General features: G+C 33.4%; 5 protein-coding genes across 9 annotated transcripts in view; 4 read left to right on the top strand and 1 right to left on the bottom strand.

Moving 5' to 3' along the window:
* Np (serine protease notopleural) overlaps positions 1-4,693 on the top strand; it is a 17,838-nt gene extending 13,145 nt beyond the window's left edge. For both annotated transcript variants that reach the window (XM_085661284.1, XM_085661283.1), the window contains exons 6-11: positions 97-246; positions 737-813; positions 1,161-1,261; positions 1,336-1,607; positions 1,740-1,894; positions 1,977-4,693. In XM_085661284.1, coding sequence (XP_085517410.1) covers positions 97-246; positions 737-813; positions 1,161-1,261; positions 1,336-1,607; positions 1,740-1,894; positions 1,977-2,141 — 920 coding nt within the window. In that variant the 3' untranslated portion in view covers positions 2,142-4,693. The remainder of the gene's footprint in view (positions 1-96; positions 247-736; positions 814-1,160; positions 1,262-1,335; positions 1,608-1,739; positions 1,895-1,976) is intronic.
* A 13,941-nt stretch (positions 4,694-18,634) lies between these two features.
* flz (transmembrane serine protease filzig) lies at positions 18,635-34,399 on the top strand. 3 transcript variants are annotated; one of them, XM_035862523.2, is made up of 8 exons: positions 18,635-19,452; positions 25,330-25,411; positions 28,567-31,136; positions 31,652-32,120; positions 32,564-32,750; positions 32,837-33,102; positions 33,176-33,330; positions 33,613-34,399. In XM_035862523.2, the coding sequence occupies exons 2-8, from the start codon at positions 25,330-25,332 to the stop codon at positions 33,772-33,774; spliced, it is 3,891 nt and encodes a 1,296-aa protein (XP_035718416.1). In that variant the 5' UTR covers positions 18,635-19,452; the 3' UTR covers positions 33,775-34,399. The 3 variants fall into 3 exon arrangements, with proteins under 3 accessions (XP_035718416.1, XP_035718415.1, XP_085517413.1); XM_035862522.2 differs by having other exon boundaries at positions 28,564-31,136; XM_085661287.1 differs by lacking the exons at positions 32,837-33,102; positions 33,176-33,330; positions 33,613-34,399 and having other exon boundaries at positions 28,564-31,136; positions 32,547-32,718.
* A 1,962-nt stretch (positions 34,400-36,361) lies between these two features.
* Positions 36,362-41,899, top strand: spab (space blanket). Its single transcript, XM_035862521.2, has 6 exons — positions 36,362-36,532; positions 37,262-37,479; positions 38,623-38,758; positions 39,325-39,474; positions 39,549-39,637; positions 39,713-41,899. Exons 2-6 carry the CDS (start codon positions 37,309-37,311, stop codon positions 39,854-39,856), a joined length of 690 nt encoding a protein of 229 aa, XP_035718414.1. The 5' UTR covers positions 36,362-36,532; positions 37,262-37,308; the 3' UTR covers positions 39,857-41,899.
* A 1,175-nt stretch (positions 41,900-43,074) lies between these two features.
* CCT5 (chaperonin containing TCP1 subunit 5) lies at positions 43,075-46,379 on the top strand. Its single transcript, XM_035862037.2, has 7 exons — positions 43,075-43,349; positions 43,854-44,278; positions 44,369-44,561; positions 44,660-44,929; positions 45,257-45,442; positions 45,716-46,040; positions 46,119-46,379. Exons 1-7 carry the CDS (start codon positions 43,242-43,244, stop codon positions 46,250-46,252), a joined length of 1,641 nt encoding a protein of 546 aa, XP_035717930.1. The 5' UTR covers positions 43,075-43,241; the 3' UTR covers positions 46,253-46,379.
* A 376-nt stretch (positions 46,380-46,755) lies between these two features.
* didum (dilute class unconventional myosin) lies at positions 46,756-66,356 on the bottom strand. 2 transcript variants are annotated; one of them, XM_035862036.2, is made up of 21 exons: positions 66,197-66,356; positions 65,570-65,939; positions 55,338-55,762; positions 54,928-55,228; positions 54,508-54,825; positions 53,943-54,431; positions 53,556-53,762; positions 53,357-53,473; positions 52,952-53,250; positions 52,248-52,866; positions 51,977-52,168; positions 51,497-51,859; positions 51,067-51,369; positions 50,864-50,969; positions 50,301-50,487; positions 49,746-49,944; positions 49,549-49,642; positions 49,021-49,194; positions 48,270-48,945; positions 47,918-48,200; positions 46,756-47,803 (listed from the first exon to the last, which is right to left on the bottom strand). In XM_035862036.2, the coding sequence occupies exons 2-21, from the start codon at positions 65,594-65,596 to the stop codon at positions 47,684-47,686; spliced, it is 5,499 nt and encodes a 1,832-aa protein (XP_035717929.1). In that variant the 5' UTR covers positions 65,597-65,939; positions 66,197-66,356; the 3' UTR covers positions 46,756-47,683. The 2 variants fall into 2 exon arrangements, with proteins under 2 accessions (XP_035717929.1, XP_035717928.1); XM_035862035.2 differs by having other exon boundaries at positions 65,570-66,356.
* Between the last annotated feature and the right edge of the window lie 5,733 nt (positions 66,357-72,089).

Raw genomic sequence — 72,089 nt, 5'->3', positions numbered from 1 at the left:
TCTTATTTGTTGTATTCGATATAAACCTATGTATACATATGATATCATGTATATATATATATGATTTTAATAATAATTTTCTCAAAAAAAATTCAGTGAGATCAACGACGGAAGTACCAACGACGACGGAGCAAGTTACAGAGACGTCAACGATTCTGACGACATTGTCAAGCATCGCTACTATAGCCGTTGATACGGAAACTCCGATATCGATAGAAACTCTAAATATGTCGGATTACAAGCAAGGTTATTATACACGATCATTATCAAAATTTCATTATTTCGTAAGAGTATTCATATCGTAAGAGTATTCATAGCAGATCTATAAAGGTAGATAAATATGAAAAATGCATGACAAAAAATTATTAGTATTACGATTGGATGGACTGATTGTCTTTGTTCTCCTGTATTTCATACGCTTTTCTTTCCTTTATCGTGAATCATGAGAGCTCACGGTGAAAAGATCATTTTCACAAAGAACGATCCGTCGGTATATAAATTGAAAATGCTAATATAGAAGGGGCAACCACGTAGCCAATGAGACGTTTCGTTCACATAAAGAACATAGAGTGGGGTGAGAGAAAAAATAAAAGGAAGCACGTGACTTATACCGGTTCATCCAGTCGAATGAATTCGAGCACGTCCTCGTTCTCCAACATGGCCGTCGTCGTGACAACGGCAAACCACCACGCGAATCTCTTCAAAGCAGTAAACTCAACGATGCTTCTGCTTGCAGTTTGCGGAAGGAGAATATTTCCCGAGTCGAGGATCGTGGGTGGCAATCGCAGTACCTTTGGCAAGTGGCCCTGGCAGGTGAGTGGATAGAAAAAAAAAAAAAGAATAAAAAGAAACCGTGCTCTTTTATCTTTATTTTTTTCACGATTTTCGCGTTACGTCTAATTTCTATATAAATAAAAAGAAAGAATAAAAAAGAAAAGAAAAGAAAAGAATGAAGATGAAGGAAGATCACGTTTGTCGAAAGACCAAATTGATCGACGAGGATAGTTAGGAAAGCTTTTGATCAGTCGTCTCATTTCTCGGAGATGTCTATCACGACGTTGTTTGCTCATTTTCTATCGAGACTACGCAACGTACGATCTCTTCTAATCAACGATCCTATCCATTTCTACGATGCGCGAACATGAAAGATTGATTTACAGATCTCGTTACGTCAATGGAAGACATCTACCTATTTGCACAAATGTGGAGCAGCCTTGTTGAACGAGAATTGGGCTATTACCGCGGCACACTGTGTTGAAAAGTGAATATACGAACGTTTTTATTCTACTTGTCTCTATTTCTCTTAAGTATTTCATCACTTTGATCTAATTTCAGTGTATCACCGGCGGATTTATTGTTGAGGATCGGAGAATACGATCTAGCGAACGAGGAAGAACCATATGGATTCCAAGAAAGGCGAGTACAGATCATAGCGAGTCATCCACAATTCGATCCAAGAACTTTCGAATATGATCTCGCTCTTTTGAGATTCTACGAGCCACTTCCAACATTCCAGCCAAACGTTTTGCCAATTTGTCTCCCGGATGACGATGAAACTTATGTTGGTCGTACAGCTTATGTTACTGGATGGGGAAGACTTTATGACGGTGCGAATAGTAATTTTTTTACTGTACCTTCCTAACATTTTGTAAAAAGAAAAGAGAAATCTTTGGTAAACTGTTTCTTCATTGTTACATCTAACGTCTATTTTTTAAATTTTCTTATCATCCAATTTATAGAGGGACCACTGCCGTCCATCTTACAAGAGGTTGCAGTACCGGTTATAAATAACACGGTATGCGAAGCTATGTACAGAAATGCTGGTTACATCGAGCACATACCACATATCTTCATTTGTGCAGGATGGAGAAATGGTGGTTTTGATTCCTGCGAAGTAATATATTAACTATCTATACAATTTATAATAAAACAGTATGAATTTGATAAATGATATATAAAATCGTTACGTGTTTTAGGGCGATAGTGGCGGCCCAATGGTGATTCAAAGGGCACGAGACAAACGATGGTTACTAGCGGGAATTATAAGTTGGGGAATTGGTTGTGCCGTACCAAATCAACCGGGTGTCTACACGCGTATTTCCGAATTTCGCGAATGGATCAATCAAATCTTACAATTCTAATCCGACTAATTAAAAAGTACGGATGCGTAAGTTCTATGAATCGTCAGCGCAAACTGGACGAATTCTGCGCTCCGAGGAGGACTAGAAAAAGAAGGACGAAGGTTGAATTCCGGAATAAGAATTCGTAGCTTTGATTTCGAATTTCCCGGGAAAGTGAAAATGATGAGGAAACGTTCATAGATGCCACCTGACGTCAATGTTGAGAAATCGCGAAAAGAACGTTGGATAACTGAACTATCTGTTTTATCAACAGTAATAGTAATGCACAACGAAGTTACGATTTGTACGATATGTGGCGTCTTTCGATCAGAAGTGCATCTCGACGTCATTTTCCTCGAAATCGCGTCTTATTCGAATATCGATCGAAGAGTGACTGAAGAATTTTTTCTTTCTTTTTTTTCTTTTCAATCTCAAAAGATTGGCGTGCAATGTAGATGCATGGAAATTTGAGATTTTCTTTTAAAACTCGTTATTTTCCTTTGATCGGAAAAAGAAAGAAAATTGAAAAGAGTGGTAAATTCGATGTGCCTCGGATAAAATGGAATTATCGAATGGAAAGCTTGTTGACAGCAGGAGAATAAATTGAAAATGATTTTCATTGCCACGCTTCGATATAAATGCACGATTTACCAACGTATCTAGATATTTACAAAGAACGATATTCAATCTCGAGCATATTTTAAAGTACTTAAAATATTCGAGAAAAGTTATTCGCAATAATGTTTTTATTTGCATATATAAAACTGATTATTTCGCGCTTCACCGAACTCGATTTATATGCGATTATTCTCGTTGAATAGAATTTTTATATTCATCGTGTCAAAACTCCGTAAACATTGATACGTTTGCAGAGTTCGTTTTTTTTTTTTTTTTTTTTTTTTCTTTCTTTTTAGAAGTAACCATACGCGACCTTATGACGATTACTATTGTCGATAATTTGAAAATATTTTCATATGAATGCAATTGAATATTCCATATGAACGCCAACATTTGGCATGAAAGAGACACGTTTCCACTGATAACAATTAAATTTGTATTTTCACGAGGATATATATACGAACGCCGAATCAAATTCATCGTTATTTATTTTACGACGATTGCGCATAGAAGCATTATTGTTTATTTAGGAATTATCGATAGGACACGTATCATGCTTCATTGCCAACGAAGCGCCATAATAAATGGACAAAGTTTAGTTTATACAGATTTTTTTTTTTCTGAATTCTAGAGTAATTCTTATGTACAGTAAAATCTCCGTTATTCGGACATAACAATTTTTCTAATTTTAAATATGTAGATATGAAAAATGTAAAATTAAAAAAAAAATCTGATTAACAATACTTCTATTGTACTCTCAAAAGATGATATTATATTTCACAGCTTAAGTTGGCAAAATGTTGCTCGAATATATATACATATATACGAGATGAATCATTAATTATTGCTCTGGACGAAATAATTTTTTATTCACTTATTTTAATATAAAATGTTGTCACTTATTATATGACGTAGTTATTTAACTACTTATTATAAGATAAATATTTTCTTTTTTACGATCAACAAATACAAAATTAATATAAAAAGCAATAATTATAAATCCGTCCTATATGTATTATTATATATAGAATGAAAATAAACGGCTCGTATCGTAGCAACAACGGGACGAGCGTTTCGACGTATCGAATGCGACGATGAAAGAAAATGTTGAAACATTAATGATTATTCCTCGTTCGTTCGCGATGCATCATCGAAACGTTATTTAATTTAATTTATATAAGCGTGACGCGCGAGCGTTACAAGTAAATAATTTATTTTCACCGACGAGTCAGATAACGTGAGAAAGTCGAATAGTCGTCATTCTGTAAATATTCAATGCCATCTAGCGATCGTTCGGCTTTGATCGACTCGTTGTAGTATTTTTTTTTCTGTTTTCTCATTTTTTATTTGTATCATTCTCCCTCTCTCTCTCTCTCTCTTTTTGTTTTTACGTTATTCGTTCTTTGCGAGAGATCTCGTTCTTTTTATATTCAGAATATAAGTTATTAAAGACGATAGATGGATTAAAAAAAAAAAAAAAAAAAAAAGAACAAATGATTCCGTAGTATGTTTATTTTCTTTCTGTTTTTTCCTTTTCCTCATTCACTTATATTTCCTTTGTTTTTCAACTCTTCGAATCTTCTCGACTCTACAACTCTCGTCTCACCCTTTCTTTTATTCGGAAAGCTTCGTGTGGGTGGCGAGCTTTATTTGCACAGCTTCACGGTAAACGATTCCAACAACAGTAGAGATGGCGAATATAGCAGAGTGCTCATGCAAAACCACCTACACATCATATGTATCCATGTGAATGAGAAGTTTGTTTACGGAGTGGTATAAATGATAGAGAAAAAATAAATGAATTTACTGAAGTCGTAGAATTGATAAGGAACCGGTACGTTGTTATACCAAACATTGATCCTATATTTCGCTTATCTTTTATTCTTTTTATCTATCAAGATAAAATGCATGATCGTAATGTACAGTAAATATTATTATATTTAAATAAAATATCATTGGGGAGATAATTATTTATATGTAATTTAATATTTTATTAAACGAGATATATGTATGTATATTATAAGTTTCAATATTTTTAATTTTGCAAATAAATTATACATTTCCTTTCTCAATATCTTTCATAATAATATGAAACCGTACTGCTTATTGATCTATCGAATACTGGGAATAGTAGGAAATTGTATCCATAGCTAAATAAAGTTAAAGAGAAAATATGTACTTTAGTTGCTATTTTGAGTCTTCATCTATTATTAAATTTAATAAAACGATTCTCGTATGGTTATTTTTAAACTAGAGAAAAATTTCTTTTTTACGATCACACCATGAGATGTTTCGACCAATGACAGAATGTAAATTTCTACACCGTAAAATGAAAAAGAAAGAAAGAAAGAAAAAAGGGGGAAAAGGAAAAAAAATGAAGAATTCGATCGTAACTCGAAGAGCCAACAAACGAGACTCATGAATATTGATTATAAAGTTAACACGTCGGATTGCATCTCGTTTAGGTTTCCTTCCTATCTTCTTCATATTCGTTCGTTCATTGAGAAAAAATGATATTTGTTGAAGAAAGATTCAAGAATATATTCGTAGTTGAACTGATAACAAAAATTATTCTTATATTTAACAAAAAATTTACAAGATTTCATTTAATTTCGAACAATCAAAACCGATAACTATTTTTTAAAAAATTCTTTATCAATTACTGCTTTAATTTATTTTAAATTAATTTTTTTCCACAAGTTAATTTTTATTTTTATTTAATTTAGATATAATTACATATGCGAATAAATAATTTTAATTAAAAATTTGACACGATTCACTACAAAAAATTATAGCTACATCTATTGTTAAAATAATTTATTGCTCTTTCGTATTATACGCGAGCATGGATCTCGATATTATTATGGAAACTTTTTAATTTTTAAAAGAATTTAGGTCAACTTTCTATACGGGTAAAAGTACAACATATTAAAATGATAGGCTCTCGTATCAAAGTGGATTGTATTTATCTGCTCTTTTGCTTTTTCGTCGAATAATAATTTATATTTGATTAAATAAACAATCATCGAGTAGTCGACTATATATTCTTCATTTTTGGAATACCGATAATAAAATAAATTTATTGAATTACGTAGCAAAAATAAAATTCTTCGAACAGACATAAGAAAAAGGATAAGAATCGAATTGAGAACGCAAATAAATACGGGTTGAGAAGATAATTACCTATTGCCCATATAATTAATACTTTTCCATGATTATACTTTTATATTTTCTGTTAATATTGATGATAATAAGCTATACCATATTTGACCATTTAAGAAACTGATAGAAAACGTAAATTTTTAATTTTATAATTAAAGGAAATTATAGAAATTAGGAAATTTAATTTATTTCGAATTCGATATTAAGATTTCCGATGCGTTTCTCAAAGAAAATGTAAATAATAAATATAATATTGTAATAATATATAAAAATCAAATAATTTTGTTGAAACGCATCGAAATGTACAGCCATTAGCTCGGTAGTATTTACGTTACATCATTTAACATATCGAAAATAATACCAGATTATCCGGATCTCACCGCGTGGAGGTTGCTGTACACGGAGATCCACGGGCTATTATCAACAAATCAATTAATCACGTTTAATGAATCTTTTTTCAACTTGGTCGATAGTTGATCTAAGATGCATCAACCGTGATCTTTCTCTATCCTACCCGAAAAGAAGAATGGATTTTATTATAAGAACATTTTATTAAGAGAAGAGAACACATTTCTTTTTGTATATATTTTATACATCCCGGAAATGCACAAAATATATTTTATAATGATTAAGTTGATACTAAAATTTGCACAATTTAACAAAAAATTGTTAAATTCACTAATTAAAAGTTTAAGGTAAAAATATACGAAAGACAAGAAAGTATTAATTAGAAATATTTGCTTAATTCGTCAATAAATGTTGCTTTATGTAAAGAGCTTTCTATAAATAATACATAACTTATTTATTAATCAAGTAAAATATTTAAAAGTATCCATTCTTCTTCAATTAATTTAATTATTACGCAGCACAGGACAGCCGACCGCACTGTCATATCCTTAAAATTAAATATTTTTGCGAAAAAGCAATCGGCAATAAGCACCAAAGTTGCATAAGCATCCAAAACCCAAACATGCCTTATCTACTAACGCGTTATAAAATAAATTAATTTCTTAAGCAGTCACTGACATACTTTATCATACAATTATAGGTAAATATTTTCTAATAATTAAAAAGCAACATTATCTCTTAGTGTTCTAATTTTATATATCCCTTATTAAATTTTAATTTTCTTTATTTGGACACAAATATACCTTACGAGAAAACCTGCAAAATTAAAATTAGTTTTATATAATGAATTAAAAATACGAGGAATAAAATTTACATTGGTATATGAACGAATGCAATTTTATTGTATATTGTTTAGTTATGTATATAAAAAATAAAAAGCAAACCAAAGTTTTCTTCTGGTGAAAGTGATGAAAACCTATAACAGAATAACGTATGATTATACATGATATTATTATATAATTTTTATATTTAATTAGTTAATTTAAAAAATGCTTCAACATTTATTTAATTTATAGCGAATCTTTTAGAAATATGAATTATAAAAAGAATGTTCGGTGCAATCTCATTAGTATATGATCTGTTATCCGTTTCAAATGTTAATAAAATAATCATGATAGTATTTTTTTGAAATTTTTAGCTTACCTTCAGGGATGCAAATAAATATGTAAAAAATATAATAGCCATTTTAGGCGTTCAAATACGCGAAAATTAAAACGGACTGATGTTAGCAAATCCAACGATGTCCTGAAACAAAAATAAAATATATCAATCATGTAATATTATAAAATATGGACTAGATGCATTTTTCAACTAAAATCCCTATCTATTCTATTTTTAACAATTCTGATAAAACCCGTGACTCTACGTTATAGAATATAATGTTTAAATAATTAAGAAAAATTTCAAATATTATAAATATATACTAATAAGAATAAAAAAAAAAATATATATATATATATATATATGTTTTAGTTAATTATAAATTATTTTAGACAGAAATCACAAATAAAATTTGATCAAAGTTAAAAGTTGTAAAGGCAAAAAAGAGGAAAAGTAATTAATGTAATATTACATTTAAAAATTTAATACGTGAATTATAATTATTTCCTATTCTAACTTGTGCATCTAGTGGACGAACTTTACGTGCCAAGGAGATGGAATGGTCCATCATCTCCAGTTATAACAATAAACTACTGACGAGCAAAATGACAACGTGGTAAAACAATAAAAAATATATGATAAGACTAAGAGCCATTTTCAGAGGAACATATTGATCCTTTGAAAAGATGACTCCTCGTCGATAGTTGCCCTCTTGAACCACAGAGTTTGTGGGGGCCTCTTCGGCAAATAGCCTCTTCTTTTCTTCGTGCCCTAACCAGTGCTGTAGGGCATTCCCTAAGTGCACCGCACGGAGTCAAGGAGGGGAAAGAAAAGAAAACAAAAGAAAAAAAAGAGAAAGAAATATACATATTTTATGAACTATCCTAGCCTGTGGACGATCAATGGATCAAAAAAATTCACAAATCGTGCACATTTACACAGGCACATTTACTCGAATGCCCCAGCAGATACATTTAATCTAATCGATGAACCTATATTACTAACACTTCGCATTAGGAGAATCGAAAAATATCGAGCAAAACTAATAAATCTAATTAGACATCTTATGGTCTTAATCTCTTGTCCGACCATTTTTATCTTTTATATTTATTATTTTTATTTTAACATACATATAGAACAAATTATACATTCTAAAAATCACGAAAGTGCGAAGCGTTAATATACTTAATACTAAATATCCGACATTTTAAAAAATCTTTATTAATTCGAAAGAAAGAAATTTTTAAACAAACGCACAAAGACTTTTTAAACTGTTATATTGAAATACAGAGCATCAGCAAAGTATGAAAAAAGAAAAAAATCAAATTTATAAAAATTTGCTGAAACTTTGCAAATATCCGGAGACGCCACATTTCACTTCTGATTGGAAATTATATCCTGCGTCTTATTCGATCCTACCTACTTAAAATTAAATAAACATTCACGCAGAAAGAGGTATGCTACCTGCCTGCCTATAACCTATATTTAAAAAATAGCAAAACATTCATTCCAACACATACACTCCACGATTCTCTCACATACCGCCAGGGTGCAAAAGCCTACACTAGAGAGTATGCCCCGGGGCACCTCCGACACCCTAGCTCAAACGCGTATATTATTAACTAATTAGGGGTACGTACCAATTGCTGTAATCGACTGTCAAGGCTAATGATTATTGCGTAAATGACTAAAGCAAAAATTACTAGTATATACTAGTATATATACATACTAGTCATATACGAGTATTTCAAAGTTTCCAAACAAAATGTTGGCTACTCTACTATATGCAAAACGACATTAATAATAATATATATTAGATATGTAGGAACAAAATTTATTTAAATATTATCGCGAACCAACATACGATTCACCACCTAGCACGCACACACAGATGAACTGTACATCGGGCACAATCACTAACGCAATGACAGTCGCCAAATATGGGAGCTTAAGACTAAACCCATATTAACTGTTTCTCATCTATACGTGTAACACCTGGGCATACGCATAGATGAGGACACAGAAAAAATGGGGGGGAGAAACGGGAATTAGTATATTAGAAGCTGAAAATCCTGATCTAAAAATTGATTAACTTATTATCTAGGGCCTACGGTCTATGACTCTATAAGTCTCTTTGTTTTCTTAGCAATTATTTTACTCGACTTTTTTTGTTTATTCTTTCAAAAACAACAACTCTATTGAGACTTTGTATTTATAAAGAAAACTGATTGAATATTTATAAAATTTTTCATGCAATAGTAATCAAACAATCCTCGGACGATTCCTTCCAACAAGCGGCTATTCTAATAAAAAAACAAGATCATGATTTACCGCTTGCTTTTCAAAATCTATCCGTCGCGTTTGTCTTCTTGCTTATTTTTTGATAAATCCATAACGATATATCGAAATAGATCGCAATTGAATAAACTATGTACGAAACGATGCATGTAAACGACATCGTATGTTTTTTTTTTCTGAAAGAAATCGGATAAATGAATGCCCGATTTCATCACTAATATCGCGAACAAATACGTACGAAAGAAGTGCTAATTAATTGCACTAGTAATTAAATGATTTGAACCGATGATACAAGAAGACCCTATCCTGAACTAATAAAAATAAGCATGCACAATAAATAAACAATGGAAAATATATACCACTCGCGAGTAAATCCAAAAGAGGAATTACTCACGGTCATGCTCGTCAATAATTTAATTTAAAAAATTACAACCAGTAACCCGTGCCGATTCGGACCTTTCGTCCTCGACATGATTGAGTACTGGAGGGACTTAAAATTTTCACTCACTACTTAAGAAGTTCTCTGATGGCTCCAAAACACTCCTCCGCGAATTAGGTCGAAATTGAGGGTGGATGATTCGTAGATGGTTGAAAATGAGGTAGGTCGACATCGAAGTTGGTTGAGATCCTCTTCAATGATGCACTGACTCGAATACTCGATAATTATTTATTAACGAACGGTCACTGAATTTACTCTGCGATACTCTAAAATCTTTTATAAATACAGCCTGTGCGACTGTTAAAAAAGCAATAAACTTTGCGAACAAACACTGACTCTATTAATGACTGCCTTGCACGCAGTCGATTCAAATATACATGTTTCTAAAAGTCACTTTAAAAATCGCGTAACACGGTAAAATTTTTATCAATGAACAAACACTGACTCGACTCACGCAATTCTTCTTTTATTTGATCGATACAACACTCGATTAGTACATTGCTTCGCGCACGAATGCAATGATTATCTGAAAGAGAAAAGAGAAACGAGATTATCAGTAACAATATTATAATTAATAAAATGATTAACATTATCGAGGAAACGTTTAAAAAGAAATTTACTCACCAAAGTCTTCGTTGCTCCTTGCACGATGAGCATCCTGCCCCTGGATAATGTACCGGCACAAACACTGACTCTACTTCGCGAATTTATTTAATGACTCTTTTATATTAATTAATAAAAATATTACGAGCAAAGATTGACTATACTTCGCGCACTATTGTAACGACGATCTGTAAAAGAAAAGAAAAACAAAATTATAAGTATTATTGTTGTTGAAACTAAAAAATTGTTGAAATTATTGAAGAAACATTTGTAAAAAAGAAATATACTTACTGATGCGTTTGATGGCCCTTGCATGATGAGCATCCTGCCCCAGGATCATGAAGAATGATGCATTAATACGAGGATGATTGTAAATCTGTGTCTGTAAAAAAAAAAGGAAAACAAAATTATTAGTTTCTTTGTTATGGTAATTACTTGTTAAAATCATTAAAGAAAGATTTAAGAAAGAAATTTATTTACTGGACTATTTGTTGAACCTTATACGATGATATTAACACACATATAAAAAGTAACAAAAGAAAACGATATCCTATGTATTCCGTTTCGTCCGATTCCTAGAATATAATGTATTATATCTACAATAAAGAGCCTATATATATATATATATATATATATATATATATATATATATATATATATGTATATGCGATGCGATATGTGGCTCTGTTATATGATATGCATGAAATCTGTATCTATGAAAAGTGTATTCATAAAAATTTATGTATATATACATATATATATATGTAGGTATGACGAGTGTTGGTTGGACATGTGTCTACGTATATGTGCGTATATGTGTGTACGGCGTATATGTGTAAACCTATGTATATGTCATATGTACGGAAATCGAATATAACACGAAATACGATCGCTAATGATTAATAACCGACAAATAATCACACTGATCACTATTAAAACACACGAGAAGTAGAAATATCGTGGAAATAATACCGAAAATTGGGAAAAAATGTACCTCCGAAGGAACGCCGAGACGCCGATTTTATTTTTCCGGATATTTCTTAAACGTGATAATGCCCCGACTTGAAAATACTCACGCGTGGAAAGGGCGTGTTCGGCTATCGATTGATATATTGGAAGATATTGTACGTTCGAAAAGAATATATTAATTACCTGTAATTATGAGGACGACGCAGTTTCTTTGCAACCAGGTACGCACGAATCCAAAATGGCGCTAATGAGCCGGTAGGGAATCACACATGCCTTCTATTTCGCGCATGCGCATAATGCCACGAGTTCCATGGCCGTCCCAAAAATATATGATTTATCGATCTATTATTGGAAAATATCGAAATGTTAAAAATTCGTCAAAAAGCTCTAAAAACTAGCCGAATCGGGTAGTTCTTCACCCCAAACCACAAAATCAATTGTTCAAAATAACCTATCTATTAATATAAGGCCAATAACGAGAGTTACAAATGAAGATGAAAAATACGCAGTATGAGGGATCATTTTTTTAATCGCAAATATTTTTTAAACGCTACAATGCCTCGACTTGCGAACATTCACGCATGGAAAGCGTATGTTTGGCTATCAATTGATATATTGGAAGATGATGTACGTTCGATAAAAATATGCTACTTACTTGTAATTAAGAGGACGATATCTATCGCGTGCTGTCTTGACAATGTTAACAAATCGATCACTAATTTGAATCGCAAGATTCCGATTGGTAGCTCACATTCATAAAGCGCCAATTTTAATATAAGCGATTGATTGAATAATCAACGAATATAAAAAAATAAAATAACTATAAATCTTTTTATAAATAATACGTGAGTATTACGTGTAAAAATATCAACGAGTGTAACAAGATATTTCAAGTCGGAAGTAGTAAGTAATCTTCGGGCGATCCTTAGAAACAAAAGAGAATGTGCGAAAGTGGAATTTCGCGCGTAAACGATAAAATTCAAATTACCTTTGTTCGAAGCGTGAGAAATTTTAAGATTATAATCGATTAAGATTATTATAATCCAATTAACTATAAATATAATAGACCAATAAATTATTTTTCTTCGCAAATTTATATCCTGAGAATCTAATTACAGTATTTACGATCTATAGACTTTATATTTAAATGAAACTATTAGGAAATTATATGTTTCATGATAGAAACAGTTTTTATTTCACATTATTATTTTTCTTTTTTTTTCTTTACTTAACCATATTAAACGTATATAATCAACGTATTTGTTAATAATCTCGATTAATTAATTAATATTTTCTTGATTTTCTTGGCTCATTCTGTGCTTTTTATATATTTCTTTTTCAACGAAAGAATCGAGAATAGAAGGACGATCAGAAAGAAACGTAAGATTTTCTTTTTCCCACGTAGATTAGACAAATGTTATGGTGTCTGAAATAATGTTTTTCCGTTTTCATGATTATCACGGTGGGGGTGAGGGAGAAATCGTTGAAAATGTCACAACCGTGACAGACCATGGATGGATGTTACTGGACCGGGTCAAGTGGCTTTAGAGAAAGCCAGCTACCTCCGCCTTTTCCTTATGGAGTCACGAAACTGCTTACAGTAGCTGTGATAAACTATTGCTGGCCTTCGTCGTCGGTGTCATGGCCAATTGAAGTCGTCGATGCGAAAAGAAGAGGAAACGTTGGTTTGTCGAAAATTTTTACACATACTTAAACGATCTAAAAAATTCGATTTAAGGACAAAAAAAATAACCATCAAAAAATGCATTGAGAATGTCAGGGTCGCTAATATTTCGTCACACAGTTCTACATGCAACGACGCAAGCACATGGTAGCACTGGAGGTGACAGAATCGATTAAGGGATTTTATACGGATGACTGCTAGAGCTAGGGTTGCGAACTAAACTTGATAATCGCTATGATGACGCTAATACACATTTCCGTACACCTAGATGAATGATCAAAGGAACGAACGAGTTTCTTTTTTCTTTTTTTTTCCATATTTCTAAACATACCAATTATTTTTAAGTTAAATTAGAAAGTTTTTCTAGCTCGGTTTTTTATCCACACGTTTTCTTTCTAAATCGGACATGCCGAACGTTAATGAAACTTAACGATATTTCTACGTGCTTTCGATGGGAAAAAAAAAGAAAAAAAAAATTTCACTCTCCAAGACAATACGATTTTTATTACAAATTTGAGATCTATCGATAGAAAAGAAAAGAATATAATAAGCTTATGGGATTCTCACGAATGGCTCGTGCAACGGTAAAGAAAAATGACGGGCGTGACTCGAAGGAGCCACGGATAATTCTGACCCAGTTTGCATCTGATATCCTGGGTCATGACCATCGATTGTTGTCTCCTTAGTTGTTTCTTCGTACGTTCCTTCTTATGAGGTCACGACCCAAATGCATCAAATGTTTCCCTAGGATTAGGCGATTTAACGATCATCCAACGATTTATGGCTACGTCATGTGACATTTATCCCTATTAGGTATTCCCCTCTGAAGATTTCTGTACGTGTTTCTCGTCTGGGTCACCGACATAGGAATCTATGGAAGGATCGATGTTACGCGAACTGCATTCAAACTTGCAATAGAAAACAAACGTGTTCTATTCGATTAGAAATAAAATATTGTTTGTATACGAACAGATATATATTTCCTTATTTGTCGCAATTAAAAAACTATCATACGAATTTGATATAAAGAATTTGTTTCTTAGATCAATGAAATAATAAATTCAACTTATTCATATTACTTTTGTCAAAGCGAAAATAGGCAGATATTTAATCGATTAGATTTTTATTATTTTCAGGCCTTTAATAAAAATCGATCTTTTACGAAGATAGATTTAGTAAGTTCTGACCGCGATACCTGAACTGAAATTTAAATTAAAAAAGTAAATTTCCGTCTGGTCAAAGGAGAACGAAATGTAAACAATTGAATTAACATCGTCTATGACATCATTACGTACGTACGAATTTAGAAAGTTCCATCGTCATGGTTCGTACTCTTGTCACGACGTAAGAATCGCGGAATCTATAAAAGAAAGCAATATATCCACTTGCCGAAGTGGCGAACGTATAAAAATTCGTTCGAGCCGGCACAGGTTCTGTCCCACTTACAAGAAGTCACGATCAAGGTCATCGGCACTTGTACTTGCCAGGCACCGACCGTGAGGAATCGCCTTCGCCTGTTCTTCTCGTGTTTATAATCGCAAGGAAAGAAGAACTTATCTCAACGATTTGTAGGAGCGAAAGTAATAATAATGATAATCGTTATCGGAAATGTTCAATCGATATTATCATCATCATAGTTTGTTAATTAATTCTAAGTTTACAATGTTCTTATATCTATCTGAATATTATACAATATAAGTAGATTGATATGGAAGCAATCAAAGATATCATTTGAAATGTTTCGATTATTAATCTCTTAGCTCGGTATGATATATTTCAGATAGTTTCCTATCTATCGAGTTGCTCTATCGTACTAATTGCATGTACCTGTGCAAGTAGTACCTCATTAAGTTTACACGTAACGTTAAATCATTCTATCGAGAAACTGGGAAGTTATCGGTCGACGATACGAAGAATCACAGTACGAGTTTTCGGAACGTCGTTCATGCGATTCAATCGCTATGGGACTTCTCGTTAGTAGGTCAGTTTCTCCAGTCTTTAAATTTCAAGATCGTTTCGAGATTTGTTTCGAGATTGACATTTTTATTCACTTTCATTGGGATTTAATCTTATAACGACATTTTTGGAATTCTCGATAAAATTGAAATTTAAAAAAGGATGTCGATCGTACGTAACTTCCTCTACTCTGTATAATTTCTTGAAACATATATTTCTAAGAAAATATACTATATTAAATTTATAACATATTTTATAAGAGATCATCCGGAAGATAAGAATTATATCAAAAAATTACCATTCTAATTTAATACGTGCTCGTAATCTTAACGAAATTCTTTGAAAAATATCTTTATGAAGAAAAATAATAAATGCCTAGTTGACGTCTAACATTTTTACTCCTTTTTATTATTACCTTTCAAGTTATATTTTATAACAAATGACACATTACACATATAATATACCGTATGACCTAAATAATACCATTAGCGCTACGGAAATGAAAACGGAAATTTTGACACCGTACAACAAGATCCAAGTTATGAGATCATAACCAGAAATTGGACTCATTTGTTTTTACATTGTTTTATGAGAAAAGCTCTAGGTTTAAGATCATTATCCAAAGGAATTCTTGTTGGCCAAAAGTCATAAGGTGAAGATAAAGTACCGTAAAAGACGGGCATCTTTTGTCTGACCTACTTCAAGAACAGCACAGCCTCCGGGCTTTCGTACCTTTGGGACGATCAGGTGACAAGGGGTAAGCAAGTAACTAAAAGATAAACGGTAAAGATAACAAATACATTGGAGATAGGGTGCACGTTAAACTCGATCGCACGTGAGATTATAAAATCAACGAGTGTTCCGGATAAGCAACGATGTATAAATAAAAGCTGTGAAACATAACAGGACGATAAAATATCAACGATGAAACGAATGAGAGAAAGTGTCGATAAGGCGACATCGGGTATTCGTGATCTCGAATAAAACTCGAAGCGTGATCAATTGATTTGACATAAGTTTCTAGAGCGAAGCATTTATCATAATTTAAAAGAAAGTTTTATTTCCTATTACGGCTATAATCATTTTCGCGATCATAAGTTCTTTATTTACGAAACTATCCTTGTGTCCATATTTTTTAACAAAGAGTAAACGTTGAATTAGATAGTAAATACAATAAACATATTATTCCTTATTTTTTCATTTACAACAAAATATTTATAATATCAATTCAGTGTACACGTTCGGTATTAATTTATTTCTCGAATAATGTGAATGAGATTAATTTGAAAGGATAAACGAACAGAAAGAGATACGACGATTATCTCGAGACCGTTATCAGGATTGCATCGGGAATCTACATTTAAATAAACTACGTGCAGATTTCTCTCCTTCTTTCTGATGATACTTGCTTTCCGGAAATCGTCATTTTCTCATCGAGTAGAGAGAATTATAGAGTACTTTTCGAATTATGTTTATTCGATAGAAAGATAAATTCTGCCGATAAATTATAAACTATAAATTAGAAAAAAATTAAATGGAGAAAAATAAAGAGACATCTTTCTTTAGCTTCGATGAAAAACGAGAATGTCCTTGCGTTCTGCAAGCAATTTAGAGAAAGAAAAAAGGAAGGAATTGACGTAAATAAAAAGAAAATTGCAACGTGCTCGTTATCGATCGTCTTCTTCCAGGGCGTGGATAAAATATAGATTTTTTAAAGGTTCGTTTTGACCTTTTCTATGACTAAAGGGAATAGCTCCTATAAAAACTCCATGCATACATATATATATATATGCATACGTATATATATATATGCATACATATATGTTGTTTATAGGAAATATAAATTATAAAATTCCAAAAGTACATTTAAGAGTCTTACGAATTTTATATATCTGCATATGATCTGCAGATCATAAATAACATTTTTCAGAAATAAAGCATTATATGGAAAAACTTGAACTTATTTTTAAACAAGGAATCACCCTATATATGTGTATCAGAAAGCGTAATACGAAGATGCGAGATAAATGTCAAAGGTCTGCTCTATGCTCTCTCTCTCTCTCTCTTTTTTCTTCAAAATTGTTGGACGTAAATTGCTTAGCTAGGCGTTAGAAAGTTAATATAACTTTGTACCCCATGACGATTGTGCCCGATATTCATGGCGAGATATTAATCTGACGACGCAGCTGGTGCACAAAATGTGAAGACCGCTATCGTACATATGATAATTCTATATGATACTCGTTGCGACGAGGTCACAATTAGTTAAAAGAAATCGACATGGTTCGCTGGTGTGACTCCAAAATGAAGAGAAATTCAACTCCCTGAAGCCAATTAGAATTTACAACGATGTCTCCCCATTGTTAGAATGTTCGCAATATTTTATCATTCGACAGTTCATTCCAGATACGTATTGAGCTCGTTGCAAATTGAACTAGTTATTATTCAGTAAATTAATTATACTAATTTCTCTCTCTCTCTTTTTCTCGAAGAAATATAATTTACGTTAGACTTTCGTTGAAGTCACGTAAATTTCAAGTGAAATAGAAAGGTATATTGCGAATGACTGCACATGGAATAGAAAGTATAATATAAATATATGTATATTTATATATATATATATATATATATATATATATATACACGCTTCCTTTTTATATACAATTTCGAATCACATTATTTTTGCAACGTATTGTTCCTCAACTAATCTTCTAGAAAGATACCTATAATCATATATTATGAACGAAAAAAGAAAAAGAAATTGATAAAGATCATCCGGGTTGTCTTGAATGTACAGGTTTGAATTAGGATTGCAAACAAGGAAGTTGAGATGGTGTCGAGAGGAGTCGAAAGCGAGAAAAGACGAGGAACATAGGCCGAGGACGTGGGGTCTGAACATAGTGAAACGTTTCCTGAATGGATAGAGACGAGCGGAAGGTGGAGGTTGCGTGGACGTTGCGATGAGTAGGACAGTGTGTCGGTGTCGTGCACGCTGGGCCCCGTTCTTCTCCACGTGACCTGGCCACTGGCCCACTTTGGTTTCTCTTGCTCTCTTTCTCGTTCTCTCTCCCACTCTTCCGATCGTCTTCTCCTTCCATTTTACCTGCTTTCTTTCTTCTTCTCCTTTTCCTACCTTTCTCCAAGAGCAATCGTCTTCTTCCTCATATATATTCTTAACTAACCCTCTCTCCCCTACTTCTCAAAGTTTATCCCACCACTCTGGGCCTGTTACCACCACCATCAACATCACCATTCTCCTTGCGACGTCCACCACCATCCTCAGTCGCGTTTTCCAAGGCGCCGCTCGTGACATTGCCACGCGATTCCAGCACATGCCGTGGCACGGGGTACAACGGACAGGTACCATCCAGTTCACTGCCCGGATGGTCAATAGTGCGCGATAAGCTAATCGGTGCTCTTGTGGACGATCACCCAGGAACCGATTCAAAAGATTCTTTCCCTCTTTTATATATCTTTCTTTTTCTCTCTCTCTCTCTCTTTCCCTCTTTCTCTCTCTCTCTCTCTCTCTCTCTCTCTCTCTCTCTCTCTGTTTCTCTTTCTTCCTCTTTTTCTTTCGCTTTTTGTCCGTCGAACAGTGTCACAAGTTCATCGATTTTTCTTTTTACTTCGTTTCTCTTTTTTCTTTCGAAAGAATTTTCGTCGATGACAAATCGAATTAATTCTCGTTCGGATCTGTGCTGGAATCTCGATCGTATTCATCCAAGTTTCTATTCACGTGGACGTGGAACTAATGTAAACGTGACCCTTCTACGAGCTAAGTCAAGGAAAAGTAGTTGAAGAGAGAAGGTACGGTAAAAATTGAGTGAAGAAGTGCCAAAGGTAAAGGAAGAGGATAGAGTCCAAGAAGTGACCTTGACAACTCGGAAAGGAAAACGTCAAGAGAGAGAGAGAGAGAGAGAGAGAAAGAAAGAGAAAAAGAGAGAGAAAACCATCCGCGATCTCCGTCGAGAAGAACTATTCACGGTTCCTTCTTCGAGGTGACAGCTACGAGAGGATTTCTTTACGAGTGCCAAGAAAGAGTTATGAAACGTTCTTAAAAGGCAGACAGTTGCAAACAATTATTGCACTGCACGGTGAGTGACATGACATTTTTTTTAAATATCTATCTTTCCTTTATAAAAATTAACGTAATTATAATGTATATTCAATTCTCTTATTTGACAGGATATTCGACAAATTGTCTAAATTAAATAATTCATTTGATAAGATGTAATTATTTATGATAATTATCAACATCGATTGCATTTACTCTCATTCAATTCTCATTAAACGAGATTTAATCTTACGGCTTTTGATTCAACGTGAGGGTTAATCGTGACAAAAATATTCGTGCAATCGTCTGCAATCGATATAATCGTATCGAAAGAACATTGATCGAACTATACACGGTATGTCGATTTTTTCATGAAAGAGATTAATTTTCGTTGCAAAATACGACGATGAACTTTCGATCGCTATTTATAATTGACGCGTGCCGATCGTTATATCGAACGCGAATCTGCGCGATGTTTTCTATGTTCTTTTTGGTTCGCGAGCCGTAATTACAACGGAATGAACATTCATTAATGTATCTTTCCGTCATTACTTTAAATGATCATTCCTAACGTTCCTAAGATGTAATAATACGTTATGGCATTCCTCTTTCTTTCTCTCTCTCTCTCTCTCTCTTTTTAACGTAATTTCTTTCTCTAAAGATACAGGGCATATTTATTATTTTTCATATTTCACGTTTTCTTTAAGTCTCTTTGTTGTTAATAATATCTTTACTGTCATTATTGAAATAATTTTGATCACGTCCTTATGGTCACTTCAAAGCTCCTCGATTCCCTTTTTTTTTTCGAGTACGAACGAAAGAACGAAGACAACGAAAAAAATTGCGGAAGAATTGTCTGGTTGTTTATCGAAACCAGGACACAATCGGGAATCGATGAGATCGTTGGCAGGGGCCAGCCTGATCGTGAAGCCAGGAGAAAGCTGGCTTTCCGACTTTGGTCCGTAATAAAACGAGGTGTTTCGATATAAACATGGAGGATATCATTCGGCATGCTTCATTGCTTCATCGTCGTATCCCCTTTATTTTCTTTTTTTTTTTTTTTGTTTTTTTTTATTCAAACTTTCTTTATAATCATCTATCTTTCCGAACAATTGATCTTTGAGAACTGTCTCGATATTCATGCTATTAAAGAAGATTTTCTAAGAGCCCAATTATAATTAATTGATTTTTTTCACATATTATTTAAGAGCATACATCATTGGTGATCTTTTTAAGAAAAACGTTCTCACGTACTCGACATTTTTTAAAGCACGGTGTCGACGACTCGTTGTAAAAAAAAAGGAAAGAAAAGAGCAAAACGAAAATTAACATGGTAGATCGAAATTTCTCACTTATTGCCTCGAAATGTAAACGTTAGTTTCTTGAAAGGATCTGTGTACTTAGGTACGTCTTTGCGTTTACATAACTCCATTTTAAACGGCATACTGCTGCTTCGTGAATTTGACATTATTTCGATTACTCGGTAAAAAGTTAAAACGTCTTGGAAAGATGTACCGAGGCTTCTGGAAAATGCGGGCCATGGATTTTACATTCAGCTAAAGCTACATTGATTTTTCACGTTGACCTCACAGTAGCTCGTAAATCTATCGTAAACGCATATGTAGATAGGTTCTCTCAACGTTCATCCAACTTAGGCTTGCCTCAATGGTGCGGAATGGTTAACGTGCTAACGGGTTATATCAACGTCACTTATTCCAATTTAGTATTTCAATGAATATGGATCATTGTCGAATCGATTTAGCATAAATTTATATACAATGCAAATGTGGTTACTTAAAAATTTCAATTGTTAAATGTAACCCTAAAACATAAATAGTAACATTTCTTAAGTTACGGGAAATAAATAATCGATAAATAATCAAATGCATGAGCAGGTTAGATATAGAATATTTGAGGATATTATTTTAAATTTAAATCAGCAAAAACCTCTGAGTGTCCTAATCACCTTCGACCTTAACATAACGATGAACGTGTTGATTCTCATCTTCTCTTTCCTCTTCAACTTCGTCTTTCTCCTTTGGCCTCGATAAGAAGAGAAAAGTTTAGCCCCGTATAATCATCCACGTACTATCACTTTCATGACAAGAGAGAAGAAGAAGGAGGAATGCGATCCTCTTCGCTCGTGCACGTTTCGTTCGATGCATTCAAGTCGAACTAACTTGCGCGAATGCCGATCGGTTTTGCACGAACGATCGAGCCCGTAATGTGTCGTTAAATCTCCGAGTGAAAGCAAAGGAAGAACAAAATCTCTTTCACGCGAGTACCGCCTCGATTTACTTATCCTTTTCTCATCGGAGTTTATTCTCTTATATCGTGTCTTTTCTAATTTTTATCTGTACTAAAACATGATGTTTCATCTATGACTATATAATTAAATTATTCATTTTCCGAGAAGAACTTTTAACACGTCTTTACAACTGCATCGCATTAAATAATTAAATGTATGAAATTAATATAACTTTGTTATATGATTTTTATATAAAAATTGATTAAGAAAACGAATTGATTCCATTGATTATTTATTTTTTCTTTTTTTTCCATACTAATCAATGAACCGCCCATAGAATATTCCAATTCTTACCAATATTTTTTTTTCTTTTCGATAATTTCCGCTGATGGAATTTCTTGCGACGTTCCAAGTGAAACAGAATTTGCAAATTGAACGGAAGAAGGATGATTGTGACTCCTTTACGAAGGAAACGAGGTCGACCGATAGTAGTACCTACGAAGAACGTCGACTAATGGAACACCGAGTTTCTCTATAGGCGATCGTTCCTTAGCGAAAAGGAATAAAAAAAAAAAAAAAAAAAAAAAAGAAAAAAAAAGAAAAAAGAAAAAAAGAAAAAAAGGAGGATACGACGTTTGAAAGAAACATTAACGACAAAAAGATCGTACTGATGTACTCGTAGAATAACACAAACGCTCCTTATTTTTCCTCTATTCATTGCATTCTCTATTGTATATACTTTGAATTGTAACAGAACGATAGTCGTAATAGAATTTCTCATATAGTTTTCTTTTGTGTCGTTTTGATCTTTCATTTTGTATTTTAACGATTCGTGAGATTTTCTTGAAAAAATGTCTTACGATCACAATTTGATTTATTTTATTCACTGATATTCTCTGTGATATTGATCTTTACGTTTTTAACAATTTTTTATTAATTAATTAATTAACATGACTTCCGAGATCCGACGTCCAGAGCTCCGATGACTCGAAGAAGTCTCGAGGGTAAACTAATCCGGTCACCCAGATCTAACAATCAAGTGATGCCACCGAACTGAGCTTTCTCCAAGTGTTTGTGATATGCTCGAGTGCTCGAGAGATGAGCGAGTAAATTGTCAAGAGAAAAAGAAAAAGAAAAAGACGTACATGCGTATAGTTTGAGTGAACATGCACGCACCTGTGCACGCTCTCCTCTTACGTTGTTCCTATTGACGAACGGCCAATGAACGCGGAAGAATTTTCGAATCACCGACACCGTCCCTACTCGACTCTTTCGATTCCTTTTCTTGAATATCCTGAAAGTTCTGACAGGGCGAACAAGACACGACACGATAGGTACATCGTACGATCTTCCTTTTTCTCTCTGTCTCTCTCTCTCTCTCTCTCCCTTTCTCTCTCTCTTTTTTTCTTTTTATTACTATCATTATCATTATTATTATTAAATGACAAATGTTCCTGAAATTCGTGCGACGAATTAAAATTTTTTACGAATAATTACGAACTAACTTTTTTCCAAACGATTACTATACTCTAATGATGAAATTAACGATCAAGGATTTGTTTTGGATCATCTTCTAATATGGTTTGATTTGTTGCAATCGATACTACTAGCAACGTGAAACGGGAGAATGCTGAATGAAACGAAACACTTTGAAGGAAAGTGACTTCCGTGTGCTCACGCGTGAACATTTACGCGCGTTCGTACACGCGCGTAACAAAAGAGAGAACGAAAGGAAACGAGTGTTAAATCGTTTAAGAATCTTCTAACTCGATTTAGATATCTATGTATGTACGACATCTTGTGTCTTCGAACATAAGATAAAGTTCGTTTAATGTTTTATCGCCATTGAAAATGTATTTAATTAAATTTTATAACGAATCACAGAAATATTAATTTTTTAATTAACAAATGTATCTATTAGAATATCTATTAACTATGACTCGTCTTCTATATACTTAAGATATACTTAAACATTTTAATTTTTGATTTACTAAGTGCAAAAGAGAGTTAATGACGGGGGTATTCACACGCGCGTAAACGAATCGGCTTAACGGTTTGCGTGAAAAATCAGAGCGGCACGTAGGGTATAATTAAATTAAAAAAAAATTAAGTTTTTCATTAACGTGAAATGGTCACCCAGAAAAGAAATAACGCGTGCTACATGAGACCTATACCTATATCATTGACGCTTAATATTTCATAAAATGAATTCGAATTGACTATTTAACTAACAAAAAAAGGTGTAATGGAGTTGATTTTTCCAAATATGCAATATAAAATAAGTAGAAAGAGAGAGAGAGAGGGATGGAGAGAAAGAAAGAGAGAAGGGAATTAGGTTAGCGGTGATCAATTAGCATGCCAGTCTTTTTAAGAATTCATCGAATTATTTTTACGACTATTAAAATCCAATCTTTCCATGTATTTTCTTGGCTTCTCTTTCAGTCATTCTCATCTTCTACCGTGTTTCTATCTACTATATATGTGAGCATCGTAAACGTACGAGGACTGTAATGAGCCACTCTGCTCGTCCGATGAATATAACGGGATTTTGTACGCGTGGAAAGACTCATTTGTCCGTATGCGTGTACGAACGAGCCGATACTTTTCGAGAAGAGATTCGAGAGGGAGAGAGACGACGAAATGTGGTCCAGGCCTTTCAAAAGATTTTCGTAGACCTTGGCCAAGTTTCATGGACCAGGTTTTATCAACGATCGATGATCAAAATTCCATCTTCTAATTTATGATTGTTTCGGTATTTAATAGACGATATGCTATTAAAGAAAAGATTTTTTTTAAAGAAAAGTTTATAATACTTAATTTGTCAAAAAATGTTTTATAACATCAACTTATGCGCGTATTTCAAATAAAAAAAAAATATATATATTTTTTAATATTTGAAGAATAAAGGAAGAACCAATTGTATTAGTTACGTATAATATATAGAGGATAAAGGGGTGGATATATATATATATATATATATATATATATATATATATATATATACGTAGAGAGAAAGAGAATAATTTATTCATCACATTATATATATTTACATGTAAAAACCTAATAATGAATAAAGCGTAGAATAAATTACAATAGACATACTTAACAGTTGAATATATTAAACATTATAATTTTGTATGATTGACATTAAGATATTTGCAGACTAATGATTTTAAATGACTAATTTTTTCGATAATTTTGTTATCGAAGAGAGATTGGAATTCTTGATACTCAATGAGTACGTCAGGTTGTCACCTTCCGATTTCCAGTTTCCGCGTCGCATACTGGAGTCGATATTCTTGTACCGTTATTACGGACGGACAAGCACGTCGATCTCCGCTAAGCGAAGCCGAGAATTAGATCGACGTAGCGGCTATTTCTCATTGCGTACCGATGCACTTGTTGTTAAAATTACAACAAAACAAAAAGGAAAGAGTATGAAAAAAGATTGTTACGTAAGACGGATCACTTTCATAGGGTCGTAATAATTTCAATCGAGAAAACATAAACTAATCGTGAAATTTCTCGCGAGATGCGTCTATGAAGACACAGTTTTAAATTCTTCTGACCTCTTTCATACGCTCTGTCGTCCATTTAAATTAACAACAATTAACATGATCTCTTTTTTTGTCAATTTATAAAATCCATGCCGACTCTTTGTGTTCACAGATGGCTACTGGAACTAATCTTTGTCTATTTTTCGCCTTCCTGGTTTCGACGTCTGCCTTCTCCAATGCATCTCAAAATAAAGGTAATAGTCATCTCGCATATAACTATATTTTCTATAAGAAAATTATTTCTTCCTAAGGACTTATTCTATTTAGTTAACTCCGTTTGGTATCACGAGTAATAATAAAGAAAATATTTACAGGTGAATATTTTAATATTAATACTGTCGTAACATTAAATATTTATTATTATATGATAAATTATGAAAACATTCTCATTGTTATTTGCTGAATGATTTATACGCAAGAATTTCAAATTCTCTCTTTCTTTCTCTCTTTCTCTGTAGGATAATACACCGAAATAACCCGTGAAATTAAATGGATACTCATTTGGTATTATTTGAAATACAAGCTTTCTGTGGTTTAAAAGGAAACTATTAGAAAAGAAGAAATATTACGACTGCAGAAGATATGCAAATTTGTTGTGGTTTATCCGTGAAGGTGTACATTAAATAGTCAATAATGACACCAATTTCTACTTACTCTTTTTTTTTTTTTATTTATCCATTTTTTTTCTCTTTTAAATATCCACTTTCTCAACTTCGTTGTACTTTGAGTTACGAAAATATCCTCTCTTACCTCTCTATTCATCGTTGTTGTCGTCGTCGACACGTGACACCAAATTCTACTTCCCGTCTCTTATTCTCCTTCGAAAGTCGAGTATACCTACGCTTCTTTGCAAGTATTCGCGTATACCTATTCCATTTCGAGAAGCTACTTATGCATGCTGAAGGTATAGCAACCGTTTAAGATCTCATTTTAAAGTGGCACGATCTTTTGCCGAGAGAAGTTATAAAAACGTGTATATAGAGAATTTAATGTTCTGAATGCGTGCGAGGTACTCGGATATTTTAGAAAATTGTCCAAAAGTTATAATTCCTTTTAACAGAGATAAAAAAAAATATATATATGTATATATATATGTATATATTTATTTAGATGTACATATATTTATTTCTGCATGAAAATATTATGGAAATTAAAATACTCAGAAATAAGTATATGCTATATGTGATATCTACTATTAACTGTCGGACTGTTCGTTCCTCTATCGAAAATTTCACCTTTCTCCACTTTCACGCGTTGATCCGTGTCATGAGAAACAACGGTATTTGATGATGGTACTTTGAATGTAACGTATATATGTCGAGAATTTGGATAATTTTATATAATTTATAGCAGATATATTTAAATAAGAAATTAAATATCGATTTAATACGAACTTTATACCAATTTCTTTTGTAGGAAGACTTTCTTAAAGATCTCTACGGTAATCTTTATATCATTAACTATCATAATTTATCAATTTACAGAGCACCTTGATTTATGATCAATCAATTTGAAAGATGAATTTATTTATTCGGGACACACAAAGCGATATGAGGAAACAACTAATAAGCTACGAGTAAATAAGTTAACGAAGTATTTCTCTTTATCCACGACCGATTTCGAACGTGAACGAAGCCTGAAATTAATAGTAATGAATTTAATACCGGCCGATTTGGTTTTTATGCGGTCAAGTGAAACTCGAAACAGGATCTCTCATCATCGATCGTGCGAAGCGAAAAGAATCAACGATCTCCTCGTTATCCTTCTTTTTCCTCCTTCACACGGATACGTTGTCCGTGTCTAGTGATTAATAGTAATTGCATGTCCAAGAGCCTGAGTCTAACTCATTGGTCAATTATTAAACGAGTTGAGAATTCGCATTTTTCGTAGAACTCTATTTTGTCCTAAATGACGATGACGAGATAATAAGAATGATAGAGATGGAGAGATATATATAACAGAAACGATTTTCTTTCAGGCATTTCTTTTACGCAAAACGATCAACACGTACATTCTTATTGGCTTCTTATTAACCTGGCAGCAATTTCTTTGATGTAAGCAAAACCCGATCCCACACGTTCGAGTAAACTGACTTTTCTATCCTCTCTGTTACTGCATTACTAGTGACACGGTTCTACGTCCCTACGTAAGAGCGCACAAGCGCGAAATACAAAAAAATCTGGAACGGTGCAAGGATCCGGACGAGCAATACGGACGATTCGCGGAGTAGGTCATCATATCGGTAGTATGTAGACGTATAAGGCACGTGCGAAGCCTACATGCTTGCTCGTCTATGCCCCTTAGTCATCTGAGCATAACCATCGTGCCCAGTTATATACATACAAGTATACCGCACATGTTAGATTTGCCAGCCACGAACGATCTCTTTTCAACACCTTCTTGACAGACGTAGATAAGTAATAAAGATCGTGTTATTAGTCTGTCACAGACCGATTCTTGTCAATGCTGAACGAAACGACACAAACGTATCGTATTGTGCAAGTAGTTTTGCAGTTAATCTTCGTTATAATCTCATCATATACTAGTACAGAAGCAAAAGGCACGTATTTACTGGATGAACGATTTTAAGACCATACCGTATAATTATACGGAAATTTTTACACATCATGTATCAGCGTTGACGAGGTAATTGTTAAAACTTTATCAACGATGGCTACTTTCCATCAAAGAACCCGATCCATTGGACTCTATTATTGTGTAAATAAGTGATTATATCGGTCAATACGTCTTTCAAGCGTGAAACGACCTGGAATTCAGTTTCAATTGCGACCTGATTTACATAGGGTTTCTATCATGAGCGATTATCTTTCGTTTGATTAGAATACGATCGTTAGCAATGAGATCGTTAAATAGAAACTTAAGGCTTTAGTAATTAGAAGACGATGGGAGAACCGCTATTTACCCGTTATGATGTGCAAGGACAATGGAAGAACGGTTAATTCGTCGCAACACGCATCGAATTCGTTAAAATCTCAAGAATCAAATAGTATCAGATTCATACTAAATCTAGTCTGTCTAGGATTCGTATCGTAATTTGCATTGATGTATGAAGTACGAATGCCAAGTACCCATACTCGAAACTTATTTTGCGTGCGATGCACATTCTCGTTCAGGACTCGAACTAATCGCTGCAGGCGTTTAGAATTTTTTGATTAGATGTAAATGATCGGAGACCTTTAACTGGCGACAGGTTGCTCTGTTTCAAAACGATCACGAGCGAAAAATAACTTTGACACGTTTAAAAAGGAAATAGAAAAATTACCGGTGACCATTTTCATAATAAAATGATTTCGATGTTAAAACTTTAAGATAAAAATCGTGTTAGCAGGTCGAAGATTGTTCGGGGGTTACAGAATAGTGCCGAAGGTGTGCCAGCCGACGATTCCCTCACGAACGAATTCGGAGGAACCAGCAATTTGCATGTTCAATTACGAATGCACACGCCGGAACGGCCAAGTAGTCGGCGCCTGTATGGATGGTTTCCTCTTTGGCGCGTGTTGTCAATTACCATCGAAAAATATAATTAACGAACCTTTGGAGAAAATACCCAATAAGGAGAACATATTGAATTTCGAGGAGATCGATCACGTGCCAGATATTCCGATTCTTTTAAATCCGGATGGTACACCGATCGGTATGTCGATCCCGCAACAGATTAGTAACACCATAAAAACCGATTCCTCTGGGGTTTCGAATCATCTCGGCGAGGAAGAAACTTCTTACACGAAAATAACGACGTTCGACTCTAATCCATCGACTTCCGAATCACATAGTAATGATGAATTAGAGAATGCAGAGAAACCTCAGGTACCTCCGTTACAACCAGGTATAAGTCAGCTGGAAGATGATTTTCCTGCACTTCTCGGACAACAAACCATCCTGGATAGCTTACAACTTCCAGGATTACTCTCTTATACGGACAAAAACAACAATGCTCAGACTCATAATAATCCCATTGTCGAGAATCCACTTGCAACGTTGCTGAGTCCAGATCAAGTACTTCAAATCGCTGATCCGGTCGATCAGTTACCAGCTTTGTTCTCTCAGGGATTGAGTTATAACAATCATAGTTCTGCTGATACGATATTACTCAATGAGAATGGTACCATGTTAAATGAGACGCATAATCCGGATGAATTGTTTAAACCTACCACGGATTCTTCGATCAATCGTTTTACGGATAATAAAATCGTTACTTCCAATTGGAATATGGAGGAAAGAACGACGGTGCAAAGTACACAGTCATTGACCGAACGGACAAGAGTACACGAAGGTAGCACAAAGTCCACGCAATGGGTGAAATTCCCTGATCAATTTACTTCCACGACAACCGAGATGCCAATCACGTTCACTGACTTTAAATCCTCTAATTTCAACATGGAATCAACTGTTGCAGCCCAAACATACACGAACACGCAAAAGGTCTTGAACGTGACACCTAACTCGGATTTGAGCGGTACTTTTGACAAGACAAGCACGACAGATGAGAAACTAACGAAGCACAAAGAAACGGAAGTTGACAGCACGGTTAAACGCGTGGCCACAACTCCGATGACCGCGACAAATGGCGACAAAGATATGATAAAAGTACCGACGATTACTTACGAGGTTCAATCGGGCAACAAGAAGGACGATATACTTGACAAAGAGGAAATAGCGATCAATCATATCATTTCTATCTTGAACGACACTACACCAGGAGCAGAGACGACAGTCACCATGCAAGGGCCTATATCTATCGCTCACAATTGGATGAACAAAGAGGATACTTCGAAACCTTCATTGATCAAGATTTCCTCTTTGAAACCTACCAGTACGAAACCATCGACGTTCAAACCTTCGATACACGCTTCTACTTTAAAGATATCCACGTTACAATCTTCCACGTTAAAGCCTACGATCACTACGTTATCCACAGCAACTCCTATCTTTTATAAACCAATACAACCATCTACATATTACAATTACGAAACCATTCCTACGGAGACTAATTACCCTACCTACTCTACGTCCAATTCGTATTCCTCGAGACCTCCATCAACCCCATTAACTTATGGATCGTCCAGCAGCTTTGCATATTCTTCGAGACCAACCACAAATCCTCCGGCACCGACCGTGATAGTTTTGGGTCCGCTCGGCACGGAATACGTCACCCAAACTACACAAAAATCTTTGATAACTAAGAAACCGTCTAATGGATCGAGTAAGCCAATCTTTGCTTCGACCAGGCCTACTTCTTCAACGATTAGACCTGTTAATGCTAGCACGAAAAAACCGAGTGTCTCTACTATGATCACTCACAACATCAGCACTGTCATATCCAACGTCGATACCAACAGCAACCACGTAGTTTCTACTAGTTATATCACGGTTAATCTCAAAGATACCACTAGTACGAAATTACCTGATAATATCGACACTACGACCGAAGCTTTTGTAGCCGAAACGAGTCTGGAAGAAAGGATGACCACAAGAAGACCTACGACATGGACGGCTGCACTGCCCTGGTCTAAAAAGCCAAGTTTCCATTTGAAACCTTCGACTCATAACGTTGTTTCCTCGGAAAATACTCCAGGCGTTACTATCGTTTTAAAATCTACAACTCCGTCATCACCAATTGCAGCACCCATTGTCCATTGTGACGACGAAACACCGGCACCTGACGATCTCGTCAATTTCCCACCCGTTAGAAATCCTAATTTAAATATTTCAACGCCCTTGTCTCAACAAGAAAAGCCAACGATCGTCGAGACTTTCAATCATACAGGCTATCCAAATATCGACATCATCAGTGAGAATGATATACCAACTCCCACGTTCATCGAGGATGCTCTACTCACAAACAAAGTCGATAGCTTCGTAAACAAGATCGTCGAGTCTCTGCAGAGTAACTTCCAGGTAATTCTAAATTACTTTTGCTTTTAGTTTTCAGCTAAACTCATTTCTACTTCCCACGTATATAAACGAGTTATGATCTTTAATCATGTTATCCTGTACTATCGATCTGTAATTAAAAGAAAAATCTTGATCAAAAGAAAGACGCAATTCTTATTGACTAATCTGTTATCGTATATCGTGAATATAGACAATAATTGAAACGAAATGTTTATCCAGCTTTGAGAATTGTTACTTGAGAAAGATACTATCTGATTTCTATAGAGTAAGAAAAAAAGGATAATATAAAACATGTAGAAGGTATCTAGCTCGGCACAAATTGTAATTGGTAGATCTATCAAGCGCAATTGTTACTTTTCACTTTAGTGTACCGTTGAGAATGGAATAGATTTCTTGCTCAGTGAGAACTAATGTAACTTCTAACGAACCCAAGCGCGCATTTCAATTAAACTTTAATCTAATCTTCGGACAAAATCCGTAAGAGAGAACTAATCGAATTGTTTGCGTGAATATTTAAGGATCTCAAAGACATCGTCTACAATCGCGCTAACGGATCGACGACGTCAACGACGACTACGACGTCGGTAACGAAGAGGCCAATCACCACAGTTGCTGGTAATACGACGAAAAAACCTATTAGAAGACCATCAACGACTGTCAAACCGTCACAGGTTACGACTAAAAGACCTGTTACTACGAAAAGACCTAATGTACGACCAAGCACGTCGAGACCATCTTCCGGTGAGAAACCTCGTCCATCGAAACCCACGACCTTGAAACCGAGACCATCTGTGACAACGCCCACGGTTACTACGAAGAGGCCCCAGGTCACTACAAAACGTACGAAACCAAACAGAAAGCCAAGCACTGTACCTACAACTACGGCCGAGCCGATTCTTCAAGAGGAGGTAGAAGAGGTTTCGATCGATACAACGCAAAGCAGTGCCTTGAATGTCGCGACCACCCTAGCATCGGATTTTCGTACACGTAAGACACATTATTGCCATATATTTTCTCTTATTTCTAGATATTTCTCATCACTGGTAAGTGAATGCATACGCTTGAAAGATTAACTGAATATTATTTGGCTGAATAATAAATTTGCAAGTTCACGCTTATTCGTGTTAAATTCCCGTTAATCCATATAGCTTTTATCGCAACTAATTTATTTTTACTACCTTTTACTTTATCGGATTTAAGAAAAAATTATTATATTGGCCAAGAGGGATAAGAAATGCAGAATAGTTAAAGTTCGTATTGTGTTTCATCAGATTAAAAAGATCGATTATCCGAATTATCCATTTGTCTTTTTCCATTATATTCAAATATATGTATTTACGAATTCGTCCGAATGATCTAAGTTCCATCGTAATTGATAACAGAGGTGAACTCGTGTCGATAATTAATATGTAGACATCTTTTATCAACAGAATGCGGGGTAAAACCTCTAATCAAGACAGGTAGAATAGTTGGTGGAAAGGGTGCACAGTTTGGAGAATGGCCGTGGCAGGTATTGGTTCGGGAAGCCACGTGGCTAGGACTTTTTACAAAAAATAAATGCGGTGGTGTTCTTATCACGGACAAATACGTCATCACTGCGGCACATTGTCAGCCAGGGTAATTGGACATAATATTCAGATTTAAAATGAAAATTTGTCTTTTCTTTTCATCAGGGCTGTTTTTTTTCTTTTTTCTTTACACAGATTTTTAGCTTCCCTCGTAGCGGTTTTCGGTGAATTTGATATATCGGGAGAGTTGGAATCGAAGCGTAGCGTAACGAAGAACGTACGTCGAGTTATCGTTAACAGGGGATACGATCCAGCGACCTTCGAAAATGATTTGGCCCTTCTCGAATTGGAATCACCGGTCCAATTCGATTCTCACATCGTACCAATTTGCATGCCCGACGATAACGTCGATTTTACAGGCAGAATGGCTACGGTCACTGGTTGGGGTAGATTGAAGTACAGTAAGTATCCCACGTTAGTTTTCTTACGTATTAGCAATTAAAATTATTTCCTTTAAATAAAAATCTCGTACAGACGGTGGTGTACCATCGGTATTGCAAGAGGTCCAAGTGCCGATCATGGAGAATTCCGTTTGTCAAGAAATGTTCCAAACGGCTGGACATTCAAAATTAATTTTAGAGAGTTTCTTGTGCGCTGGATATGCCAATGGTCAAAAGGATTCTTGCGAGGTACGCTAAGTAATCTTCAATATTTTATTTTATCATATCCTTGATGTATATCTGCTTCTATATTAATATCCATAAGTAATTGGATATGTCGGTGTATTTATTGTTGCTATGAAGTATAGATTAATGAACTAGCAAATGTCAGGTGGCGGTAGTTATGAGATTGCATTTTACGAGAACTCGTACGATACAAGGACGATGACTAGCGTATTTCAAAGTAGATGTAGTAATGAACATAAACGTAATCAAGTGATGGATTTTATACGATCGATCGATCATTTGCAGGGTGACAGCGGTGGTCCACTGGTAATGGAACGACCCGATGGTAGATGGATGTTAGTTGGCACGGTATCTCATGGGATTAAATGTGCCGCACCGTATTTGCCTGGTGTTTATATGAGAACCACTTATTTCAAGCCATGGTTGCATAGTATCACTGGAGTTTGAGGTCAAGAATGTTTCGTTCTTCTCAAGGACACTGATATTTACCCGTGCCACCTGTATAAATGTACAAAGGAAGTCTAATTTATTTCCCACCCGGCATAGAAAGATCGATATCGAATAAGGAAAAGACCCTTTCCTACCCCTAACTACCCCTTTGCAACTAGTGCGACGCGAGAAATTATAGAAGAACAAAAGGTTATTTCTTTATATTTCTTTCCTTTTTTTATTTTTTTTATCTGACACCGAACGAGACTTTACAATTTTTCGTTATCGAATTGAATTTCGCTATCCAATATAATTTCTTCGATAGGATAACCGAAAAAGTGGAACTCACAATCAGTGTCATTTAGTTTGCGAAATTTTATTTCGTTCTTCCTTCGCGTATCGTACACTTTAAGATATTTTTACCAGGACACGGCGCAATTGGTTCTCGTGTTCCATGTACATATACGTGTATCTGTCTCTATACGTATACATACACATATACATACACACACACACACACACAGATATATATTATATAGATATTATATGAGAATTAATGCGATGCGAACATTATTTATTTCATTGTTAGCTGTTATTTATTAAACTCATTTTTATACGAGAATGGCTCATTTATTCATCCATCTTATGCAATGTCTGATTTTTATGTATTGTAATTGGAAAAATAAAAAATACAAAAGTAATAAAAATTAATTCCTTTGATCGTTCGTTTGTAATTTTCCAAACAATTAACTTTAAACAGATCAAAAATGCAAATGTTCACGAGTCAATAATTTCATTAATTGCAAAGGTAAGTTCTTCGATAGGGTCGTTTAATTATCAACAATGATTTCAACTTTTAAAGTTGACGTTTAAGTCGGTGAAAATAATGGTAGCCCGTGGTAATTAAATTCGAATCGTTATCTCGTAGCAGGCGGCAAAAAAAAATTGAAGAGAAAAAAATCGCTCGATAGAACATTATGCAACTTATCAGAGCGCAGACTAAAGAACGCATTGCGTGACTAGACGTAGATAAAATCTTTGCTCGGCAGTTCTTGTAAATCAACGAGACGTATTTTCGGCTTTTAATTTCGCAAAGTGTATACCATTTTAAGTTAGATTTTATTAAAGAAAAATGAAATTAAATTGTACGAATTTTATTATTCTTTGATTTTTTTTCTTTTTTTTTTTTTTTTTTTTTTTTTTTTTTTATAAAAATAAATATAACTGTAATTATCAATTAAAATATATCTTTTTGAAAATAACGTAAGGAACGAACGTAAATATAAAAAGAACGTAAATCGTAATTTTCGATAAAATAAATAGGTTAAAAATATATTTCTTTGTTCTGTTCTTGATCGGTACATTACGTAGTTGAAAGAAACAGGATTAATAATGTGAAAATAATAATAATGAAGAGAAAAGGAGAATAGAAAATGAAGATAAATAAAGATGGACATCTAACATTGCTATGTTTCTATTGCAATTCTCATAAAATAATATCTTTTCTTTTCACCTTTGCCATACAAGTACGTAAATTGTTGGCGTTGTATACGAATACGTAATGCAAGGTACCTGTAATACAGGGCGGAACCAGTATGTACGTAAAACCAGGAGCTACCTACCACCCGGCTGGGAACATCAGGACACTTTGGATCAATACGACCAAGAGAGAAAGAGACGATGATAGTACGTGAAAGAAGGAGTAAGAAAGAGTAAGAGAGATAGAGATAGAGATAGAGGTAGACATAAAGGTAGAGGTAGAAAGAGGAAAAGAGAGAGAGAGAAAGGGAGGGAGGGAGAGATAGAATGAGATGGGGTGAGCTAGCTTAACACCTACACGCTAAACTAACCCGCTGGATGAATTTGATCTGGGCCAAGCAAGGAACGCAGATCTCTTTATGGAATGAACAATTCAAATTTTACTATGCCAGCAGCGATACGTCAAAGTTTTACATCCAAGTTCTTTTAACAGGATTTGCCTCAATATTTCATGATATAAATCATGCCTAAGGCCCAAACATTATCTGAAAAAAGCTTTCAAGCTTGATTATGTAAAGAAAAGTTATAAGACCCATTAGAATTTTTATCTAAAAGTTAACAGGTTGATTAATCTTACTCAAGCTCATTTTTAATTTTTATTAGGATCATTTAAAATATTTTTAATTGCACAAATTCTCGTTCTAATAATAAAAATTATTGCAATGACAATTTAAAAAAGAATTGTCATTTTGAATACGTTTATCGTATCTTAACGTCATGATTTTATTTCCATAATAATTAGCATTACAATAACAAAAAAAAACTAGAAATACAAAAAAAAAAAAAAAAGAACGGAAATCTGCTATAAGAGAGTTTAGTATTGCTTTAACTATGAATTCAGAATAAGAAACTTTTTTATCCCTTCATATGGCTTATCATTTTGCAAACAGTGCAAACTTCGATAGGAAGTAGAAAATGCGAATGGGTGAAATATCACGTAGGCGAGTGGAAGAGAAAAGGAAGACGAAGAAGGAAAACAATATAGGGGAAGATGGCAAACGCATGCGCAACATTATATATATAGGGTGCGCTTGTATGACGGGAAGGCGAATAGGTAGAAGTATAGATTACCTAAGGTTGCGAGGATTCAGCTCAGTCCTCCAACAAACATCAAAGAGGACTTGTTGATCTCCCCGAGCTGATAAAAAAGTGACTGATCTCGCCACAATTCACACATCAACTCGACTAATCGTCAGTCATTCGAATTAGAAGCTTGACCCTGGCGCAGGTGGATAATGTGAGTCACTTTTTTATTTTTTTTCAATAATTCCTTTTCTTTCAAAATCACCTTTCAGAAGCCTATATTATAATACACACAATTATTTCATTATTAATATGATTTGTAGAGTATATCATTAACAATTTGATATTGCTTCTTTGAAAAATTTGTTTATAAATTTCAACAATTCGTAATTCTTCCTTTTTTTCGTAAGTTATTTTTCTTTTTTTTTATTTTCATTTGAGAGTCGGAATATTTTGAAATAAATAGCCTGTAGTATCCTGTACAATTTTATATTTATATTAAATGCATCTTGATTTTTTTCATGAATAAAAAATGTATTAAAGAGACTCGTATCCTGAATAATAATTATATTCGTGTTATATCATTCGTTGTTAAGAATATTTCTATATTTTATCAAGTTGATTATTTTGTTACGTTGAACACAAAATCGTCATAGTCACGCAAATGCAATGCTAATATGTAAGAAGAAATCACTATGTTAGATCTATGTACTTACTTTAAATGTTTGTGATCAAAAAAAAATAAGAAATGAAATCATTCCTCGAAAGAATCAGAATCGATACAATGTAAGGATCCTTGAATCCTTTTTTTTTTTTTTAATCATTCAATTTGATCAGCGAAATTTAAAGAAATTAAATGAAGTTTCAGATTGCAATTGCTTCATTCTTATATCGTTTTAATTCTTAAGATAAATATTTATTTCGATCAATGCTTCATTTATAGAGCGCTCAGCGACAAACTCCTGCGATATAAAAAAAAGAGAGAACTGAATGATGAAGATGCAAGCGAGTATCACGGTGGCTTTGATAGCTCTCATGAGCACGATGCACTTTGGCGTAGATGCATGGGGTGGACTTTTTAATCGTTTCAGTCCCGAAATGCTTTCCAACCTCGGTTATGGTGGACATGGTGGTTATTTGAGCAGATCGAGACTGTTACAGGTATGTAGATCATCAAACTATCCACTTTTTCTCGTTTATTTTCTTTTTCTTTTTTTTTTTTTTTTTATAGTAAAAATTCATTGAAGTTACTCAAATCTGGACACAAATTGGACATATTGTGTTTTTTGTCGCAATACGCAAAATACCTTCGATCGATAATCCCCCTCCCCCTCTCATTCTCTCTCTTTCTCTTGTTACTGCATATACAGTCTGGCGTTGCTACGTTCGAATTACGTCACTGGCATTCACGATAAGCAATCACTAATTACATTTAACCATTGATAATTATATATTGATATTGATTCTGCATCGAGTCTAATTACTTTCAATTTTATTTTCAATTATTATGATTTCTTTTACTTTTTCTTTTCTTTTTTTTTTGTTTTGACAGACGATTTACATGATCCAATTAAGTATTGAGTACATTTTATGCAGATAAATTAACTATTCTACATAAAAAAGTGACTTGCTCTTGCTTTTAACTACTTGGAATTTAAGATTGCAATGAATTAATATTAGTTAGCTCGTGTTATCTCGTAAATAAGAAACTCAATAAAGTCGAGAAATTGCTAAAAATATTGAGAGACAAGGTAACTCGAAAGTTCAAGCTGTGTCACCGTCACTAACGGTTTGAACTTCCTCGCAGCATCGATCGTAACAATGTAGCAGATTTAACCTTTGATCTTCTCTCTTTTTATTAGAAAAAAGAGAGAGAGAGAGAGAGAGAGAGAGAGAGACAAGAAAAAAATTCTTGTTGTAACGAGATCGAATAAAAATTGTTAAACTAACTACTCAACGTTATAAAAAAAGTTGGCGCATATTTCTCGGCTATGTAAACATCATTTCGTTATGATTTCAATTGAATAATATTGATTAACCCAATTGAGAGAATTAAAATAACATTTAAAATTAGACTAATGTTTAATTTTAATTAAAATTTTCTTTACCATTTTAATTTCCCAAGATGAAGAATATAAGTACTCGATTTAAAGACTATTTAAAAAGTAAGAATCTCGTACGAAAGAAATAATTATTTTGAATAAAAAATTTCTGTGAATTTAATCATCCTATTTCTCAGAGTAAATACTCTTTGGAAATAAAAAATTTTATATAACTCGAAACATTCTTTTCCTTTAATTAAAGGGACCACTTTCGGGAGGTTATGGAAATTCTTATGGGGATTCGTTGGAAGAAGAATCAGACGATCCGTGTTACGAGAAGAAATGCACAGCCAATGAACATTGTTGTCCTGGTTCGGTCTGCGTCAACGTTGATGGTGGTAAATCTCTATTAATGTCATTTTATTGTTTCGTCGATATGTATACATAGAGTGTTAAAAAGAAACGATAAATCTTAATCTATAATACTTACCGATAGATATCTAATCGATAAATTATATTTAATCAATGTACATGCTAACAAGCAATCCTTTCGACGTATGTAAATTAACTTTTATCATTTACGAACGTATGTTAGTAATCTTTAAAGTATCGGATCCTTTCTTCTTAACACCCTATAGTTATATAAAAGTACTTTTATTAGATTTTTATCACGATGAAAAAGAAATCGATTTAACTTACGTTTATACATAAAATGTATGAAAACAAAGTGGGGTAGAATGTTAAATGCTATAAAAGAGAATAAATGTTATCGGAAAGCTATCAAGTAGTAAAATTACAATTTTGGCACAGTTCTACGTAATTCTACGTAATAATATTATTTTTAATATATCTAATATATACATAGGATATTTATATACTATGAATAAAACAAGTATAAAAATTGTTTCGTAAATTGTTTAAATCGATCATTATCAAATTAAATTTCGCAATTGATAAATTTCAGTCGTTGGAACATGCCTATTCGCTTACGGACTAAAACAGGGTGAACTTTGCAGAAGAGATAACGATTGCGAAACAGGTTTGATGTGTGCTGATATAGCAGGAGGAGAAACTCGATCGTGTCAACCACCGGTTACTTCAAACAAACAGTACAGTAAGGATCCTTTTCGTAATTCTATGAATTTTATCAATAAAAATTCTATTCCGAGTAAATGATACATTTTTTAGACGAGGAATGCAACATGTCAGGTGAATGTGATATCGGTCGTGGCTTGTGTTGTCAATTGCAGAGGCGACATCGACAAACGACTAGAAAGGTAATTAAATTAATTATCAATTATTCGTAACGATAGGGATTTTAATATATAAATATATCGTATTTCTGTCCTTAGGTTTGCTCTTACTTCAAAGATCCTTTGGTATGCATTGGACCTGTTGCGACGGACCAAATAAAATCTATCGTACAATATACTTCCGGTGAGAAACGTATCACTGGACAAGGGAATCGTCTTTTTAAACGAGTACCCTTCGCCTAAACTATCTCATCCCTTTCTTTGGTTCTCGAGGAGGAGAGGTAAAAAGTAAAAGATAAAAAGAGAAGACGATTGGAAGAGTTTTAAACGTCAAAATTCTCCTCCACCAAAGCACGTAGATAATAAGCTATGTCGATTTAACGCAATTACGACGATCCCGTTCGTATTCCATGAACTCCACTTCGAGTTGATAAGTATATCTCAACGGTATAACTCGCGAAACAACAAGAACAAAAAAAAAAAAGAGAAGATAAGAAAAAAAGAAAGAAAAACGTAAAAGAGACGAAAGGAAAGAACGTTACGAGATCGTCGAGATATATTTAAGTCACTTTGAAAATTCTGGGTGACGATACGAGACGCCTTCCTGTGTTTTCTCCTAATCTTATGACTGATAATATACGGATACATATCACATTGGACCGTCATCTTATATCGTTAAAGATAAAGCAAGTACGATGATCTTTTTCATAAAGAGAAAGAAAGAAAGAAAATCGTTCCTTCGTTCTGCTTGTCGAACGGTTGCTTGCAGAATGTTTTTGTCGAGAACACGAGACGATACTTCTAAATCTTTCTTTTCGATCTTTCCTTCCAACTTTTTTATCTTCTCGATCGTTCTAAAACGCAAACAACGCCATGAACGGACAAGTTCCGAGTCATTCTGCAGGCAATAAACCGTCTCGTAGATTCTCCTTTGCTCTTTGTAAATGTGTAAAAGAATTCTAAGTTCGATCGCTATAGATCGATTAATAATATTCGCCTTTTCAATCATATCGATTGAATTCGTCTATGATAAGGATTGTACGCGAAAGGGGAGACTATTAACACTGATCGATAGTTAGGAAGTCTTACAATAAATGTATAGACTACAGATTATCGTAATTTTCTTTCTTCACGTTCTATATCAAATGAAAAGGTATAATCGAACGTTCTTCGTATTCAGTGGTGAAGGAACTAAACTAAAATATTTCAAAATGGAAAGTAAACGTGACAAAGACGCGAATTAGTATTTAACTTAATCGATGTTTGATGAATTTATCGTAACGTGTTGTTATATAGACGTCTTTTCTGAATTAAATATCACTTAATCGTTCTGAATATTGTTAATCGGTGTAATACACGGCATAACTATATATATATATATATATATATTTATATATATATATATATCTATGTTATATATATATAAAAAAATTACATACATACTTATATATATTTATGTGAAAGTGATAACGTACGAGCTATACCAAAATATACGTATCAAGGAAAGTCTTGTTCATCTAAATTTTGTTCAGAGAGCTATCGTTTTTATCTATATTGCGAATTAAAGACAAAATGTTGAATCAGCTACGGCGAAATGGGAATAAGAAAATTGATAAAATCGTAATATCGATTGTGGAATTATCATTCTGCCACATATCACGTGTTAAATGGGAAAAACCGCGTTGTTAATTAAGATAATATATAAATATGTATGTGACACGTCGGAGAATTGTATAGACGTATGTTCGCATGAACATGATCTGAGATGCGTTCGTGACGTTAAAACGAAGAGAAAGCGTAAACGAAAATAAAAACAAAAAAAAAAGACAAAAAACAAAAAAAGTAATAAATAAATAAAAAATAAAAATAAAAAAAGGAAAAAGAACTAAAGAAATGATGAAAGATCATAAACGCGCGCTCGCGAAAACCTTTCTGAAATGCTTAGAGTACCTGTCGCCTTGTCGTACGTCTTTCCAAATAATGATTCCTTGTTTCTACGCTACTGATGAGAGTCGTCGAGAGTCCAAATACATATCTATAATTTTCAATGACACGTACATACATACATATACATATATTATATATATATATATACATATATATATATATATATATATACACTTATAAATTAAAATTAAATATACTCAAAAGTGTTAACATTATTACATAAGGAAAAGTCAAACATATCAATCGAATGCCTAAAAGCATTAAGAATGTTTTAAATATGAATGTTATATCGAAATTATATTTTTATCTTTGATCCGTATGTATAATTAAGCTATACATATATATATACATATACACATACATATATATATATTTGCATAGTATTCATATATTTTCTCGAGGCATATATATATATATATACATATATATAATATATATATATATACATATATATATACATATAATATATACACATATAGTCTATACACGTTCTTTTTTTACGTCGTACGTATGTAATACTCGATATGCAATTCCCAACAAAAAAATTCTCTTTTGTCAAAGAACTTAATTCAAGAAGCCTAAACAATTATATTCATCTTTTTTATTAATTCACAACGATAGTATATGTTTTTATTAGTCTACAACGATATTATTTATAATTGTCCTTACCCTTTACCTTCTGTCTTCCCGATGTAAGGAAACGATAATGAAAAAATGAGCTGCATAAAAATACATATCATAGATATAAAATACTCGATCTTACGAGGGAAGATTGGAAATATATTTAGAACAACTGTATAAGCGGAAAAGTGTATAAAAAAAAAAAAAAAAATCGAATGTTCATACGTACGATGTATCATAGAATTTAAGGAATTTGGCCGTGTCTGGCTTCGAGTCAAAAGTACCTCTATTGAATGAATTAATTCCAAAGTAATTATATGTGTGAGACTATCTAATACACAAATAAATGTATCGTTCAAACAATACAACATTAAAGAGCTCTAATAGTAATAAATGTGAAGTAACGATGAATAGTAAATAAATTTGAAAACTCCTATCAGTACTTCGATCGTATCTTTTCTCTTTGAACGTCTAAAATAAATCTTAAACAATTCGATCAATCATCGATTGCTCATTTAAAAGAAAATTTTAAGAAGGAACTATAATTTTTAATATCAATGAAATAAAATACTTAAATAGAATAATATTAAAAATCTTATGAAATATGCTATGTCAGTATATTACGTTAAATGTTGTATGTAATATGGATATTTTTTTAACATACACGATTTATCTAAATTTCTAAATTCTTTTTGAATATTAAAAAATTGCTATTGTTCGACAAAATTTCTATAAATTTATTTGCCATTTTTAAATATAACTCACTTGTTCGACAAAAAATCGAACATCGACGGATAATTTAAACTTACCGCTTCTTCGTTGAACAACTCGGAAAAGATGGCAGCACTTCCACAAAGATTGTGATGCAGGAAAAGATGGCAGCACTTCCACAAGGATTTTGATGCACTTCCACAAGGATTGTGATGTACTTCCTCCTTTCCTGTGCTATCCTCGTCATTTGTGGTTGCATGGGAGCGTGAAATATTAGGATTACAACGTTTTAATAAATATTTTAATTCTATAATATTCGAGAAGTAATTATTTTGAAAATTAAAATAAAATGACTGCTATTCCGGGAACTGTGGCGTTTGATGAATATGGTCGTCCATTTATCATCTTAAGAGACCAAGAGAAACAAAAACGATTAACCGGTATTGATGCAATTAAGGTACGAATTCAGACATTAATATATCTTTTATAATATTTATAAACTATATATTCATATAATATATTATATCGTAATTGTGTTTTATACAAATTTAAATGAATCATTTTATTTCGATATTTACTCAAATTTATAATCAGCCATGTGAAGAGCGTAATGGCGACATTCTGGGCTTAGCATTATTTCAATTCAATTTTGAAACAAATTCAATTTTTATTATTTATTTAAGATACGAAAGATTTTGTTCTAATTTTAAACGAATTTATTTGAACGAAATGAATCTCTTATATATTTTTCAATTAATTCTTTAGTAATGTTCGTTTATATACATTGGCGTATGAAATCAATGAGATCATTTTCTACCCATAAAAGGAGATCTGTTTGGTATTCGTTACGTTCTTGCTCCTTTTTATAATAAAATAAGACGTTTCGATTATTAAAAATAACTTTTAATAATAATGAATTTGTGTGTAAAATTAAATAATAAATAATAATTTGCATTTTCAGTCGCATATATTAGCAGCCCGTAATGTAGCTAATACTCTTAGAACATCTTTGGGTCCAAAAGGTTTGGATAAATTGATGGTAAGCTCGGATGGAGATGTTACCGTTACCAATGATGGAGCTACAATTTTGAAGAATATGGATGTAGATCATGAAGTTGCAAAATTAATGGTCCAATTGTCTCAATCCCAAGACGATGAGATTGGAGATGGTACCACTGGAGTAGTTGTATTAGCTGGTGCTTTGTTAGAACAAGCTGAACAATTATTAGATAAAGGAATACATCCGATAAGAATAGCGGATGGATTTGAAATGGCTGCTAAATGTGCAACTGATCATCTTAAAACAATTACACACAAGTTTCCAGACAGTGTAGAAAATTTAGAACCTTACATTAAGATTGCTATGACATCTCTGGGCTCTAAAATGTAATTATTCATTTTGTGACAGCTTTTACCTTTAAAAATTTTGATATTTATTATAACCATGATCTAAATAATATATGCTTTTATTTCTAGTATCAATAAATGCCATAGACAAATGGCAGAAATTGCAGTGAATGCCGTATTAGCTGTCTATGATCATGTTACATGGGACGTTAACTTTGAATTAATCAAAATAGAAGGAAAAGTTGGTGGTAGATTAGAAGATACTGTATTAGTACGTGGTGTAGTTATTGACAAAGATTTCAGTCATCCTCAGATGCCAAAGGTAATACATATGATTTATGAAATATATATATATATAATATCTGTTTAAAACTTTATAAATTGATATCTAATTATTTAGATATTAATAATTTTTTTCAGAGGTTAGAAAATGTCAAATTAGCAATCTTAACTTGTCCCTTTGAACCACCAAAACCCAAGACAAAACATAAGCTTGATGTCACTTCGGTAGAAGACTATAGAGCATTGCGCGAATATGAAAGAGAGAAATTTACAGAAATGGTAAAATTGGTTAAAGATGCTGGCACAACTCTTGCCATTTGTCAATGGGGATTTGACGATGAAGCAAATCATCTTCTTTTGCAAAATGATTTACCAGCAGTTAGATGGGTTGGCGGTCCAGAAATAGAAGTAAGTTTTTATACACAGTAGTAATATCTTTTTTCTGTATATATATGTCTTATTTGCCCAATGATGACAAAGCGTACTGGAGGAGGTGTAAAAGTTTAGAAAGTTGGTCTGTTTTGATTCATATGATCTTTGCATTGTTTTACCATTTAACGTCATGTTAATTGTTATTAAAATAAAAGGATCCTTTTTGAATTATCTATCCAACGCTCCTACTTTTGCTGTGTCTCTGATGACTATAAGATTATGAGATCTGAGGGCTCTGCCTTATATTCGTATATTAACATAATGTTGTTAATACGAATTATACAAAAATATAATATTTTCTAGTTAATTGCTATTGCAACGGGTGGTCGTATCGTACCAAGATTCGAGGAATTAACACCAGAGAAACTTGGTTACGCAGGTGTTGTCAGGGAATTATCTTTTGGTACCACCAAAGACAAAATGCTCGTTATTGAGGAATGTAAAAATTCTCGTGCAGTAACTATCTTTATACGTGGAGGTAATAAAATGGTAAGAAATTTTCATAAAATACTTGTGATATATGTAATTCAAGCAAGGAGAATTTCAGTCGTGTCTTTTATACATTTTACTGACCAGACACCTTGCAAAATTAATTAATGCATAATATGATTTTAATAACGTTCAATGTATCTTTATTTCATTGATCAAATGCGTCTTCATGCTACAGCTTAGTGTTTAGAATTATACAAAAGAAGATTTTAATTACTTATACATAGGGTAAATATGTAAAAGCTTTACTTCATCCTTCTTTCTTTAATCTAGATTATCGAAGAAGCTAAACGTGCCATTCACGATGCATTGTGCACGGTACGCAACGTATTAAATACCAAAGATAAAAAGATTTTGTACGGCGGTGGTGCAGCAGAAATTTCGTGTGCATTGGCATGTGCAGCACAAGCCGATAAGATAAGTACTTTAGAGCAATATGCATTCCGTGCATTTGCCGAGGCCTTGGAAGCTGTTCCAATGGCATTGGCAGAAAATTCAGGTCTTTCCCCGGTAGATGCTCTTGCAGAGATAAAGGCACGACAATTAACAGAAGATAATCCATCTTTGGGAATTGATTGTTTAAATCGCGGAACTGCAGGTAATTATTCATTTTTATGTCGAATAATTTTTTTAAAATCTGCAATTGACAATAAAATTAAATATTAATATATTGCAGATATGAAAGTGCAAAATGTTATTGAAACATTAGCAAGCAAAACTCAACAAATTTGTTTGGCGACTCAATTGGTAAAAATGATATTGAAGATCGACGACGTACGTTCACCAAATGATGCCGGTGATGCAGCCTAAATTAATTATTTTTACTTGTTGAATGTATTAATACTGTGTATTTCTATGTATTCGTATTTCATATCTCTTTCGCAATCACGACATAACAAAATGTTAATTTATATGATAATAAAAAATTGCAATACTATCCTTTTTTCTAAAATTATTTCACTTATATAATGTCTGCCTCAAATATTTCACATTTTTTATGTACACAGATTCATACTTTACGTATGCATAATATATCGTCTAAGAGGAAACATCGTATTATGATTAACGATTTCATTTATTATTTTCATCGTAGGAACAAATAAATTTTTCACATCGAGTAAATGTATAATAATCGCGTAAATAGATTGATTTGCCGCTTAATAACACTTTGGAAAAGCATTTACTTTTCCAATTAGTTGATTCTATGGAATGTATTCGTACATTTCGTTCGAATGTACTAGGCAAAATAATGACAAACCGAATGGGATATGAGAAAATGGGGAATCGAATTGAATGCCGTTAACATCTACTCGTAAAATGGCACAAAAATTAATCGCTTGTACTCTTTTATAAATTATAATATAACAACATTATATGCTTCTCTTTCTCTCTCTCTCTCTCACACAATAACTCTTTCGTATCACAAAATATACAGTCTATTCCAACGTAACGTTACATATCTTCTCTCTCGCATTTCCTTTTTCTTTTTTTTTACATATTAATTACAATTCCAACATATTTTCTACAATGTATGCAGGTATAACGATTGGCATATTTATCAATGTTGTACCGACGAATATCGCACACGCAATCTTAACGCCATCGATCGCAAAGGGAACTAATATTTATAATTAATGGAATAAAAAAAAAATGGCAATAATGAGACTATATTATATTAATTAACGTAGTCTCAATACCTTCTGTTATCCATATAATATCTGTATGCGTATTTATCTAGTACGAATAAATATTTTTTTTTTCTTTTCCTAATTTTTCATCTTGCGATAATATACATTATCTACGAACGTAAAATTGTTAAACATGCGTTAACTTTAACAAAATATAATACTTTCCCTTATTGAACGCTACGTTATATACATACATATATATATATATATATATATATATATATATATATATATATTTCCTTTTTCTAATCGGTCTTTCATTTAATTATTTCTTTATGTTTTTTTTTTTTTTTAAATTCGGACGCGACTTGAGAATTAGAGAATTATATTTCGTAGAATATAAATTACGTAGTAAAAAAAAAATGTATATATTATAAAATGTTATATCGATAACTCATTCCATGCGTTCTATAACGTAACTAGAGTATCGGGATCACTAGATTGTTTTAATAAATAAAATAATAGCGAATGTAGCTTCTTGTACAACGATAATCAACTAAAAGCCAGAAGAGCAGTAAGAGGAGACCACTCTCTAGAATTATATTGCCAATAATTAGATCTTCTTGAGCATTGGTAGATGAAGCACCTCTGGAACTTCGATGTCCTCCAACCGAATGTTCGACGGATTGAATGGAAATCTTATTGGATAGGTATACTTTAAGTCCATTAAAAGCTAAAAACATTCATCATTTTCGTAACATCGTATTCTTATCGTGATCACAATTTTACCAAAAAAAACAAAAAAAAAAAAACATATATATATATATATGTATGTACATATATTTACCTGTTCGTTGTTCTCACCACGTTTGGCCAATTTGGCCTCTATTTTCTTTATAAAAGATACCGGTACTCGTGTCTCGAAGTCATCTGCCGGTGTATATAGATTTAATATTTTCACTATTTGATTAGCCGTAAGTTTATTGCACATCTCGCAAACGGAATTCACATCATCATCTGTTTTTCGTGCCTGAAGAAGTTGTGCCGCTTGGATGATAGGTTGAAGTGCTTCAGCAGCAGCTCCTACTCGTTTATCCCTACCCCACTGTTCCAAGTGACTCAAATTGTACCTAATCAAAGTAATTGGAATTTGATTATTTGCATTCTAAATTGAAAATTATAAAATTCCTATTAATTACCTTATTTGCATTCCTTTGGTCCAATGACAAAGCTCATTTCTCAGTAATAAATTATTTAACGCACTTGCGCACATAAAATAGAAGAGTTGTTTAAATAATTGCATAATAATTTCGGGATCAACACCATGATAAAGAAGAGTTTTGTGCACTGAACTGAGTTCGTCTAGGAGCTTGTCAAGCTTTTGCTGGGTAGAATCCGGCTCCTCGCCCATGGACGACGAACGGGGTCGACCTGGCTTGTTGGAATTCAAGCCGGAGATCGCCTCGTGCTCCAAAAGCGCCGGTACCGTAAAAGCTTGAATTCGCTCCTTCAAAGTCGTCACGATATTATTAAAAATCCATAGACTAACATTGCTCAAGACAATTCGATATTCGCTTAAATCGAAATTCCGTAAGCACTGATCATTTTGTCTAATTGTATTTTCCAATTGGAAAGGTTTGTCGCCAGAATACTGCTTCATATTATGTAATAATCGTAATGTATTGCTTAGCCATAATACGCTGTATTCAAAATCTTCTCGTTTCTTAACAATGCGTTTAACACCATTCAAATACGCGGTTAACAACGATCGAACTTTATCGTCATCGTTGATGCAATCGGTGTGTCTTATACACATAAATATTATATATGCTGGGAGCCCAGGTAGTAAAGTCACTGCTATTCTTGGTTTTAAATCTACGAATTGGAATTAAAACACTGTAATAATATCGGCCGATATTCCTATTGCATACGGATATCATATTGACTTACCAATAACTAAATGTCTTATTACCACACCAATATCTTCTTTTCTAAATTCAAACATTCCTTCGTAATCTCTTTCTTTCTTACGAATGGCTGGCATAATGCTTCCGTTGTCGCTGGACGAATGGCTGGTCGTTGTTACAGTACTGGGGTCATTAGCAGATTCTATACTGTCTGGTACTGTAATTGATACATCATGCATTAGATATAAAGGATCAAATTGATAAAAAAATCTTAACATTATCATAAATGATCCATTCTTTTTTTTTTTTTTATGTACAGGTGAGCTGTGGTCTGCATGAAACGTGATATCAAATGATATGGATGATTCATCGAGACCATGCACTCACCAGTGTTTTTTAGCACATAAGGACGATCCTTATGTTCCTTAATATCATTTCCTTCGTCTTTCGATAGCATTAGAATAAAATAATCTTAATCGCAGTACTTTCACAATTTATATTTTTAAATATTATTTCTTACTTAGTTAATTAATAATTACTATCTAGAGGAATATTAAACATTTTTACTTACAGCCTGCATCTTTGAGACGTTTCGCAAGAATTTTACATTGTTTCTTAAACTTTCTGCATTCTTCTGCTATCTTATCGTATTTCTCTTGAAGATCCTTTAATATTGCAATAAGAATGTTTATATATATATATATATATACATATATATTGTTCAAATTTATTCTACTTTTAAGCCTGATTGAAAATTAATAATCTTACCAAATTTTCAGAGGTCAATCTTGTAATTTCATATTGCATGTAAGCTTCGGTTTGTGTTTGGGGCGATTTACTTAGATTGACGGATAATAATTTCTGTTGCTTTTCGATTTCTTCCTGTAATCTGTCGATCTCTGCTCTCCATTCATCCCTTTGAATCCTCCAACCTTTTTCTTTTGCTTGCAATTCATCTTCTAGTTGCCTTTGAATAAATTATAATGAATTAAAACGATTGAAAATTTGTTTAAATCTAACGAAAGTTTTAAGGAATTATTCAATCGCCGAATATTTCTTCAATATAATCGCACATTTCTCTATTTAATTTGATATCATTTAAATTAACATATTTTCGCATTGCATTCGATTGAATAACTCAGCTTTATGCAAGACACATGCCATGTCTAATGTTTCGCGTCAAAGAATCTACTCAACTCACTCTCTTGATGCCTTTCGCTTTGTCTTAAGTCTACTGAAAATCGAATTGCATGCACAAACGACAAAACACGATTAGACACGAATTGCCACGAAATTAAATCTCTGATATAATTATCGAATTACCTATTTATCTTCTTCTGTGCTTCGAAGGCAAGGACTAATTCACCATCTTCGTTAACAATGTCAACATCTCGACCATAGTTTGAACCAAGGCTCTTCATTCTTCGAGTATGATCGGCCAACACACTATGCAACTGTATGCATTCTTCTCTTCTCCTTTCCAATTCTTCCTGAAGAGCTTCAAATTGTCCTAAATAATCAATTTTTAAATATTACATTACGTCAAACTCATTGGAAAAAAAACTCAGAAGTAAAACTAGCTTAAATCCATTTTTCCCCAACTTCATATTATTCTATTACAAGATTCACAATAACTCAATGTAATATTTTATGTGAAACACGCAAACAAATATTGTAGTAAAGTGTGCAAGGTATAAAAATAAAAGCTCGTCAATGTTAATAATAAATATGTGTAATGTATTTTGTGTAGCACAGCCAAAGGAAATGGTGTATGTATATAATACGTACAGACATGTATATTAAAGAGAAACAAAAATTTTATATATATAGAATAAAAAGAAAAATGTTATAAAGAATTTCTTTAATTGTATCAATTAACCATTTACCTATAAGATGCTGCTGTGCAGCTGTTGAGTCTGCAGTCGATACAATTTTCCTTAATGAGCCCAAATCCTTTTTAAGCTGTGCATTCTCCATTTCTAATTCTTGAAGCTAAGAAACATCAGAAATACATGTATAGTTAGTTATACAATCATTGATTGAAACAATCTATTATTGAATTCACATTGTTAAATTAATTTTTATATACCCTAAAAGTATCTTGCGTTCGCGATGCTTCTTCGGGACTGTCACGTTCTAAATCTTCTACCATTCTAATTAATCGTCCATTCTCCTTTTCAACGTCCTTCAGTTTTTGTTGAAGTTTCAATACCAAATTAATATCCACGGGTGCATGGGTTCGTTCATTTGCCGTTTCTGAAGGTGATTTATTTGATTGTACTTCACCATCAGGTGGGGTATTTGAACGTAGTTGATTCCAATCGGTCGTTTCTACGCGTGAATATGGCGTCGACGACGATGTTGTTGAACGAACGGATCCATAACCGAAATCCTTTACATAAAAAAAAAAAAAAAAAAAAAAGAAAAAGAAAAAAAGGAAAAATCATTACATTGCATTTTTATTTTATACGTTATTCGACGATGATCGTCATAATAAATGTAATGAAATGAAATTTTACAATGTTTTGGTCATCCTGCGGTAATTCCGTTGAAACTACTTGTCCGCTGTTACTAGAGGCATTACTCAAAGAACGAGAATGTCCTGGTACGTGGAGAGCAAGTTTTTGTTCCAACATCTCGGCATGTTGCTCCAATTCGTGGAATTCTTTCAACAATTTCTGATAAGCACCACGATCCTGATCCTGATCCAACAAAAGCAGATCCTTCTCCTGTTCCAAACGATGTTTAAGATTTTCTTCGGCACCACGTAAATTACTCTTCAACTTATCATTTGCCACAGAAAGTTCTTTTCGCAATTTTTCATTTTCCTCGAGGAGTTTCTTGTTCTCCTGTCCTTTCTCCTGACTGATTTTCTCTTTATCCTATAGAACAACAAAAACTTGGATACAAAATAAGATAATAAAAGAATGAGATAAATGAATAAGTAAAAATATTCACGTATATCGTTAATTCGAATAATTTCAATTTCAAATATTTACCTGCAAAATATCCATTTTTTCATCTCTCTCTTGCCTTAATACATTTTGCATTTTTTCCAGTTCTTTTTCTTTTTCCAATAAAATAACATTTAACTTTTTGTTCTCGACTTCTACGGATTTAAGTCCTTCCAATTTATTTTTTAAGTCAAATACTTCATTATGTACATTCTTCAAGTGTTGATTTTCTTTTGCCTAAAATGAACGTAATGATTTCAAATAATTATGTATTTAATTAAATTAAACTCGTTGCATAACAATGAGAAAAACTTACGAGTTCATTTATTTTCTGTTGCAAAGTGATAATCTTTTTCTCTAGACCCTTGTTAAGAGATTTCACGTGTTCTACACTTCTAGCTTCAGCCTTCAATCTTTTAAACACTTTTTTGGCCAAGTATCTTCTTACACAGGACTGAACTATAACGATATCCCTTAATTTCTTTTCACATGCCCTTCTGACTAGATATCCTCTTATGTATCGTTGAATAGTCGTTACAGCTGCATTTTGCTTCATCAAACGATACCTTTCTCTCGCTAGTTTACCTCTAGCATATATCTGAATACCAATAATTGTGCATCTAATTTGCTGATACCGTCGTCTCTGTAGCCAACTTCTAACATTAGCTTGAATTTTAATGGCAGCTCTTTTACGTCTAATCCTTTCAGCCTCTTGCCTTGCCAAAAATCCTCTTCCATATTTTTGAAGACCTAAAATCGCCCTTCTGATTTTTTCATACCTGTTTCGACATATTAAACCTCGAACAGTTTTTTGAATCATTATACAAGCATTCATTTGTTTTTCTGCTCTGAGCTTTTCGAGATAAGCCACTTGTCCGGCACGAAACAAAACTTTTGTTTTCCCGAACTTGAATTTATCCTCTTCCTTGATAAATCTAATCGAGTAATATTGTAGAAATTAAAACGATTTCGTAGAAATAAAATCTTTTCTTAATTGTTAAGTTTTAGTTGTCACTTTACCTAGACAATATACGACAACATGTCTCTTTGAGATCATCGCGATTTATTTCTTTGAATACACAAAGGCATCTGTATCTTTGAAAGAATTCGGAATATGTTCTCTGACTCGGAAAACCAGCAGCAGAAATCCTAATCGTTTCGAGCACACCACAAGCTCTTAACTGTTGTACAGCACGTACAGGATTATATTCGAATGATTCCTTTGTATCGTTTGGCTTGATACAACGAACGTAATGAGGAGTCGTTGCATTTAACGTCGACATTAACATATTTAAAGAATCTCGAAATTGCGAGCCAACCTAAGGAAAATTATTACAAATTTATACAGACATATATATATATATATATATATATATATATATATATATATATATATATTATTTCTAATAAGAAAATAATTTTTACCGTTTTCTTATTATGCTTGGGAGTTATTACTGGTTTTTGTGCGGACACTTTGACTCTTACGTTAGGTACAACCAATTTTGGATCCTCCTCACAAAACAACTTCTTCAATAATTTACACTGAAAGAATAAAAATCGAATGTACAAAGATTGTACGTAAACGATTAGAAGAATTGAGAATATTCCAAAGATTTGAACTTACACTACCAGCCCTTAACACGTCTACTTGTTCCTCTATCACTGTGTCTCTGTTCTTTTCAAGAAAACCTAATGTTTCGTACTGAACTAAGCCAGCAAAATGATGAATCAAGAAAGCGGAAGTACCAAATCTTGGCTTTTCGAAATGTTTCGACTTTTTACATTTTGCATAGAGTTTATCTGCCCACGAGCTATCCGTTCCTTTTGGCATCTGTGTCAAATAATTACTTGCTAATAAAGAAAATTAATTGCCATATACGAGTTGTGAATAATTATATTTAAAATTAAGAAACTATCCTGTCAGAATATTTTGATGAGATAACTCAAATTTATTCTACATGATACTATCTCAATTGACGTATGATATTTGAATGAAAATCATGTATCTTACCCGACATTCTTCGTCTAGCAAATCCAATATGCCCAATCTCGTTTCTATTAGATCGATACACGGCTGATTGTCATAAAAGTCTATGAAAGTCCACTCGATCTCCTCCTTGAGATATTCTTCTTGTTCGAGCTTAAATACATGCTGATTGAATTGTTGTTGTAACTTTTCATTCGCGTAATTTATACAAAACTGTTCAAATGAATTTATCTCAAATGTTTCGAATCCATAAATGTCTAGCACACCAATGAAACATTGAGCTTTGTTTTGAGACTGGAGGGAACTATTGATACCATTCACTATCCAATTGAATAGCTCGGCATAAATGTGCTTTGCCAAAGCATCTCTAGCTCCTATCGCTTGCTCCGCATTCATTGGTTTTAAAAAGACTTCCCTCATAGATACGATCTTCCTATGGCAAAGCCATTTTCGCATAGCGTTAACGTCCGTACCAAGTAATTCCGAGATTATCAAAAGATGTCTATCGGTTGGCTAAAAAATTTTAAGGAAAGTCCGTATGAACTAATGATCTTTGAATCGTGAAATTTCTTATAGGCAGACAGCTTACAGAAATAAAACTAGCTTCGGTGTCGTTATCTCCATTATTGCTCTGTGCATCAAAACTATTTATATTTACGTTTCCTAAATGCAATATGGCTGATAATATTCGTAACATATCGTCTTGCTGTTTAGAAGTAAAACCGAGCATCGTAAGAGCACTAATTGTATCGTCGAAACACGAGAGATCGTCGACTCCTTCGATTCTAGGATTGTTTCCTTGATTGAGGTAATGAAACCCGTTTGAGTTTCCAAGATGTAAGTGTGGAAGACGCTTCGCTGCCGAGCACATTTGATAAAACACATGATAATTCCTCTCTTCGTTTGCCTGAACGATATAATTAATAGAATATGATGACATACAGTTCGAAATTTTCGATTGATCTAATTTACAATAAGAATTTTTATAAATTATAATTTTCCTCTTTACCTGAAAGACGACTCTTGACTTCTCCAAAAGATAAGTTCTCATACTGGCACCAGTGATATTATATGTTTTATTAAATTGTATTTCAATAAATTTTCCAAATCTCGAGGAATTATCGTTCCTCGTTGTTTTCGCATTGCCGATCGCTTCCATGATTGGTGACGAGGCTAATACTTTCTTCTCGATTTGTGTCTCCGTCGTGGAACCGCCAACAGTAGCGAAATATCGCATGGTGTACTTTGCCGACACAGTTTTACCTGCACCTGATTCACCGGACACGATGATGGACTGATCATGTCCTTCCCTGAAATTTTTCGTCAATGAAACCGAGTAATATAAGTGCCAATAATAATAATAATCAACTTTGTACATTAATCAATATAAATTATTCTTTTTTAAATAAATTAAATCACCTTTCCAATTTCGTATAAGCCTCCTCAGCCACAGCGAATATGTGAGGTTCCAAATCTCCCATAGCTTGACCTCTGTATGCCCATATCGTATCATTTCCATATATGGGCAATTCATTGTAAGGATTAAAAGCGACTAAAACGATACCGCAATACGTGTAAATGCAATGCCTTTGAAAACGTATTTGTAGATTATAAAGAACAGCTGGTTCGTGAAGGAACGACAAAGATGTAAGATTATTTTCTCCCATCAAAATATCCGGATTCCTTAATGGGGGTAGATCATGATCGCTTCCTATTTGTAATGTCTTCGTTTGATTCGAGTCGTCTGTGTGTACCTTTAATGTTGGCCGATTTACTTTGTAATCCTCTAAGAGGACAGCACCCTCCCAAATCTTTTCGGGATGTGGTATCCATACTTTGCCGCCCTGAACAAATCATATAAATCTATTAATCGTTAAGACGTGATAATTTAACATAATTATGCTCATTTAAAATTATAATTACATAATCGTTCTAATTGCCCAATCGTCTCAAAATAAAAGATAAACGGCTCTAATCAATTTCATTATTCTAATCATCGATACGTATCTACGATGAAATGGGACTTAACATATGAACGAAATAACATGATAGTGGAAATGGCAGTTCGACGACACACCTTGCATTGATTGATTGCAGGCTAATTTTCCTTTCACAAGGTGCCCTACATTTACACACGAAGCAAACCCGTGTTACGACGAACGAGGCCAACTACTGGAATCATATCGATTCATTCGGCCCGTACCTTTGAAGAAGAAAAAGGCGACAACTTTTTCTCTTTTTAATTGGTATCTATTTTTATTTCCTTTCACAGCTGAAGCTATTAGATAATACTATGAACGCATCTATTTACGTATCTAAACTAATGACATCAGGACATCATTATTGTAATTTACGAATTCTCTTAAAAAATATGTATGGTACAATTTCTGAGTATAAATATGATGAACGTTATCATACATAGGTAATTTCCATAAAACGAACGTATAATATCGATGTAATATCATCATCTGAGCAAACAAACGACGAGCAAACATCGTCATCTTATTAGAAGCAGAAAAGAAATCGATGTGTGGTGCACGAAGAAATGAAAAAAAGAAGAAAAGAAAAAAAAAAAGGAGAACGAACGCACATACAACCAGGTTGAATTTCATGAGAAATAGAACGATCTGTTTTAAAAGTCAGCTAACGGTAATCGACGAAAAGAAATGTCGAGTGAACTTTTACATTTGTTGTCACATCACGATGGAGGTAACGATGAAATCGTTATACGTATGTATATATGAATTACCATTTAACGGAATACTGTAACATGTAAGTACAAGATCCAAAGGAATGTCGAGCAACGGTAAATCATGCTTTTTATTTTGTCATCGTTTCCTCCACCTTCACTTCATGGAAGACCTTTTCGTTCGAGTTAATCGGTGCGTGTAACTTAACGACCATAAAATCCTTAGTTTAAGGATTAAATTCACAAGAAAGTAATCGCCAATGTATTGATAATTATAATTAAATCGTGATAATTATTAAATATTCAGAATTTCCATTCATTTATATATATATATATATATATATATGTGTGTGTGTGTGTGTGCATAGTATTCAAGTCAATTATGAATAAGAAAGTAAATGTTGTATAATAAATGCGTGTGTAAGATTCAACTTTTATTTATCTTTCATCTTACTTACGCGATACATAAAACTAACATAAGAATGATTAATGCTACATAACCATGTAAGACTTACCGTGAAACTATATAAATTGTATATAATGATGAAACTTTGTACTATACTCTCAACATAACTATCGTACGTTAACTCGTAATATTCTGCACTAGGAACAAATTTTATGGTTAACGTAGCGTAACATGAAAAAGTAAAGAATATGAAAGAAAGTGCAACTGAATCGTCATGATTCTTCTCTTTGATATATTGATGAATGATTAAACGCTATTGATAAAGTATTATTGCAGTATCTTATCTTATTTCATTACATTCTTTGACTACACTTATTACGTCATCATGTGGATAATATTGCGTTTATTAAAAAATGCTTTTATCAGGCTCATCAATAAAAGCATTACGCATAATGTTATTGTCAACTCAATTTTATGAACGAAGAAAAACGATGAATAAGCAAGCGTGAAATGTTAAATACGTTAAAGAGGAGTCAATTCTTTTATCTACACAAAAGTGATAAAATACAAATAAAAAAAATTTGTTTTGACTGAATAATATGTGTGACGTCTATTTCGTACTCTAATAAATAATATAGATATGTACTTAGAAATATAAATAGACTTATGTGGGTATCGCATACTCGATTCTCTTATCTGCAACTTTCTCTTAAAGCGGTTTACATTTACATAACGGAATTCGCATGACTGAATAGTTCTTCTTAAAATGTCGCATATTAGATACGTATTTCGAAACGTTAGAAAATCGATTAATACGTCCTACATATCTATTATACCTGCCGTGGTATTTACAATGATAGATATCAAATTATTAGGAAGATTTAATCCGATTAAAATAACATATAAATAATTAATTAATTAATTCTGAATAATTTATTATGTGATTTCAATGATAATTAATTCGTTTGACAAAAAAGAGAGAACAAAAGAAAAAGATAAAAAAAGAACGAAGGAAAAAAAAAGAAAACAAGAGAAATTTCTTCGTCGGCGGGGAGATGTACAATTCATTCGTGAACTCATGACCCAAGGAGTGTCCGTCACGAGACGGAAGAATCCTCGAGTAGTATCGACCATTTCTTTCTTTCTCCCTTCTCCCTGCCCGCTTTTTATAATTCGTCTCTCGTATCAGGAATCAGATTGTCCGTTTCACCGTTCATCAAATAAATCAACTACATTGACTTTTAACATTTAAGGTGAAATTTTTTTATCTTGACTTTTTTTTTCTTTGCCTTTACACCTGTTCTATTTTGCAATCTTACTAATAATCATTTTTAATAGCAAATAATAATACGACGAATAAAACATGCGTGTCATATAAGTTTTCACTTTTACTCGTTCGTAATTAATATGCATAGAATCCTGCCAGTGATCTAACAGGTTTGTCTAAGAGGCCAGTTCCCATGCTTTCTATGATTACACGTAAACTATATTTTCACGCAACTAGGAAAGTTATTATTATTGCGAGTCTCGTGCCTCTCGTGGAAAATAAAAAGTACGTGGAAGAATAGTGTTCCCACGAGACTCTTTTCATTGAGAATGTCCAGTTCAACGGTATCCTATGATACCTTATGATATATTACGATGAAAGGTATGCCCACTAAAACAGTTTTATCTTAATTACAAGAATTTTCTTTTTCTTTTTTTCTTTTCTTTCTTTCAAATTCGTCCATCTTGATATTACGAAAATTATAGCAATCAGAACGAGTGGTCATACGAAAAAATTATGTTGAATAACAGTAAAGTACATTTTACATAGATACTTTTATTGATAGAGTATTTTTATTCACACGTATATAATTGATTAAATTTTATATATATGTATGAATGAAAAATATATTTTTGAAATTATTCGTATTTATTTTGGAAAGCACATATTTTTCTTAAATGGCTTTTCAAGCGAGGATATTTTGATAAAAAATACGGTCTTAAACTTTCTTTATCGTAGAAACGAATGAGAGTCTATTCTAGGCTCGTGTTACGAAACGATGAAAAGTTAATGAACATAAATTTTCTTTCCTCTCTCTCTCTCTCTCTCTCTCTCTCTCTCTCTCTCTCTCTCTCTCTCTTTCTTTCTTTTGTACTTTAGAAATAAATGGAGAAGAAGAAGATGGAAAGAGAGATCTCACGCTTGTCAAAGTGTAATTCTATATCTTTTTTTTTCCGAGGTATATATTATAAGGAACCGTCTCTAATTTGTCGCACGAGTTACACCAAGTCGACCGCAAACGCAACGGCTAAAAACTCGATGGAATTCCGTAATGCCATATCGGAGAAAGAACAATCGCGAGAAGACAAGGATAAGTACTTGTTTTTGCGAGCTAGTCTTTAAAACATATTTTTTTTTTCTTTTCTTACAATGCACGTTCACTGAACTCTTTACAGTTCATTCTTAAAGCCTATAATAATAGGATTAAGAAACAAATATTCTATTAAATTAATATTCTATAAAAGTAATGTACTTTTGTTATATTAAATTAAAAGCTGATTTGTTTGACGTATAAATTATTAAAAAAAGAAGAAGCCTTCATGTCAAACTAGAATCGCAAACTAGATTGCAGGAATAGGAAATGAATTTGTTGCAATTTGTATGTACTCTTACGATCGCTATAATCCATCTAACAAATTGAGAAGAAAAGGATTTCCAATATGATTATGTTCCTCTTTATCTTTCAAGTTACAACACACGATAGAAGCAAGGGTGACATGAGCACGTACCACTATTCCACCCTCGTGTTGTGTCTATGTCGAGCTTTGCAAACTGTGCACCAATCTACGGCTTCTGTCGCGTTCGTCTATTCACTCGGGAATGTATTTACAACGAGAGAGCTATGTTCCATTATATTCTTCTAACATGTATGAATTATATTTATCTATTATAAATATCTATCTATATCACTGTTCATTGAATTGAAAATTTTTTAAATAAGTTCAAATGTTTTCTTCCTTTTTTTTTTCTTTCTTTTTTTTGCAAAGACCGAGAAAAGTTTCTGTTTTTTGAGAAATAATTTTAAACGTTTCTAACACGACTTCGGTTCAATAACTTTTCAATCTGTTGGGAGAGAGAGAGAGAGAGAGAGAGAGAGAGAGAGAGAAGAGGGAGGAGCGATGCGGAAGGTGGAACTCGCAATCTTATCGCCACGAGGTCATCCTCGAATGAGTCATATCGACGTGAATTCCTCCAAGCGCAAAAAAAATATCTGTTTGCACACTAGCTCAGCTTTTGCTGTTATTCAAAAAATTATAATTTTTATTTGAGCAACATTTCGGTTGTTTTTAAACGAACGATTAAACTGTGATCTACATGACTTACGAAACATTACTTTCGTTATCGGTATCAACGTTTTCAAGTAAAACTACGTAATTAAAATAATTTTTTGGAAAAAAGTTTATCACGATCGACAAAATGTTTCGTAGTTTTGATATTAATTTAATGAAATGTGATCGAATGAATAAATTAATTGAATCGATTTACCTTCGTAACAATTAACACGAATAATATTTTGATATCACTTTTGAATAGAGAAATTTTAACTTTTGAAAATATTCGAAATAGATAAATTGTGATATTTAATCGTACATTGATCACAAATTTAATCAGCGATGATTTTTTTTTTTCGTTGATTCATTAAATTAATCACGATTTCAAGTGATAAATCTGGATCGATTGATATCCACAATATTGCTTTCTTTGTCCAAAAAAAAGGAGAATGAAAAATCGTAGCAAGTACAGATCCTAGGAAGGATATGTGAAAAAGAGAATTTGTAGATGAAAGAAGGAGTTGGAAAAATTCCAACTGGCTGGCACCGGAAAAAACGGCGATAGCTCATGTTGCCGACTGAAGAAGTCTTTTAAAGACTTCTTTCGAACGTTCGAACGAAGTCTTTGCCGACCAGCTTAAAGTAACGTAAACTCAATGATATTTTACTGACAGATTTAACTGTTTGGAGAAGAAAAAGAAAAGAAAAGGAAAAAAAAAAAATAAGAAACAAGAAAGAAGCTAAGTAAACTCTCGAAGCAATCTAAGTTTTACCTTAAGATAACGTTTTTTTTTTTTTTTTTTTTCCCTAAACATTTATATGGAACAGCTAAGTGTCCATTGTATATATCTTTTAGAGATATTGAATATAATTTTATAATAATGATATGATGCATACAATGTTATATATATATTTTCTCTCTCTCTCTCTCTCTCTCTCTCTCTCTCTCTCTCTCTGTATGGTTTAGCAATATCATTCGACAATCGATCCATGCTTTCCTACCTCGGCTCTTTCATGACATTTCACGACAGTGAGAAAATGTTCGAGAGTTTATGTTCTTCTGTGCAAAGAATAACGAGGTCAAGTTTTACCACCCACATATATTCATACGACCCTTTGCTACGCTTCTTCGTTTTCTTTTTCTTCACTATACGAATATTCATATTTATTCATTTTACGTTCCATATATGAAGGAAATAACTTTAATTGCGTGAAATTTGTAGAAATCTTTACTATTGAATTTTTTTTACTTTCCTGATAAAATTCAAGTTGGTTTATATAAAAAATAAATAAATAAATAAGTAAAGAATAGATGATAAAATCAATTGTTCATTATTATTATTATTATTATTACTATTATTATTATTATTAGTCTAATCATGTCTAATAATAGTTAATCGTCAAAAAATATAGATATATTTAGATAATGAGAAAGAAAATTAATGAATCAAGCGCATCTTCCACGAAAGAAAGAGAAGCGTATCCGTGAGAAGGAAACTTGCTTGGTTTGAGAGGTAGGCCTTGTTAAAGTTAAAATCGCGGTCGTAAAAACGAAGGAAGAACTTTGTGAGATACTGCCTCGAGGAATCTTCGCATCGCATAGAAAGCCCACGAAGAAGAAGGCTCGTCCTCGACTTTCCATTTGAATTCTCTTCGAAGAGATTATCAAGAGGTACGATGAACGAACAAGCTCGCAAAAAAATAAAGGAAAAAAAAAATAAATAAATAAAAATAAAAAAGAAAGTAAAATTATTATTTACTATGATAGAAATTATTTAAAAATGGACCATTTTAATATGCAATAAAACCCATTTATTTAATCGAAATCAATCGGAATATATTAGTATAAATATTCCATTCAGATCAATGTATACATATATATACATATATACACATATATACATATATTGCATACTAAAAATCAATGTTTGGAAGAAGCAATATGTATATATACCTAATAATTAATTTTAATAATTTAGGAAAGTGACGTAAGATATTTAAACCTTTCATAAAAATTACAAAACATATATGTCTAATCTAATCGATCTTCCACAAAATTTGATTATCTTGAAATAATCAAGATTTCTAAAGTATATAATCGTCACAAAAATGAGGACTTTCGCAATTATACGGTAATCTCTCGGTTCTCGTTGAAAGAACCCAACGACTTGGAGACAAGGAGAACGACTCGGGGACATTCTGCTTCTTTTTTCACAAAAAAAAAAAGAGAGAGATAAAAAGAGAGAAAGAGAGAGAGAGAGAGAGAAAGATTAAGAACGTAGATAATATATAGGGATACGTAAAAATTCATGACTCTAGAATTATGTACTATTAAAGGTAAGGTCGTTAGACCAAATAGCTTCGGTAACTTTTATTCAAAAACATCGCTGGTTAATGTGTGATCATCCATGCCTAATATCGTGTTCGAAGCTTCTGGAAGGTCTTGTAGAAATTTGTCTTCGAATCGAAATGTAACGACGTGTAAAACGTAGCGACACGTCGTTTCTTTAAGCCTTTATCATCGGTTTATTACATTTTTATCTACGGAATAATAATCGGAATAAATTGTAACATAGTTAACACTGTAAAAAAAAAGCATTACGAATGAAATACAATAGATAAATGCAATTCTATATTTTTAGATCCGTATAAAATTGTTTTTATAATTAGAAATTAAAATGATAAGAGATATAATAAACTTTACATCGTATAGAATATTTTCTTTCAATAATATATATTCAAACAAAGATTTGAACAAAATAAATTTTAATTCTTCCTCAGACACTTTGGGAATTCCTTGTACTTATAGAGGAGTGAGAAAGAGTACAGGTAGAACGATCTATCTCGAGAGGTTTCATTTCTGAAAGAGAGAAAGGATTTTGCTTGGCTCGAAACGAACTATACGAATCACCTTCTACGACGGCCGATCGCTCCAGCAACAGCTTTGAACCAGGTTGACTGGCTCTTTAACATAAAGGTGCGTTTATGACTTAGACGAAGATCATGAATTTCAAGAATGAACAACGTTTGAATACGAATGTATTCCTTATTATACGCAAATTTATTATATTTTAATATTTTTGTCTCTTATGAAAATACATATTTCTTTTCTTTTCTTTTTTTTTTCTTTATTCAAATGAAAATGTATTTTTCACCATTTCAAATTCCACATCGTTTGTTTTTTTCTATAAACGATTACTTTAAAAAGCACTTACGAATATTAATTACGATTGAACGAAAGAAAAAAACGAAGAGATTAGTTATTTTGTTATCTATTATCTTTATGATCAATTTCCAGCGCGAGATATAAACTTTCTCTATCTCTCGGAAAGAGAAAGAGAAATTAAAAAAAAAATCTCTTCAGATGGAGCGCGTCGTAAAAAAAGGAAAAAAGAAATGGAAAGAAAGGAAAAAAGGATAAAAGAGAAAGGAGAAAGAGAAGAAACTCACAGACATCAACATGACCTCGGTCAACCCTCGCCGTTCACCTGACCGAAGCGATAAATCAACGAGCAATATGGAAAGTCTCGATAGAACCTTAAAGAGGGAAGCGTAGAAGAGATGAGAACGTTCCTACGAGATTTTTCTTTCTCGTAACAACCGTGCTACATGGGAAATCGAATCTAATGGTAAACTAACGGTACTATTATAACTGATATGCCACCAATAATCTTATGCTAGTCAATATAGGTATTGGTAACATGACTAAATCAATGATTACTTTGAAGTTTTCAATCGATGTTAAATCTTGTAATCACTCGATTGTATCGATTAAACATTGCGACAAAGAAAATGTCTATTTACTGCAGAAAGATAAGTATATATTAAACATTAGTAGCAAGTATATCAAACAGATATATAAAAAGTTTTATATTAATTTTTATACTATCTTGAGAAACTGTATGAAGAATATATTACATCTAAAATGAATTGATACGCAATATTATTACGGAGAAAAAAAAAAAAAGAAGAAATAGAAACAAAAGATATTAATAATTCTCGTCTGAACAATGATAATACGATTGGACGAGGATAAAGCTAATTTCGAAATTTTCGATAAACGATCAAAACGATGATTCACATATGAAGATCTCTTCGATCTTTCTCATTTTCTCGAGCAGATTCGAAAGCGATCGTTGTGAATTTCTACGATCATGCATGAACCACGTACGATGTAATGCTGCCCAGCTGAAGATTCGAATTCTATTGGCGCGAATGAGAGCAAAGGTGAAATTGTGTGGGTGTCCGATCGATATTTACGTCAAAAGTCGGAACGTTCCCTTTCGATAAACGCGTTCACCGTGTTACTACACTACTGTGACCCACTCTCATTCGGGAGAGGCGAATTTTCCTCCTTCACCTGTTTTCTCACGAACGAAATTTAGGTCCTACATTTATCGACCATATATTCTACGTCCTACTCTTGCCATTGATTTTTCCTTGCCCCATAAAGGATAAATATCCTGATCACGTGAAGAGATATAAAGTAATAGCGGGAAATTTTACATCATTTTTTGACATTCCTTAAACTTTTTACATTTACATTATAGATATAATGTATAATTTCATTGACGATTAATATTCCGAAACGAAAGAAAGAATAAAGATAGTTAATCGAGCAACTTTCTTTTTTCTTCTTATGTAATTTCTTTCTTTTACATTTCATCAAACGTCCGTCAATCTGTATCCGTCAATCGAGATAAACCGGAACGTTTATCATAAGAATATATATCGCGAAGGTGACTAGAAGAGAACAACAAACATTAGAAAAAAAAAGTGACTACTATTATTTTGAAAGAAGCCTAACGAATTTCGTTTTATAATAAATATAATTTTGACAATGATAAATTTTCAAGAATAAGAAATAATTGAATAAAAAAAATTTAATGAATAAAATGCATTCTTAACAAACGCTAACTGATCGTCATTCCTTTCATCGTATTACATCATATTTTAAATATAAAATACTTGATTACCACATCAAATAATTATGCGAGAGTAAGAATCCGTCATTATTTTTCTAAGCTTTTTCATACAGGATAATAAATAAGTTCAACGTGAACTTCATATAAATAAAATGAAACTTTCGAACGTTCTCTTTGAAAATGACTAACCTTGGATAAATAGAAAAAAAAAAGTGATGACCTTAAGGAAAAATGTTCACACAAATGAGGAATTGAAAAATTAATTGAAAGTTTAAAGAATTAAGTACAGTCTCGTAGATACGTATGTATATACCTTCACGTAAAGCTGTCTTAAAGTCATGGCGAGATTGGTTTAGGTAAATCTTCTCGTTGTTATCTTCGTCGTCGTCTTTGTCGTCGTCAGCGTCGTCGTCAGCGTCGTCGTCGTCGTCGTCGTCGTTCTTCTTCCTCTTCTATTACTTGTCGACTCTGCGTCTCGTCTTCGTCTTCGGTTGGAATCGTCGCGCGTGCTCTACGTGAACCGCCGACCTTCTCGTCCCGGATACATACCGACCTTCTCTTCTGATCACGGCATGCTTTTCGTTTCTATTTATTTACTTTTTTTCTTTCTTTTTTGCGCCTCTCTTTCTCTCTCTCTCTCTCTCTCTCTTGCTTCTTCGATCCGTCAACTCGACTCTCTCACCCTTAAAATACGAAGAGAAAATGAAAGGCGCACTGTAAAGATTCTCCCGATTCACCTGATACACCTTCCTCTCTCTTATATTCTCGACGTATGTCGCTCTCACGCAACTCACTGTCACCATACAAACAAAAAATACACAACTATACAAGCCGCACTCATTCACCCACCCATCCACACACACACGCACACACGCACGCACGCACACACTGTACGAAGAAAACGGGTAAAAAGGAGAGAAGAATCTTCTGCGAAAAGTACCTTCCCGCAAAACCTTCTACAACGGCACTGCCACCAGCTGGCTCGTTATCGGGTTTAGATTGACCGCCTCTCCTCCTTCCACCTTCCAACAAACCACTCTCACACACTCTCTCACTCTCTCTCACTCCCTCTCACATTCTCACTCCATCACTCCCTCACTCTCTTTCACATCCCTACCATCATCACTATGACCACGTACTCGACGGCCTTCGTTTGCGCGACGACGCGCATCTTCCATCTTTGTTTTTGCACAAACCCATCAATATGATGCTCTTCGTCGAGAGATCGAAGTCAATTAATGCCAGCGCCATCTTTTAGTTCACATAAATACTTACTTAGGTTGAATATTGTAGAAAAGTAGAAATCTGTATTATCCTCAACTATATGATAATACATTATATATGAATATATATATATTAAATTTAACAATGAAATATTTTTAATATTGAAAATTATGTATCGTAAATTAAATAAAGAAGGCGATCAATACTAGACGTTGAAAAACATTTCAATCCATTAAATCATAGAAACGTTTTGTGTGTTCTTTGCATTGATAATCTTACTAAGAAATATATAAAGTAATTAATATGATTTTAGGTAATAGTCAGATAATCCATACCTCATATTTGTACGAAAAGAATTTAGGAAAGATTCTATGAAAAAGAAGTTTCTCTTCCATCTCAAGGAAAGTAAGATTACATTATTACCCATGAATTATTGGAAAAAGATAACAACGCCCCTACTGTTCAAATTATTAATAATCCAATAACATTAATAATAATAATAATAATATTCTTAATGAGATATATTTATTTTTGATACCCTATAAAACTATTTATTTAATCTTCCAATAAACTTAACCTACAATTTATTTCTTAAATCAAATAATATATATATATATATATATATATATATATATATATATATTTATAAATGTATTTCCAAACAGTAACAAATAATTTGAAGAATTTGCGATTCTATCACAACATGATTAAATTATATATAATATAATAAATAATTATATATAATATAATTTAATCATGTTAATTATATATAATACTATACATAAAGTTACATATAAGTTTTTCTATATAAGCAGCAATTCGCTCGGTAATACTTGCGTTATATAATGTGGATTTATATATCGAAATAACGCAAGTAATACCGACCCAGGTCTCACCACGTGGAGGTTGCTGCATGTGGAGACCCACGGACTGACGGTGACTCTACTCTAAAATCCGCGAACCGCGATACCGATCCGCGATACCTTTCCGCTTCAATGCACTGGCTTCTTAACTAACAGGGTATGCGTAGCTTTAGCTACTGCACACCTCTTACAGATAGCTCCACCGTTTGCACCGTCCACTTCAGACATAACGGATTATTAAGCACATCTGAATTGTGCTTTCCGAATTTCGAACAATCAAAGCGCACTCCTTAGAAATACTAATCGCGTCGCGACACTCACGTGTGTGTTATAATTACGTAGATTCTACTGTTAGGCCGAAATTCGCGAAGTACCCCCATCGAAATTTGGAAAAAATCAAACGAAGTCCACGGTAGGACCTTTAATCGCGCCCGAACACCCACGCGAGTGTTAGAAATACGATGACTCTACTCTACAATTCGCGTTTTCGATTCGAACAATCAAACGAAGTTTAATCGCGCCCGAGAACACCAACGCCTGTGCCCGCCGACACGCGCGCCAGTGTTCTTCCTATCCTTCCCGTATTCACGCGTAAAAATCGAGGATGAATCCAACCAGACGACGATGCATCCGTTCGCAGATGAACCTATCCCTCGACGATCTATCCTGGAAAAGAAAAAGCTAAAGAGAAAATAAAAAAACAAAAAAATATATAAAACAGAAAATAATATATATACACATATATAAAATACAAATAGAAAATATATAAAAATAGATAAGAGACCTAGAAAAAGAAACGAAAAGAGAAGCAGCATGCACCATCCCATTGGTCCTACCTAAAACTAATAAATCATAATTAATAGAAATATATTAAAAACATAATTAAGAACATAATCAAAAACATAATCAAAAACATAATTAAAAACATAATTGAAAATATAAACACATAATTCAACACATAATTAAAAAGAAAGAAACATATTAATAACACAATTGAAAACATAATTGAGAAAGAAAAATATGAGATAGAAAAGAGACCCGGATAATGAGAAGAGAGCACCAGAAAGAAAAAAAAAGGGAATCAGTTCTATCCGATGCTTAGACAGCAACCCGCATAGAAGTCCACACCCATGTACACCTGCCATGAGTCCCACACGATGCAATAAATCAAACGTAATAAGAGCAAATAAGAATGAAAAATATGAAAAAGAAAAGAGAGCCGGAGAAAGAAAAGGGAGGCCCAGAAAGATAAGAAAATAGAAGCAGCTCTACACGATGCTGAGACAGCAACCCGCACAGAAGCCCTCACCCACAGGCCCCACCCGTGGGTCCCACCCGAAATACACAAAGGATAATTAATGAGAGTAATTAAGAATAAATAGAAATGACAGCGGACATAAAAGAGAGATAGATAAATTTCCTTGTCCTCCTGTAAGAAATTATTGTACAATAAATTCTGTTATATTTCTTCTTTCGAAGAATTATTAGCTATATAAGTTGGAAATATATTAATGTTTAGTTGGAATTAGATTAAAAAGATAAGGGAAAAGTAATACAATATGCAGCCATTCGCTCGTTAATACTTGCATTTAAAAATTTACAATTAAACTTTGCAAGTATTAACGATCCAGGTCTCACCACGTGGAGGTTGCTGCATGTGGAGACCCACGAGCTAACGGTGACTCTACTTTACTCTAAAATCCGCGTACCGCGATACCGATCCCTCATGCCTTCCGCTTCGAATGTCTTGGGCATGGGACAAAGCTAACAGGAAGTATCTAGCCTTAGCTACAGGGACTCCACTTACAGAAAGCTTAACCGTTCGACACCCTCCGCCTCAGGCATAACGGATTATTAAGCACATCTGAATTCGTGCATCCGAATTTCGAACAATCAAAGCGCATTAATCGCGTTCGCGACACTCACGTGTTTTATTATTACGTAGCTTCTACTGTTCTATACAAATTCGCGAAGTAATCTAATCGATATGTCGAAGAAATAAAACGAAGTCCCCGGTAGGACTTTCAATCGCGCACGCGAACACTTACGCGAGTGTTAAAATAACGGTGACTCTAAGTTGAAATCCGAAGCGCACCCCGAATTTCAACACTAAAACGTAGTCCATGATAGGACTTTTAATCGCGCCCGGACACCCACGCAAGTGTTCGAAAACGGTGATTTTACTCTAAATAAACTAATCGAATATTCGAGCAAACAAAACGAAGTCCCCGGTAGGACTTTTAATCGCGCACGCGAACACCCACGCGGGTGTTAGAATAACGATGACTCTAAGTTGAAATCCAAAGTGACATATGCTAACCGGTATTTAGACTTTCCATGATATTTGTCGGGATTTCCGCCCCGCTACCAAACATTAGGATTGTCATAACATCAGCCAGCTATGTACAGCACTACAAGGTAAACCGTTCGCGCACCCCGAATTTCAACACTAAACGAAGTCCATGGTAGGACTTTTAATCGCGCCCGGACACCCACGCAAGTGTTCGGAAAACGGTGACTCTACTCTAAAAAAACGCGTTCGCGTGGTAATCTAATCGAATATTCGAGCAAATATAAACGAAGTCCCCGGTAGGACTTTTAAATCGCGTCCGCGTTCATTCACATGAGTGTTAGAAAAACGGTGACTCTACTCTAAATTCGCGTTTTCGATACGAACAATCAAACGAAATTTAATCGCGCCCGAGAACACCCACGCTTGTGCACGCCGACACTCGCGCGAGTGTCCTTCCTATCCTTCCCGTAACCGCACATAAAAATCGATGATGGGTCTAGCCAGGCGATGACGAATTCGACCAGACGTGAACCTATGCCTTGATGATCTATCCTGAAAAAAAAGAAACTAAGGAAACATTAGAAGAAGAAAAGAAAAGACATATTGAGTATCGCTGCATGATTACTTGATCATCCCTGAAAAAGAAAAAAAGAAGATGAATAAGAGAAACACAAAAAAATTCATAAAACAGAAAATAAATACGTATAAATAAATAAGAGGGCTGGAGAATGAGAGCTCTGCACGATTCTGAAACAGCTGCTCGCACCATCTCATGGGTCTTAGCTAAAACTCATAAAACATAATTAATAAGTATATATTAATAACATAATTAAAAACATAATTAAAAAGAAATAACATAATAAAAATCTGAAAAGACATAATGAGAAGAAATAACATAATTATATTCTGAAAAGACATAATTAAAAAGAAATAACATAATAAAAACCTGAAAAGACATAATGAAAAGAAATAACATGTTAATAACATAATTAAAAACATAATTAAATAAGGAAAATATTAGATAGAGAAGAAAGCTCCAGAAAGATAAGAAAATAGAAGTAGCTCTGCATGCTGCTGAAACAACAGTCCGCTACATCTCATGGTTCCTGCCTAATGCTTAAAAATTAAAATTAATTAGAATATATTAATAACAAACCTAAAAACATAAAAACATAATTAAAAAGAAATAACATAATTATATTCTGAAAAGACATAATTAAAAAGAAATAACATAATAAAAACCTGAAAAGACAAAATGAAAAGAAATAACATGTTAATAACATAATTAAAAACATAATTAAATAAGGAAAATATTAGATAGAAAAGAAAGCTGCAGAAAGATAAGAAAATAGAAGCAGTTCTACACGACGCTAAGACAGCAACCCGCACAGAGGCCCACACCCATGTCCCCATCCCATGGGTCCCACCCAAGACTTATAAATCATAATTAATAAGAGTAAATCAGTATGAAAAATATGAAATAGAAAAGAGAGCCACAGAAAGAGAAGGAAAGAGATGCAGCACTATATGATGCTGAAACAGCAACCCGCACAGAAGCCCTCGCCCACAGGCCCCACCCGTGGGTCCCACCCGAGATATATGAAGGATAATTAATGAGAGTAATTAAGAATAAATAGAAATGACAGCGGACATAAAAGAGAAATAGATAAATTTCCTTGTCCTTCTATAAGAAATTATTGTATAATAAATTCTGTTATATTTCGTTTTTCGAAGAATTATTAGCTATGTCAGATGGAAATATATTAATGTTTAGTTGGAATTAAATTAAAAAGATATAGGAAAAGTAATACAATATGCAGCCATTCGCTCGTTAATACTTGCATTTAAAAATTTAAAATTAAACATTGCAAGTATTAACGACCCAGGTCTCACTACGTGGAAGTTGCTGCATGTGGAGACCCACGGACTGACGGTGACTCTACTCTAAAATCCGCGTACCGCGATAACGATCCGCGATACCTTTCCGCTTCAATGCACTGGCTTCTTAACTAACAGGGTATGCGTAGCATTAGCTACTGCACACCTCTTACAGATAGCTCCACCGTTTGCACCGTCCACTTCAGACATAACGGATTATTCAGCACATCTGAATTGTGCTTTCCGAATTTCGAACAATCAAAGCGCACTCCTTAGAAATACTAATCGCGTCGCGACACTCACGTGTGTGTTATAATTACGTAGATTCTACTGTTAGGCCGAAATTCGCGAAGTACCCCCATCGAAATTTGGAAAAAATCAAACGAAGTCCACGGTAGGACCTTTAATCGCGCCCGAACACCCACGCGAGTGTTAGAAATACGATGACTCTACTCTACATTTCGCGTTTTCGATTCGAACAATCAAACGAAGTTTAATCGCGCCCGAGAACACCAACGCCTGTGCCCGCCGACACGCGCGCCAGTGTTCTTCCTATCCTTCCCGTATTCACGCGT

Source organism: Vespa mandarinia, chromosome 14, assembly GCF_050613455.1.
Source record: "Vespa mandarinia isolate Hongniang chromosome 14, ASM5061345v1, whole genome shotgun sequence".
Classification (NCBI taxonomy): Eukaryota; Metazoa; Arthropoda; class Insecta; order Hymenoptera; family Vespidae; genus Vespa; species Vespa mandarinia.
This window is presented reverse-complemented; position numbering and strand designations above follow the sequence as displayed.

Coding starts and splice junctions, on each gene's coding strand:
- spab (XM_035862521.2), top strand. CDS start 37,309: ATGATGAAGATGCAAGCGAGTATCACGGTGGCTTTGATAGCTCTCATG. Junction 38,759..39,324: donor CTGCGTCAACGTTGATGGTG/GTAAATCTCTAT, acceptor GATAAATTTCAG/TCGTTGGAACATGCCTATTC. Junction 39,638..39,712: donor ATCGACAAACGACTAGAAAG/GTAATTAAATTA, acceptor TTCTGTCCTTAG/GTTTGCTCTTACTTCAAAGA.
- flz (XM_035862522.2), top strand. CDS start 25,330: ATGGCTACTGGAACTAATCTTTGTCTATTTTTCGCCTTCCTGGTTTCG. Junction 31,137..31,651: donor CTCTGCAGAGTAACTTCCAG/GTAATTCTAAAT, acceptor TGAATATTTAAG/GATCTCAAAGACATCGTCTA. Junction 33,103..33,175: donor TTGGGGTAGATTGAAGTACA/GTAAGTATCCCA, acceptor AATCTCGTACAG/ACGGTGGTGTACCATCGGTA.
- CCT5 (XM_035862037.2), top strand. CDS start 43,242: ATGACTGCTATTCCGGGAACTGTGGCGTTTGATGAATATGGTCGTCCA. Junction 44,279..44,368: donor ACATCTCTGGGCTCTAAAAT/GTAATTATTCAT, acceptor TTTTATTTCTAG/TATCAATAAATGCCATAGAC. Junction 44,562..44,659: donor GTCATCCTCAGATGCCAAAG/GTAATACATATG, acceptor AATTTTTTTCAG/AGGTTAGAAAATGTCAAATT.
- didum (XM_035862035.2), bottom strand. CDS start 65,596: ATGACTTTAAGACAGCTTTACGTGAAG. Junction 55,763..65,569: donor TAAGACAGCTTTACGTGAAG/GTATATACATAC, acceptor TGATTTGTTCAG/GGCGGCAAAGTATGGATACC. Junction 48,946..49,020: donor AATAAGACATTTAGTTATTG/GTAAGTCAATAT, acceptor TCCAATTCGTAG/ATTTAAAACCAAGAATAGCA.